The following is a 70708-nucleotide window of genomic DNA, read 5'->3' on the forward strand; positions in this document are numbered from 1 at the left end:
ATGTGCTGCACTTGAGCTTTGTAACAATTAGCCAATAGGTCCCCTGCCTTGGTTTAACATGGCAGCAGAGGGCGCCCTTGTTCACTGTAAAATAAACACAAAACAACTTGTGGGTCCTCTAATGTGTTTGATCAAGTTTGTTAATCATCCTGACATTTCAAAAAACAATACAAGTAGAGTAAAAAATGACATTCACCATGAGGTTTTAACATAGTGATGCAAATGTTCAGTTTGAATAGGTTTTAAATTGTTTTTATATTCTTTCTTTCTTTCTTTTTTCCTTCCTTCTTTCTGTCTTTCTGTCTTTCTTTCTGTCTTCCCTCCCCTCTTTCTGATGCAGATCTTGTCGTCTCCCTCTCTCCCCTCCTGTCGTCTCCCTCTCTCCCCTCCTGTCGTCTCCCTCTCTCCCCTCCTGTCGTCTCCTCTCCTCTGTGGTGGGTAGTTCCTCGTCTCGGTTTTCACTCTGGATTATAAAGGAGGAGTTTCCAGCGTTGAAGCCTGAATAAACCTGAGTCCTGTGGCAGAGACGTGCCTGTTACCGGACCGTGGACTGGGCTCACACAGTGTTTGTTTTTTTGTCCATAACAAGAAGGAGCTGATAAACACACTGGCATCATGGCTGTGGCGGGCTGCACGAAATGCATTAAATATATGTTATTCTTCTTTAATTTTATTTTCTGGGTGAGTTGAAGACATTTTACATTTTAAGAGGCTTTTGATTTGTTTTCATCCTTTTGTCGTTACCTCTGTTTTCCTCAAACTTTCCCTCTTTCACTTGCCTAACATCTTTCCATGTCCACATCTGTGTAGCTCAGGACTTTAGATTCACTGATGATCAATCCTGGAGGAGATGCTGTTCTGTGTCAGAGAGGAGGGCATCATCAGTGCAGGGGACACGTCACACTAACCCCTTGTCCAGGCCCGATTTAGATCTGCTCTTAAATCAACAGTATTTTTTAAATGCATGGCCGAGCACAAGAGAAGGCAGCAGCCTCAGCTTCAGATCATTTCACTTAATCAGCTAACTAATGATAAACAGAAAAGTCTGAGCCCTGCAGCTGGATTTGGAGAGAACTCTGAAAATGTAGCTGAGCTCTGGGGGGGTTTCTTGCTGTTTCAGGGGAGTCTGGGTCCCCCCAAATTAAAAACACATAAAGGGAGCGATTGAACATCTGGGGGAGGGGGGAGAAATTTTCCTCTGGGATTTCCTTTGTTCCTACCTGGTCACCGCACTGTAGCACCAGGCTGCAGTGCGGTGATGGTGATGGTGCAGTTTCAGTCATCATTTTTTGTCCATTTCCCCAAGAAAACTCTCCTCCAGTGCATTTTGTTTTTCTGGAAGGTTATTTCATTAATAAGGGACTTGCCACTCTCGCCTCATGCAGCTGTCTGACTTTTAATGCTTTATTACATCACATCACACTTCCTGCAGATCTGTTTTCTATTTTGTGTCATGGCCTTGCACACAATGAGGAACGAGTTCACTTGTTTGTGAATTGTCGGCTGGTCTGTCTGTACAGAACAGCCATCGCTCTTTTGTTAAAGTAAGCACAGAGTCACCATATCCTGCGCCCTCTGCACTTGATGGAGTGTTTCCTCTGTTGGTTGTGCTGCTTTGCTGCTGTGCCGTTGTGAAAACTCTGAGCCCTCTCTTCCTCTTTTTTGCTAGTTTTCATGTGGAGAATCCTGTTTCCTGTTTCTTGGAGAACAATGGGGTTCAGTCATAAATGTGCAAATATCTCGATTTAAACATTGGTCTAAAGAGATAGGGATTCCTTATGTGGAGCAAAATACTGCTGCGGGGGGGATTCTTCAGTATTTATGATCTATCACTTTCATTATGATATTAATGTGTTATTAATATAGAACACAGAAGAGATCAAGGGAGATAAAGCTGATAAACAAAGTTGTTGAGTTGGCTTGAAACAATGCTGCGAGGACACCGTGCCGTAGGTCACTCAGGTGTCAGGATATCCTCTCATGGCAGCGGACAGTTCGCTGCCTCGCAGCAGAGCTGATGACACAGGTCAAGAAATATTAGCAGGAAGGTTTGGACACTGATAAGATCTTTGCAGAGTCGAGTCATTGTCTGAGATGTCACCATCCTCTGACGACTCTGTGATGGGTTGTCAAAAAAATCTTAAAAATGGATGACTACAGATTTGTTTTAATATTCATGACAACATCTCTCTTGACTATCAAACATTTAAAAAAAGCTTTGACCCTCCTAAAGGTTTAACCAAAGTAAAAACCAATGAGAGAGAATAAATAAAACCTTTTTCTCTTTGCACAGCTGGCCGGAGGTGTGATCTTAGGAGTGGCCCTGTGGCTGCGCCATGACAGTCAAACCAGCAACCTCCTCATACTGCAGTTTGAGGGCCACCAGGCACCGGGCACTTTCTATATCAGTGAGTATACACCTTTAACATTACAGCTTCCCAATCGCACTAAAACTGATTCTTTCCTCATACAACAGCTAATGCAAATAATGCCTGAGTCGGGATTTAGAGATTATAAGCTTTTATGTGGTTCATATGCTCTCTGTGATCAAATTTAGATATCTAAAAATGTTAAATTGATCTAAAAAAGAATTGGGGGAATATTTTAATCATCACATGAATGGATGGGAATGCTATTAATAGCCCGTTTCATACAGCAGGCTACATGTCCACTGAGTGCTCTAACTTACAATACCATCAACTACAACAATACAATAAACATTGGACGCATGCCATGAAAGTGAATCACCTCCTCATTGTCACAGTCTCAACTACAATGACACTTGAGAGCGCATACCTCCTCGACGGAGGTATGCGCTCTCAAGTGTCAGTAAAAAATATTTGAAAGAACTTCCAATGTTAAAGAAAGTGATGAGACAAATTCCTGGCCCTGCCCCCTGACCTTGATCTACACCAAACTTTAAAGGCTTCTTCCCTGACTCATAAGACATCCTGCCACCAAATGTCATTGAATTGCCTCCTCTAGTTTTTTCCTTAATCTTGCTTACAAACAAGCAAACATTCAGCCCAACAAACAAAGGGGTGGAAACATAACTTCCTTTGCGTAAGCAACAAAGTTAAATAGCGTTAAAGTCTGAAAGAGAACCATCACTAAAACTATTTATTTTGGCTGTATATACATGATCTTGTTAAGTTGCCCACTTCTAAACATACACTTCATTTCTTCTGGTAACTTCTCAAAGATTACACTCTGTTACACACATGACAGGAAACTCACAGTTATCACATCGCTGGAAGTGAACTAACCCACAGAAATATCTGTCTTTCACACTCAGCGTCCAGAAATAGTAGGAGCGGTGTGACCTCTCCGAAAAGAGCAGGAAACAGGACGTACGTAGATCCGCAGCACGACTTAAGAGCAGCACAGCCAGCGTCTGCACCTCAGCTGTCATTCTGCAACACACAGCTGATGATCTCTAAATCATATCAATACGTTGATGAACTTTAGTCCCAGCCTTCAGCCCTGAGGCGTTTTCAAGAGGGAGAGAACAGATGCTGCAGGCAGATGTTGTGGGCCCCGAGCAAACTAATGGGCTGTGAGTAAAAGTAAAGCCACCATGTGCCTTATGTCGCTTAAAAGCATTCCATCCTCAGGAATCTTTGGTTTTGTGTGAATACAGCACTGCATGTTCTGTACATCTACCAAAGTCTTGAAGCTTAAACTGAATCCCAGAATGGGGAGTATGTAGCTAAGGTCGTGTTCACTGCACGAACTTGGGTCATAAATCATGTTTCTGCCCTCAGACGTCCAGAGATTGGCACAAAAACCTACAAAACATGATATGTTTGAAACTTTTCAAAGGTCCATCATCTCGGTGTGTTGTGGTGGTGAACTCCAGTGAGCCCATTAATTTAGATCTGGGCTCCCGATCCTCTCCCATACTTACTCCTCTGTAAGTATACAGAGCGATGGCAGGCTCGTGCTTTTTATAGAGGAAAGGCTCACTTGTGATTTTAAAGGCAGGGCGGATAGGCCCACCCAGGCAAGATCAAGGGGAATGTGTCTTTTTTTTCTACCCTCCCTTGAACATACGCCCTTGCATAATGCAAATAACCTTTTACATGTGCACATTACCCCTCAAATTAGAGTTTAGCGTGGATGTTTTTAGCATGCTGGCTGACCAAAGTGGTATTTATGTAGGGCTGGATATATGCAGTCTCCTGCCTCTTACCCAGGGCCTGAAATCATCACCAGTGTCAGTTGTCGGCAGTTGTCGGCAGTCTGGTTTGTTAAGTGCTGCATGCTCTATGTAGGACATACAGTAAGTGTGACAGAATTCGTTACACAAGTAGACTGCTGCTGCTTCACACTGTTTGATTAATGCAAAAGTCCCTGCCTGAATACTGGAGCTTTTTTTGCACTGTTTCATTGTTGAAAAAAAAGCTTACACTGTGGGAACGCAGGCAAAATCCATGTTGATATGAAATCGTATATGCTTACATCACTGCACACAACTGGAAAATCGTTATCTGAAGCATCCCAGCTGAAACCTGCTCTGACTTTCACTACTTTGTCTGAACTGGACAGTTCTAACAAAATGGCAACAAACAAACATCTCTTAAAGGTCAATTTGCTGTAATATTTAGTATTAAAGCTTTATACTGAAGTTCAAACCAAAATCTTACATTGGGGCTCCAGCCACTCTAATTATTTCTTAACGAATATGTGTAAATAATAGAGATGTCTCTCCTGCCACTATATGATAACACCAACAGAGAGGGTTAGCTTAGTTTAGATTAGCTTAGCTCAACAGCAGGGTTCAGTGTGTAGAATTTAGTGACATCTAGTGGTGAAGTTGGATATTGCAGCTGAATACCCCTCACCTCAGACTCAATTATGTTCAGTTTGGACTACTGTTAAAAACATGGCGTCCTCGATAGAGAGGACCAGCTTCTGATATAAATATAAAGTATCTTAATATAAAGGGCTAGTTGTAGGGTAAAGACAACAACAATTCGTACAATTTAGAGGATTATACATGAGTGAAAACATGTCTAGGATTGTTTAATATTCAGGGTTAGCCTAAATCTTTCATACTCAACCTTTAAGACTGTAACCCAGGTAAATGCTGTCCTGCCTCTGTACAAAGTTTATAAAACCTGCCCAGGATCACCTTAACGCTCACGAAATAATATATTTTGTCTGCTGCTCTACTTATTGCTGAGCTGAGCAGAATCCAGCTTATTATTTACCAAAGTAGTATTAATATGGGAGCTGCTGGTTAGGTTAGCTTATGCCGCGTTCCATTAAACCTCAGAGCACAGAATGCAGCTGGAACTCCCCCTCTAGTCAGAATTCGGAAGGTGGGAGGAACTTCACCAACCCCCGACTTCGAAGTCCAAGATGGCCCCTCATTATATCAGCACTTGTGTCATTAAATGCGTCAAACACAGTTCTGTCCAATTACTGTCAGTGGACGTTTTAAGTGTCCAGAAATGAAAGTGGTATCAACCCTCTCGTCTAACATTTGGTAAGATTGAAAAAAAGTGTATTTCACCATCATATCAAACAATTGTGTAAAACTGCTATTGAGTTATTTTATGATCCTTTATCCTGACTGACATACAGGTCCATCTGAGTTTATTGGTGTCAGGCTCTGGCTGTGTGGACATGGCTTCCCAGCTCCTGCCTGTTTGAGGCGTGTTTATTAATAATGGATGAGGAGAGCAAGACGTCCAAGTGGGGCTTTTAACTGCTCTTCACCTCCCTCTTTTTGCCCCTCTGGAGATTACACAGCCAGACAAGAAATAAATGAACTTCCCCGGTGGTATACAATTGCCTGACACCCTGAAAGTCTCAATAGCCTTCAAAGCTTAAAGGGTGTTGTCATAGTAATGGAAGGCAGTGGAAGTAATGCCTGCCTTGCTGCATTGCCGGGCTACTGGCACTGGTAGCCGTTTCTCACTACAACAAAAAGGGCTAAAAGAAAAGAGAGAGACGGAGCTGGGGGGGAGTAGAGGAGGAGGGAGTTGAGTAGAAACAGAGATAGAGAAAAGAGGGTGTAGATGTAAGTATTAGGAAGAGTTGTGCGTGACGTTTGATTCAGGGTGTGAGGTTTTAGAGACCTGCAGCCGCTACAGCAGCAAGGTTTCCCAGTATCTGTCCGTCCCAGGCCGCGCTGTCAGCCCAGATTAGAGGCTTGTGTTTGCCTGTGTGTAAGAATAGAAAAACCCAGAAACAGACTGGCAGCAGCGGTTCAAAGTATTCAAATACTTTATTTATGCATAAGTACCACCCCTGCAAATGATCATAAGAAACATCTGAGGTGCAAAAGCAAATTTTACCTCTTTGGGCACGAAAAAGTCATTTGAAAGAAACCATGTGAGAGGTTGAGAGGGAAATGTCTACACAGCTGTTAGATAATTCTAGTGCACTAAGAAAGTATATTTCCCTTTCAAATGTAGCGTCAAAGTATAAATAATTCTTCAGAGAGAGCAGGACTGTTTGAGGGATTGACTTATGTGAAGAGATTCATCTCAAACAGCCTGCAGTTTATGGATATTTTTTTTGATTAAATGATTCTTTAAAAGCTGAGCCCCAAACTTCTAATATCTCAAGTCATCACTCTGATGAGTTTCAGTTTTCAGCTTTAGACCTGGAAACAACACCCGACTCAAATACGCATTGTACATGTGAATGTGTATATAAATAGACTAAACTAGAGGGGACCTGCTTATTATTTCCTGTTGTGTGTTCCTTCATTTCCTCTGCCAGTGTATGTAATTGTGATGTTATCTTGACTGCCATTATGGAGATTTCTAAAATAGTCAAAGTAAGAAGATAAAAGTATGGAAGAAACAAGTTTCTCACAGCTTCTATAGGTTTCAAAGTTTTTTCAAAGTTTCTATTTAGTGCTAGACAGTAAATGTACACATGCAGTTGCTGTACTTAACTACAGTTAAGAGTTATTTTTACTATATTATGATCACTTATCAGTAACTTAATAATATAATAGTCTAGATACAATAAGATACAATCATGAGTACTTCTACTTTAATACCACATTTCTTCTGGTAATGATTATGTATTTATGCTTTAACATGAGTAAATGTTTCAATGCAGGCCTTGCAGATTTGTTTTTAAGAACCTTATAATTTCTTCCTCATATACGAAAAAAAGAAAACTCAAACTATGTTGTCTCAGCTTTAACAGTTTAATGTTTTAATAAGGCCATTAAACTCATTCAGATAGAAGAGGCTGCAGCAGATCGGTGGCATGTTACAATAGCTTCAACTTTGTCTTCTAAACTAAACTCACCATACAACTCGTGCAACAGACATGTAGCCTATATAACTTTTTAGATTTCTACTGTGCTCAGTGCTTTTCTTTTGAGATGAATATAACCCTAATCCAGTCTCCTTCTGTGCGTGGAGCTTCACTGCTCATCAGGAGCCTGTTGCTCACTCCCACCGAAACTCATGTGAAACTGTGTATTCTGTCAGCACCATGGATACCGGCCCAAAATTGCTTTTCTCAAGTTTATATATATATATATATATATATGTTATATAGGCTATATATATATATATATATATATAACTTGAGCTTTTTCATTATAAACAAGTCTTGTCTTTTCTTCATATGACACAAAACAGTGTGTGTGTGTGTGTGAGTGTGTATTCACGTGGTTACCCTCTCTTTCAATATAAACAAGTCTTGTCTTTTCTTCATATGACACAAAACAGTGTGTGTGTGTGTGTGTGTGAGTGTGTATTCACATGGTTACCCTCTCTTTCCTGGGGAAGTATAATGCTCTGGGTCAGAGGTCAGTGCAGAGGGGGGTTTGTGGGGGGTTGGGAGTGTCTGGAAGGCATTTCCTGGACTGGCAGCTGCCCGGGCTCTGCCCCACCTCTCTCTCTCTCTCTCTCTCTCTCTCTCTCTCTCTCTCTCTCTCTCTCTCTCTCTCTCTCTCACACATGATCAGGGCTCAGTTCAGGATGTCAATAATGTTGTGTCATCGGTCAGGGAAGGCTGGAGAAACATCAAGGCTCTTTTCTAAACAATGTGTGGATTGATGAATGTGCAGCGGGCCGCTCTGACACTGCTGCTCTCTAGTGGTGCACAGGGTAGACCGCATCCTCTTGAAAACTTGATCGTTCACTTTTGTGTTGACTCTGTGTTTACAGGCGTGTACATACTGATCGCGGTGGGAGCTGTGATGATGCTCGTTGGCTTCCTGGGATGTTACGGCGCCATTCAGGAGTCTCAGTGTCTGCTGGGAACAGTGAGTGTCACATCTCTTTTGACTTTAACGCTCTCACCTTTGAACTTTATCCAGTAGGAGCTCTTTTCTTGAATAAGAATGACATGTTTTTTTAATCTGTGACAGAGGCTCAGATTCAAACACTTATTTCTCCTCTCTCTTAAGTTCTTCTTCTTCTTGGTCATCCTGTTCGCCTGTGAAGTGGCTGCAGCAATGTGGGGATTCATGAACAGGGACACGGTAAGTGATGCAAGCAAACGCACTGACACTCACACACACACACACACACAAACAGCAGCAGCAGCCCTGCCTGTAGTTTGCTCCTTGTATTGATTTTCCTCCTCTGCTCCAGTGCACCTACCCTGTCTGTTTGTATTTGTGTCTCTGACTCCCTGCCGTCCACAGATCTCCAAAGAGCTGATCAACTTCTACGACGCTGCATACATTAAGGCCGTGGACGTCACCGGGTCTCCCAGTAAAGACGCTGCCATCAAGGTCCTGGATGTTTTCCACAATACGGTACGCCACAATGGAAAACCTTATAAGCGATAATATGCCTGAGTGAACTTCTTTATTGGGTGAGTGACCTCTTCTTCTTTCCTCTTCAGCTCGACTGCTGTGGTAAAGGTGATGACACGGCGCTCTTCAAACAAGTGTCCAGCACCATGTGTCCAAGGAAGACTCCAGAGGATTTTATCAAATCTCAGGTAAACATTAATTCTACTAATAAAGCCACAAATCAAAAACAATCGCTTGTCTGAATTGTCTTCAAACTTAGTGAGATTCTTTCCGCGGACCTGAAGAAGTGCAGCAACAACTGTTTCTTGAATACACTGGTTGATTTATTGTATAAAACTTCTGCTATATAACTAATTTCAGGAGCTGATACTTTGCTTCTTTAGAAAAATGGACACCTAAATGACAGATTTTACAAAATTTTAATTAGCATCAGTCTTATCCTTTTAAGTAGTAGTAAGTAGTTGCAGTGATTAAACACACTCACTTCAAACAGTAATATTTAACAAACCCATCTGGATGTGAAACTAATTCAACAGCGCTGCTACTAGTGCCCCTGAGCAAGGCACCTTACTCCCCCAACATCTGCTCCCCGGGCGCGGTACATGGCTGCTCACTGCTCTGTGTGTCCTGCACCAGATGGGTTAAATGCAGAGGATAAATGTACCTACCATTGCATGAGTGTGTTGTGCATGTCTGTGCATGTGTTTGGTATAAATAAAATGAATCTTAATCTTAATCTTAAGAAAGGGGATTTTATAGAAAAATGTTCATTATAAGATGATGTGTAGGCTATGAATATCTTACGATATATAATTGTTTTACATCAATATGCTAATGCATGCTAATTTTTTGTTATTATTAATTCCCTAGAAATTACATTTCTGTCCAATAATTTAATTAATTGCTCAATCCTTTTAAAAATCACTTAAAACTGAAAATTCTAAAAATTCCTGAAAGACATTGTAAGATATTGTTTTCAACAGACCAAAGACATGATGTGTTAGGTCACTGTGACCTTGAAAATCTAACCAGTTCATCCTTGTGTCTGACTGAATGTTAGTACCATATCTGAAGAAATGTCCTCATATCGTTCTTGTGATGGGACGGACAAACAGCCAGAAAACAAAATCCCTCCTGCCACTGGCTTTTGTTGAGGCATAAAAAATAACACAACAATGTCTGTAAGGTTTTATTACCCTTGGCTGCTGGTTTCAAATCACATACTCATGTGTTTAGTACCATCACGACCCAAACTACTTCAACAAGACATAGCGATATAATGATGCAATAACGTATATCATCATTAATAAACCAGAGGTGTGAGACAAGAACAGCTGAGATTCAGCCTCTCACAACATCTTCTCTTCTGTCTCCTCGCAGAGCTGTCACACAAAACTGATCGAGCTGTTCTCCGAGAAGCTACACCTGATTGGTCTGGCCGCGCTGGTGGTGGCTGTCATCATGGTGAGTGTAGATTAAAGACGTCTCTTTCCCACAGCAGCGGCTCTCTGCAGTTTTACACACGTGCTGGATTCGAGACATATTGAATTAAACTGTTCTGTCGTTCTTCCTGTTTAGATCTTTGAGATGATCTTCACCATGGTGCTCTGCTGTGGGATCCGCAACAGCCCTGGAGCGTATTAGGACTCCAGCCAACAGGCAGCCGCATTGTATAATGGGATTATTTTGATTATGCATCAGCTCCTTTTCCCCTTTTGATTATAACACTAGACGGATATCTCCTCTTTTTATTTTAGATTAGAAACAATGAATTGATTTTGATACTGCTCATCTATCATTGCTGTTATTTTAGCTTCTGTGTGTCGGATGTTCTTTATTATTTATCATACAACACTTCATATGAATCTTTTATTATTATTATTATTTACAGTATTTTTTGTCAAAGGTTTCTCTCAAGTCATTAAACTTATTGCTGTTGGATGTATAAATTGTATATATATACATAAACTTTGTATATGTTAATAACACTTAGGAGAGTCCATGTATTCCCTGATTGTTTGTGGCTGCAGTGTTAGTGTAACAATATGATTAAGCAGGATTTCATGGACTAGGCTTCTGTCTTACTCTCGCCTGTATGTCCTTTAGTCAGCTTTATGTCTCTGCTATGTGTGTTTTGTCTTTTTAGCACAAAACAAGTTACTTATCCTGTTTTAGTAATGCTAAGAAATGATGTCACCTCCTTTGTACTATTGATTTTCACCCTTTTCTCTCCTGATCCATTCAGATTAAATCATTTCTTATCATAAGTATCATGTTTATAAGTTTTGAGTAGTTTAAAGAGGAGTTCTGACTTTTCAGTTGGTTCTTTCTAGAGGCCTGAAGAGGCAAAACTACAGTATTTTGTGAAAATATAACAGAGATAAGTCTGGAAAATAAAACGGTTTCGAGTATCAATACATAGTTTTTTTCTTATTTGTTAAAAAGACAATTATTTCATCTCTCATCAGCTCAGTGCTTCTCAAACTGGGGGACGGGCCCTTCTGAAAATATATAGTGTCACCAAGCTGCATTATTTTGATTAATATAGGGAAAAAAAAGTTTACTGAGGCTGTCGTGTTCACCTTTAACTCACTAAAACTCAATTTATATCATTCTTTTATAATTACCTTCCCTGTCAAAAGATTTGTTTAGTTGGAGGTTTAATGGGTGGGGTGGGTGAAGTGTTTTGTGGACTCATATGTCATCCGCCCCACAATCAGCATAGTAGTGAGTATATAATGGGTGAATTTTCCTATCTGGGTGAAGTATCCATTTGAGCTACTTCATCTGTGCAGTAAAGAATTAGTGCCATGTGTTTTGTCAACCTCCTTCAGCTTCACTTATTTTAAACATAAGAATAAGAATAAAAGCTGCAAATATGTAGCTCCTGTCCCCACAGGGGGGCAGTGTGACATCAGCGCCTCTCTTGCCCAATCAGCGCCCTCTATTCGAAAGCTCAGCTGAACACATTAAAAACTGAACTGACTTGTATTTCTGGCACAGTGGCAGCAGACACACCCGGCACACACGTGTTTGAACCGCCCTGAAGTTCGTCTCCTCATCACAGGACACATCGTCTCCTCTTAAACGACGTCAGGGTGCAGGTTTCGCTCACGGTGCCCACAAGCTCAGACACATTCGCCGACATGTTTTATGATCCCTGTCTACTGGACAGATGTTCAGGAAACATAGATGTGTTAAATCAAACTCCAGGACAGTGATAGTGTGACACAACAAAAACCAAATGCCAGACAACGCGCGCACACACAAACACACACACACACACACACACACACACACACACACACAAACACACACTTAGACGTATGAGGCCTTTTCCCTTTTACATGGTGATCTCATTGTCTTCCATTATGGACTCGAAACAGAAAACCCCTCTCAGTCTAATGCAGTGAAACTCAGGAGCCTACAAAAAAGCCATGCAACTCAATCAACACCTTTCTAAAGAGTTTTAAAAAACTGATCAATACAACCTTTTACGTGAGATTGACATTCAGAGGGCTGTGGGATTAGTTTTAGTTCGGTGTAGCCTTTTTAATAATTGAGTGCAGATGTGAATCAGAGTTTCGAGTAGAGTTTACTTCCTGTGGTGGAACCCTGTGAGGGCAAACAAGTAGTGGTTCATTAATTAGGTTTATACATCATGTAGAGACACGCAGAGAAAGTGCTGATGTGGCGCTCCCACTCTGCATCCCATTCATGTCCAAAGATTTTCTAAAGTTATTTTTAATATTGATGCAGATTACCAAACGTAATTGGCAAAAATTGCTAAAGAAAGGAGATGTTTTACATCACAGTAGGTAAATAAACAGCATTATAGTTTTTATAGTTTTTAGTTTTTATAGTGGTGCTTGCCTGTATAAGTGGTGGAGCAATTTTTTTTAAGCCCCCGAAACCATCTCAGGAGTAAAGATTTGTTGGTTTAAAAGGTACCAGTCGAAAGGTGTTGTATCACTGTTGTCTGTTAAAGTGAGCTCCCATTGAACACACTCAAATGACTGCATGACTGAATCCAGTTTTTCTCATCATGCGCCTACAGCCTGGAACAACATACAGAGCAATCTTAAGCTCAACATGTTTATATCCTCAGGGCAATATAGGTATTTAACCTCACCTTATTTAATCTGTAGTTGTTATTGTTTTAATCTGCTTCAAATTAAAATTGATGTTGTAACTATGCTGCTTGTTTCTGCTATTTGGCAGTTTTTTATTGATTTTTTTTGGGGGGTCTTGGAATGTTTTGTGCTTATCTGGCTGTCGTGTAAATGAGGTCCCCTCCTCAATGTATTCACATGTTAAAATAAGGAATGTTCAGGCTTTCCGGCTTTCAGGCAGGATTCAGGCTTTCCTCGAATCTCCAGTTAAGGGAAGTGTTACCGTTGAGTCATGCACACACAATAAATAAGCCCCTGTTCTGTGTTAATGTGAAAGGTTTTCTCATCTGTTCGCTGCTCAGAATCGTGACCTCACCCCCGTCCGACCCCTCTGTGATGAACTGGAACCACCGGGTTTAATCAGCTGACATCAGGTTTCAACATCAACACTCATGAGGCTGAAGGGAAGATCTGGTGCGCCGTCTTCCCACACGAGTGCCGACTGTAATAGCAGCCTATTAATACCCATAACATGTCCCACACTGACATGAGTGTAATCAACAACCATCGGTCACACATGGGCTGGGAATATTGGAGTCGAGTTAGATTCAGCGCTGAAGTTCGGCAAACACATAAATCCTCAGATCCAGATTCAGTCTCCAGCTTCACACCTTCACATCTACCTGCTTAGATTGATGCACCCCTGTATATCTAGGCATTAGTCACACTTTTTTAAATCTTGTCTCCAACTCGTCATGAGTTCTGCAGCGAGCTCTTCACCCACATGTTCTGTGATGAGCTGGTGACTCCCGGCCAGGTTTAAAACCTAAATACATACATGGCCTGGTTTTGTCAGGTTGATACTTAATAGCAATTTTTGTCCAAATATAAGTTTGGATCCAAAACGATTACATTTTTCATTTCTGTGTTATTTGTCACTTTGGTGAAATATGCAGGCCCAGGTTATGGATTACCACTTTAATAATTGTTTACAGAGCATGAGCAGAGGGGCTGGCAGATCCCAGGTAATAAAGAAGGAAAGTAAACGTGAAGAAAGTGGCAGGTTAAGAATGTCAGAGAGCAGGAATCACATTTCTCTTATTCTTAACTCCTTATAATTATCACTGTTTCCTAACACATTCATTTTATTATTATAAATCATAGAATTTGTTTTATCATCCTGCTGTTTATTGGTTTATGGTGTGTTAAATGTCTTTTTTTTAAGAGAACTCCTGATCCGATATCTGAAATCCAAACCAATCGTGCAGTGAAGGATTAATACCACAGTGTAAAATACTCCATTACTAAAGCTACTCATCACAGTTTCTTTAAGCCCAAAGTAACATATTCAAATATCAAAAAGATGTTTAGTTCAGAATCTGAAAACATTGAAAAAGAACAGCAAGTTGTCACAAGCGAAAAATTTCAACTGACATACATTTGACATTTTGGCTAAAAAATGAATTAGTTAGATAACTAATGTTCCTCTGTTGACTGAATACTAAACCAACATCAGCAGCTGAGGCATCAGCACAAACGACAGTACAACCCTTTGAAGTGTTTAACTCCTATTCAGTTTCATGTTCTTATAATGTTTTACATGTTTTTGGCCATGTGGTGTGGTCCAAAGACAGACGAAATGTGTGACGCATCAGATGGCAGACAGAACATGGGTGTTACTTTCTCATGCGCAACTTTCTCTGACACACACACACACACACTGCTCTGAGTCAGTAACCGTTCCTGTTCTCCCAAAGCAGTCTGAGAACTCAGTGAGAACACCTGCTCTGATAATCTGCTGTGCTGACTGATTCAACAATGAAATGTTGCAACATCTTAAAAAGAAAAAAATCGGAACCAACATCATCAAATCACACGGCGTGTAGGGAAGTGTTAATAAACTGTCCCCTCTCCAGTAACACACCCAGCGATGTGACACTCTTTGACTCATCTCTTTTGTTTCGGGGAGGCACCACGTGTACCTACACTGAAAAAGATGCGATGATAATTATTAGGGTGGTGGCTATAGAAGGACTCTATAACCTCTAATGCCGTCTAATACCTCAGCAGATCAGACGCCCTGACGAGCTGGTTCAACACTTCAGAGAGAGAAAGAGCATCCACCATCAACTCAATGGTTATGGTAAGTGTCAACTTATTTTTTAAAGACATTTAAACAAGATTTAATTAATTCCACTGCTGTTTATGATATGGAGGGAAAATAATTCCCACTGAGAACATTACTTTTTAATTTAATTGTATAGATGCATTTACTGAAATGTGTAAAAGCTGAGGGATTATTTCTACGCACAAATATTCTCTGACGAAAAAGGATAGAATAGAAAAAAAGAGAATAGAATTTTGTAATGGCACGTACAAAAACATTTTGCTGCAGATCTCCAAAGCATTGCGATACATATAATAAATAGAAAAGATTGTTGATAATTAAAAAACAGAGAAATGAGAATTATAAGATTATATATACATAGTACATATTGTAAAACATTCAGCTTTTGTATTTCTATAGATCTTTCACTACATCTGGTTCATTGTGTAAATCTATTGACTTTAATCATCTACGTGGAAAGAAAATATCGGTCTTTCAATATAGGGAAATTATTGGCTAATTGAAAAACCTTAAAACAGTTTGTTTGTTATTTTCTACTTAAATCCTAAGGAAGAAAAATAATCCAGAAAACAAAATGATGCACTAGACATTTGTTTAAAATTATCTAAACCAGTTTAATTTAACATGTTTATTCTGCACCGGATGTGATTTTTTAAATACTTCACATCAGTTCCAGACAGGTAGATGCTACAGCTGCACCGCATGTAGCATGTGTCACTCCCAAGCTCAATATCACCTTTGTATCTGTGGCCATGGTGACTCACGGTTGCTAGGCTGAAATAAAACAAAGCAGATAAAACAGGTATGTCTCTGACGTAACAGAGTGAGAGTGAGCCACACCTTGTAAGAGTCCTGCAGTCAGGCTGAGGCTCAGTTGCAAGACTCAACTTGATTTGATGCCAGTAATCATTACACTTACAAAAAGACAGACATACAACAGATGTGTAATGAGTTCAAGGTCCAGTCTGTAGGTGAAATTGATCAGTTGTCAGCGATTTCACACGTAATAATCCAAGTGATGTTTTCACGGGTGTGTTTCATCTAAATTGTGCATTGTTGTTTTCTTTACCCCATAATGTTCCATTTATATTTAAACACTTTATATTAACATCGGGAGTGGGTCCTCTTTATAGAGTTTTTTTTTTTTTTTTTATGGAAGCCTAAACTGGACAAACTAAGACCCTTTTGAGTTTTTAGACGACTGAAGGCTGCCACAGGTTTCTCTTCCATGTGTAGAAGGGGAGGGTGAGGGGAGGGGTATTCAGCTGCAACATGCAAATTCAACATTAGATGTCACTAAATTATCCAAACTGAACCTTAAATCGTACAGACTAATAAAACTAAGAATAATTTCACAAAGTGAATAATTCACATACAGCACATGTTTGAGTAAATGTAGATGTTTCTACAAGAAAATGCGGAAATGGAGGAAGTTCGAAGTTATTGCATTTGATCTCAATGAAAATTGTACTTTAAATTCCAACTTGAAGTATAGTTAAAATATATATTTGGACCTGCGTTAACATATATGATACATCATCCACTTGTGCAACACATCCAGCTGCCATTTTACAATAAATCAGAGATGTTGATCAAACCTGATGATAATTTTGTTGCAGTCAATTGTCTGTTTTTATCATCTTCTAAAAAAAATGTTACCCTCATGATCCAACTGTTTATTCAGACTTAAGAACTATATATGCTTGAAATTGCTAACACACCATGGAGTGTGGTAATGTTAATGAGTTAGAGCTTTATGACTTAATTCCTCAACGCCATCACATTTACCCCCATTGTCCATTTAAGGGTTAGGGGTTAGGGGCTGCTAGTCAGGACTGTCGTTTTTGTTTAACAATCATCTGTTGTTTAACCTGGTTTATTCACTTTGTTTATTCACTCCATCGAATTATGTTTTAATATATTTTAACAAGTCCACAGAATCCACTCTTTGTAACAGAACAGAAATGTAGCTGTGATCGTGATCAGAACACAGTACAACTTAAAAGAAATGTGGAGTTTCTCTTTCTCTTTTTGAACTTTTCAAATCACAATTTACATAATCTTAAAGATGTGTTACAAGAATACACAGATCCTTTACTCATTTCAAAGTGCAAATACTGCAATATAAAGATACTCCTGCTTTGAAAATGGGTAACGTATCAAATGCAAAAGTATTATTTTTATAAAACATATAATCAGTTTAATATTATATTGTCATACATTAAACTACCTGGCCTTAACGCAACATGTCATGCATTACATAACGTGCTACAGCAAAGCATAGCATAGCATAGCATAGCATAGCATAGCATAGCATAGCATAGCATAGCATAGCATGTTTTTTACTATGCATAACACAGTAAAAAACAATACAACACAACATAAAACAGCACAATATAAAAATACATAACATAACATAGCATTGCAGAGCTCGACACAATTTAAAACAATACAACACAACTAGTGCTGTCAAACGATTAAAATATTTAATTGCGATTAATCGCATTATGTCATAGTAAACTCAAAATTAATCGCGATTAATCGCAAAATTGTATCTATTCTTAATGTCCCTTCATTCATTTTTTCTCCATAATTTTTTGGGGGTTTTAATGCTCTATCAACATGGAAAGTGGATTGGCTTGCTTTATGCAAATGTTTTATTTTATTGAAAAACAACATTGCCAAACAGGGCGGTACAAAATAAAATTATAAAGTGCACATTTCAGGTAAACAAGGACTCAGCCTATAGTGCAGTTAAACAATGGCTTAATATTTTCTTTTTTTCAAGTTTGCTGTGAACATAGCAGTCAGGCCTCTCAAACAGACAAGCAACAAAATAACAAACAAACAAAATACACAGGCAAGTGTTGGCCTACTTTGAAACAAATTAAACACAGAACTGTGTAGGGCTATTTGAGTCCTCCCCATATTTGTGGAAAATGTATGAAATAAGAAGCACCCTATTTTGAAATAAATAAAAACATATAGCTGCAGCCTAGTAGCTTAAAAATATATATTTTAGTTGGCGAAATATTAAAACAAAAAGCGAGAGCAGGTCAGACTGGAGGCGAACACAGATACTGAAGCTCGATAGAAACCAACTGCAGCTTCTGCTCTGATCGAGAAGCTGAGGCGCTGATCTCTGATCAGCTGAGACCAGAGAATCTGTGTTTTCACTGTTTTCATAGTTAAGAAGCAGTGAGTCACTGAGAGGCTGTTTCACGTGAACGAGCTCTGATCTCACTGTGTCTCCCTGAGCGAGTGCTCGGGGGGCAGGGGGCGGAGCTACGGTGAGCTATCTGGAGCCACATACACACACAGACACACACACACTCGCCCGCTCCTTGTACTTCATGACGGCCTGATACGATGATGTTTTACAAAATTATTGTGAATAAGTCAACCACCAACATGCAAAAGCGTGTGTCACATGGCGAAAGCGTGAGAATTGGCAGCTCTGCGTTGGTCTCTCGATAATTTTTTTTTAAATGCGTTAAAATGGGTTTGCGTTAACGCCGTTAATAACGTGTTAAACTGACAGCAATAAACACAACATAAGACAACACAAAATAGCATAGCACAGCATAGCATAGCATAGCATAGCAAAGCATAGCATAGCATAGCATAGCATAGCATTGCATAGCATAGCATAGCATAGCACATAATTTGGTTTGAACAGTTTAATGGAGGTTTATCGAGTGAATTTGGATAAGTCTGTTAATAATGGCAATACTTACACAGCAGTGTGTACACGCACTCAAAGACACGCACAGACAGACAGACACACACACACAGACACAGCAAGTTAGACACTGCAGTCAAGCCAGCCGACACTCGAGTCTCTGTGGTCAAATCAGCCAACACAGAAATTCTACTGCACCCATATACTTATATTAATGGTAAACGCATCCGAACCGCCCAGAACGGGAACAGGGATATTTCAAAGTACTATAAAAACAGTTTGCTCAATAATTCCAGAGAGACACGGATATGACTGTGTTCAGGACCTCTCAGGCTACCCACACACTCAATATCAGACATTTTACTGTACAGATTAAGAGATTTTTCAAAGTAAAGTGCAAGATTTCCCATGTGGAATACATAATTTCTGGATATTTCAAAGTACAATAAAACTGTTTGCTCAATAATTCCAGAGTGAGACTGATATGGCTGTGTTCAGGACCTCAGGACCCAGATAATTTCTGGATATATGTCTAATATTCAGTAGCTGGGTAGTCAGAGAGGTCCTGAACACAGGCATATCAGTCTCACTCTGGAATTATTGAGCAAAGTTTTTTTATAGTACTTTGAAATATCCAGAAATGATCTATTACACAGTGGAAATGTTGCGCTTTACTTTGAAATATCTCTTAATCTGTGCAGTAAAAATGTATAATATTCAGTATGTGGGTAGTCAGAGAGGTCCTGAACACAGGCATATCAGTCTCACTCTGGAATTATTGAGCAAAGTTTTTTTAAAGTACTTTGAAATATACAGAAATTATCTATTACACATTGGAAATGTTGCACTTTACTTTGAAATATCTCTTAATCTGTACAGTAAAAATGTCTAATATTCAGTATGTGGGTAGTCAGAGAGGTCCTGAACACAGCCATATCAGTCTCAATCTGGGATTATAGGGCAAACGGTTTTTATAGTACTTTGAAATATCCAGAAATGATCTATTACACAGTAGAAATGTTGGACTTTACTTTTAAAAATCTCTTAATCTGTACAGTAAAAATGTCTGATATTCAGTGTGTGGGTAGCCTGAGAAGTCCTGAACACAGGCATGTCAGTCTCACTCTGGAATTATTGAACAAACTGTTTTTGTTGTGCTATGAAATATCCCCGTTTCCGTTCTGGGCGGTTTGGATGCGTTTACCATAAATATCAGTATATGGGTGCAGTAGAATTTCGGTGTTTTGCTGATTTGACCACAGAGACGCGAGTGTCGGCTGGCTTGACCGCAGTAGATAAACAGACAGACGCACGCACACACAGATACACACACACACACACACACACACACACACACACACACACACACACACGCACACACACACGCAGCTCACTCACCTGTACGTCAGGTGTCCTCTGCCCCATGAGGCCCCGCCCCCTGCTGGTGCGCCTCTCAGTCGCCTCCGCCACGTTCAGCGGACACACAACAACCTGTTCGCAGCTGCGCTCTGTCCGGACGCCAGCGTCTCTCCTCCTAACCTTTCCACCATGAGTGTCGTGGGCTCTGAGAATGTCTTTCTGTCCGCCCTGCAGCCCCACACATCCGTCACCACTTACGGGCTCCCGTCTGAGGTCCGCCTCGGGAATGGGGGCTCCGCGTCGGACGAGGTGTCCAGATCGCGGCGGGTCCAGCAGCAGGTCCAGATGAGACTCGCGGAGAAGTCCACACTTCCGCGTCAGAATGGATCCGCCTTGCATTACGCCGCGTCAGGTAAAGAGGTCTCTTAACTCAGCTTTTCTCAGGGGAACTGCTCTGGATACATGTTCCTCTCTTTGTCTCTGGATGGGTCCGCTTTGCTTCGCGCACTGAGCGGATCTAGGTTCAGTTTAGAGCGGTCTGTGAATTCAAGGCAGAAGCACTCAGTGTCCACCCAGGTACACGAGTCAGGTGGCTTTGTGCGCCAGTCTGACCAGTCAGTTTTATAACCTTGTTTCCTTCTGCTTTACTCCAAGGAACTGAACTATTTTCAAAAATTGTCTTTGCTTCTCCACCATATATTCATTCATTCCTGAAAATGGACGATTTATTGATTATTTATTAATATCTGTGTATTAGAAAACCAGACATATTCTCATTTAAGAGGCTTGACCCTGTGGATTGTTTCCCGTTTTTTCTTAAAAGAATAATCAACCCACCATATTTGGTTTGAATAATATGTTTCCTGTTGGTTTATTCATCGATTATAAGCTTAATCATTTCTGATGTTACCAAAACTAACTTAATTCACATTTCTCTAGTAGGCTATGACTCATATCATCGGAAGCTTTAAATACAACTTTCAAGTTTAAACATGTATGAATATGTCTGGTGTTTGTGTGTATGTGTATGTGTATGTGTGTGTGTGTGTGTGTGTGTGTGTGTGTGTGTGTGTGTTTGTGTGTGTGTGTCGTCTCTCCTTCATTCCTGCGGGTTTGTTTCTCATCAGGGGAAATCTGTCCTTTCAGCTGCTCTGCACTGAACGCAGCAGTGATCGTACAGTGTTCTGTGTGTGTGTGTGCGTGGGTGTGGGTGTATGTGTATATGTATATCTACATTTGACCTGAGAAAGGGTTAATGTGTAACAGGCCCAAACAAGAGCTGCTTTCATGATCCTCCCTGATAGCAGGGTAAAGTGAAAGCCTCCCTCTGTGGGATTGGGTTTCAGGCCTTGCTCAGCTGAAAGGGGCCGACAGTTCAAGAGATACATGGAAGATGACTGGAGTGTCATTGTCTTCTGTTCAAAGTGTAAAAAGGTGTCTGCGTCGTCAGACAAAGTGGAGGTGGAATTGTTATGTAAGCATCAGGGTGAATGAAAGGGTTCCAGCAGTGTACTTGGGTGTTGCGACACATTTCGTGCAGTAAGAGAAATGAGTCTGGTGGATGCGTGAATGTAGAAGTCATGGAGTCTAAAACTTGTTTACCTGTCTCCTAAAGTGTAAGGACATTCCGTCACTTTCCATGAATGTGTCAAACCGCCGCGAGCACTCCAAGCAGCTCCACGTCAGAGCCTTCCCTAATCAACACCAAATATTCTGGGCTGCGGCTGAGGCAGAATCTGTTTCTCACCCTACTAGTTTTGGGCTTTTTCCCCTTGAGGGGCCAACGCTAGCGGCTTAACAGAGGCAAACATAAAATACTGTCACGTCATCTCAATCATGTTTTGAAACCTTTTCAAGAAGTAGAGGAAGAATAAATAATGACACGGCAGGGAAGGCTGCCATTTCTGTGGTTTGGTGGTTCTAGAGGAGTTCATTGTGATCGGATGTGTTAGGGTTAGGGTTAGGGTTCGGCAAGGATCGCCCCTTCCTCCGAATCTAAATGTTCATCCTGCAACAAGTTTCAATCTATGACAATAACTGGTGTTCATATGTGGATAAGCTCAGCAGAAAGTAAGAGTGAAAAAAGTGTGTGTGTGGGTGTGGGTGCGCGCTAATGTGCAAACCTTTGTCTGTTTGTTGATTCAGTGGACAAAGTTCACTTTTTAAAAAACAACAGGAAGGAAAAAAAAGTTTCCTGATGGAGGAGTTTTCAGGGTGTGTTTGCTGCGTGTTGTAAAAACTGTGGGTCTCAGGTGTGTCGGGCGTTGCCTGGGTTGTGTTGAAACTAGGCCAAGAGATGCCGTTGTGTATTCGTGCTAAGTAGAAGTCAAGGGTGTCTGAAAATGTTCACTCTGCTCACAAGTGTGACCTTTCAAATCAAATTCAAGTAGTCTACCTGAAAATCGGATAGCATTCTACCTCAGCTGACACGTTTTCATTACTGTTTGTCTGTCTGTTGCCAGGGTTACGCAATAAACTACTGAAAAGATGTTATTGCAACTGTGGTAAATTGGGACATGGGCCAAGAAAGAACATATTACCTTTCAGAGCAGATTTGATTTAAGGAACCAGATTTAGGAATTTTTTCACTTTATCACTTTCTGTAACAGGGCAAGATTTGACAGGTTTGGGAAGAGGAAGAAGATATTATAATCAAAAGGTAGAAGCTCATATCTATGAACAGGTGATATAATACAAATAGTTTTGAAGAAGATGTCTGATGTCAATGTGTGTGCAATATGGAGAGAAGAAGGCCAATCAGTCTTGGTGGAGGTATGTACTGAGGGCCCCTCTACTTAGCCAATGTTATCATGAGTACATCATTACTTATCATTAGTACCTTTAGTGCTAACTATTGTTGTAAAGTAATAGTAAGTGCAGGCTCACACAGCTACACGGCTGTTTGCATGACTGTTTCATACCTGGAACAACAGATTCATTCTAAGGAGATTTCAATAAGATCCTGGACAGAATTATTAGTTGACATACACACACACTGAGTTTAATAAACAGGGTTTTATCACTGAACTTTTCTGGTTTCAGTTGACCCAGATATTTGACTCAGCGATCAGCCTCTCAAGGCCCGGACCGTATTCAACGTTTTGCCGCCATCAGCTTCACCGCTCACACAACGACCTGTAGAGGAGAGTGAAACATTCACACGCTCTCCGTGCTGAGAGATGAATGTGTGTGTCAGTCGAGAAGTATTCTCCCAGGTGAGCGGTAACCAGAGACCTGGTGACTGGACTCCTCCTCCTCCTGTTACAGTCTTGTCCTCAGTCTCCAACTGCAACACAACACCTGCCATTTTTCATGCAAATCATTGTTGTGAATTAGAGAGGCGAGACAGCTCCATGTGGTTTAATCTTCACTCTGGTCCTATGATCATTGAAAGTTTTCCCTGTTGTATTTGATCTCTTTTTTTAATTAAATGTCTAAGTCTGTTATGTTCATGTATAATGTTATAATAACGACCAACTAGATATCCATGTTAAAACATGAGCTTGTAAAAGTAAATAAGTGTTTATGATTTGAACTCGGCCAAAGCTTGTCAAGGAGAGCCAGCATTTCCACGTAAAAATCCAAAAGATATGAATCAAGGTTTTAGGAATTCCTAAAAAAGTCGATTGTCATTTCTCATCTTCTTTTGTAAAGCTGACATTTGCACTTTGACTAGGAAAAACTTTTCAATTGACCAATTTGGAGTGTCATCTTTTTTCTTATTTATTTATAAAGATCTGAAGATATATTTTTCACAACAGATGGATTGGAGCTGGTTTTTTGTCTTTTCAGAAAATATTTCTCGACTTTTGTAAATGTCTTGATTATGTTTAGTACTCATGTGTTTTTCCATTTTGTTGCTTTATTTCAGAATACGGTGGCACTTCATCAGTGAAATATCACACCTACAACCCCAACTTCAGCTCAAAGTCCTCCTACATGACCTCCGGCTCCAGAACATTGGTGAGTTTCGGCCAGATTATCTCACTGCCTAAGCATTTCTTAACACATATCAAACATCACCAGTTCCGGACCTCTGCTGGTGTCACAGCGGGTCATGAACAGCGCTCAGCACGTGTGGTATTTCACAGGAGGCTGTGATGAGATCAGCTCAGGGTTTTCATGTCCACCCTCTAGATTCCTCTATTTTTGGGATTCAACAGGAAAACACAGGCTTTATTCCGCTAATGTCTGAGCTCTGAACCTGAGCGTGACCTTGCCTTAACTTGTAGATTTCGAATAGCTGTCTGATACGTCTCATTTTAATTAGTTAAAAAAATCCTCCACGCCTAAACGGTGAATGCTGAGGCCATGAACTTTGATTCCTGACATGTTGGTGATCACATTTAGAAACCAGTGACTCATCTCAAAGTCACCCACACATGCAGTTCAATACAACACAGAGAATAACTCTGCTCACATTTGATTGTAACAGTTCTTCCTCTCTTCAGCCTCAGGCTCCTCGTGTATCCCAGTCAGGCTTCAGCGCCCGGTCCGCCGGCCCAGATATGGCCCAATTCCACAGGATCAGTATTGGAGGTGGTGGAGCAGGAGCTGGTGGTGGTGGTGGTGGTGGTTTTTACAGAGAGGACATGCGCATGGGCAGCTACCAGGGCAACACCAATACCCAGCCCCGAATGGACTCAGATACCCTCTCTATGCACACGATGCGGCAGCATTCCCAACCTACGTTTCCCTGGATGGTCGATGCCAGCGACGCCGGAAGCTTAGTCTCGGACCGGGACGCCATCTACAACCACCAGTACAGCCAGGGCACAGTAAACGGCTATAGCAGCCAGAAGAGGCAAGGAGGAGGCGGCCTGGCCTACGCGCCAAGCATGCAGCGCTCACTCAGTGGCACTCTTTCCCGTGTCGGAGGGATGGCAGGAGGGGATGCAGAGATCGTTCACCAACAGTCTTTCAAAGGCCCGGCCCACCGCACCATCAACAGGATTACAAACCGAAACCGCCTGAGCATGGGCTCCGTGTCTGGGAGCTCCTACGGTAGAGGAGGGGACATGGTGGACAGGGGCTTCATCGGTTCTGGAGTGGGCTCGGCTTCCCAGGGGAACCTGATCATGCCGCGTCAGGGCACCCTGTCCCGCGCCATGTCAACCAAAAGCATTCAGAGTTGCGGCCGGGGGATGGACATCTTCAATGGGCAGATGGAGATGGGAGCCAGCATGGCCAACCTCAGCGGGTGAGACACTCACACGTTCAGCATTTCCAGTTGAAACAGACGGTGCATTTCATGTTCTCACACTATTATTGACAGAGCCTGCGTGTGTAATGGTAGGTTGAACATATCTGGGTCAGCAAAAGGTCCGCATTCGACTGGTTAGATTTCAGCAGCTGCATCCACCCAATGACCAACCCGCTGATGCTGACTCAAATTAGTAGGTTTACGATCTGGTATCATGAATAAATATTCTATGATTTTCATTCCCTAATCACGTCCATAGGTGTAGTGCAGCGTGAAGACGCTTTTATCAAAGTATGGAAATAGAATAAAACAAATGGAATGCCGAAGTTTCCAAATTGACATATAGGGTCAAATGAAATCATATAAAACACATTTTACTTGGGTTCATTCACCTTTATTGCTTAATTTAAACCTCAGTATATATAATACTAATACTACTTGGCAACATTTTTAGCAGCATAATATTCTCTATCAAACTGAACTATTCGTGAAGTCAGTCTAACATTCGATCATGTGATCAGTTATAGTTTTATGTCAACTCTTATGCACCGCAGCAGGTAAATAGCCTTGAAAACGAGCCATAACCGTGCATGCTCATAGGTGTTCTCTGGCACTTTGCACCACACGTCAGATCAAGTCGTAAGAAAAAGGCCAGAACCAAGAGTGAAGCGGCTCCTAACTCAAATTGTCTGTGAAGCCAAGTGTTTATTTACTGCACCTTAATCCTCTGTGCCTCTATTGCCCTAAAACCACTGGCAACATGTTCCTTTATTATGACAAACACCGGCCATTTAGGTTTAATTTAGTCTGCGCCACATCCTGATCACCACCCAGCACCAGACTGATTGTGCAAACATTAACACACCGCATGTGTATTACTCCACTGCTGAAAGTAGTTCCCGGTGAATGCTCCATTTGCTTCAGAACATGAAAGTTAGGAATGGGGTTTAGATTAGAGAGCTTTGGACTAATCAATTATTTTGATTGGGAGTTATTGACTGTGAGAACATTATTATTCTATATGATATGTCAGTAAACGCCAATATAATCATCCTGTATCCTTTAATTAGTTCATAATACTCTATGACGGAAATGACGGCTCGACTCACTCGGGTGACTCAGCTTGTTTAATGTGTCTGAGACTTCAGCGGCAGCAGGGTGAAGCTATATGCACCAGTATGATGGTGTCTCAACCATCACGTGCCAGGGGGTCTTAGTGAGGGAGTGTGTGTGTGTCTGTGTGTATGTGTGTGTGTTTTTACTCAGAGCTGTGGATCGGGAGGTGGCTCCATGGTGGTGGAACTGGTTTTGGGTGTGGCAGCTGAGTTTCTGTCCTTGCATTTCACACATCCCGCAGCGTGTGGTTAGCCGAGCCGATTCACAGGCCAGTGTCTGATTTGGAAGAAATACAACGGTTTTTCAGACATGATACAAATCATCCATGATTGATTACAGTAATTATTGCGGCCACTCTGTTGGTTTTCACTCAAACATCCAGAGGTCATGCAGAATGTGTGCTATCTTGCAGTACAGCAGCGTAACGACATCACCAAAATGTTTTACATTCTTGGTTTTTATGGGTATTTTGCTTCTTTGCTAGGATCACCTCCTTGGATATGGCCACAGCTATACAGCACCTGAGGGAGCCCGACCATGATTTACAGGTCCTAGGTGCCGCCTACATTCAACATGAGTGTTACAACGACAACGACGCCAAACAAGAGGTATTTAAAACAATTTTAACTTTAACTCAATTCCTCCAGGTCTCTCCTCTCTGCAATCCACCCTGAGACCCTCCGTTATATAATCAGTTATTTGTTTTAAATCATGCAGTAAACATATGTGGACTTTGCCCAGTAAACACGTTGAATGGCTGATATATAGTAAAGATTAAACCTCTTATCTGCTCTGGCCTCAGTGCTTTTAGCCTGTTGAGGACAGGCAGAGACTTGTGGTCAGTGCCTAATTGTTCCTCTAAAAAGGAAATGTTCTTTTACACATTTAACATATTCAGTCTCCTATTCGGAGTTGGTGAAGGATGAAGGATGAAGACTATCTACTCTCATATCAATACAGTAAATATGAAGGTTCAGCCAGAAGCTAAAGCTATCTTAGCTTCGCACAAACCCAACAGTCCCCTCGTGCAACCACAGTTAAACTCACAAGGACTGGATTTTATTTGCAATTAAAAACCGGGGGAAGAGCTAAACAGTTCCAGCTCTTAATCACTGCCATGGATACAGTCCAGACACAATCAAACATTGCATGAGATGAAACTGAATGTGAAAGATGCTGTTATCAAGATTTGAATCCATCCGAAAAGGCTTTACGCTTAGTTTCTCTTTAAAGCAAACAAAAAAAACACCAAACAATAGGAGAAAGTATAAAGAAAGCATTAAATGTAAAGTAGACAAATCCTAAGCAACATGATCTTGTTTCTCCAGGTGCGTCGTTTGAAGGGCATCCCTGAGCTGGTGAGGCTCTTCAACAGTGACAACCAGGAAGTGCAGCGCTACGCCACTGGCGCCACACGCAACCTCATCTACGAGAGCATGGAAAACAAAGTGGCGCTGATCGACGAGGGCGGCATCCCGCAGCTGGTCGAGGGGCTCAAGGAGAACGACGACGAGCTCCACAAAAACATCACAGGTAGGAAAAAAAACAGATTTCAGACTAAAGTAGGCCACGACGAGCGGAGCAGATTTTTCTCACAGCTTGCTGTGGACATTCGCCTCCAGCAGCCTTGAATGCTGATTAGCTTGTGTTTGGATGCAACGTGATCTTGGCCTGTGGTGTCCTTGAAATACTTTGAGCAAAGACTAGCGTTTTGAAAGTGATATAATATCACACCCGGGAAGGATGGCAGGAGAATCCAGATAGTCGGTGTTTACTGTAAATAAAGTCTCAGTTCGTTTTGTTTTTTTTTAAAGAGGGAGTGGAAGCTCTTTTCATTATATCAGCATTCTTTCTTTCAGTGGTTGTGCTTTCATTTCCTCTTTATTTGACATTTACGTCTGTCGGGGCAGCAACAGCCCGAGTCTGAACAAGTTTAGTTTCCTCTTGTCTGGTCTGCATCTGCATCATCGTCTGTTGTCAGCAGAAGCGATCCCACTTTCTCAGTCAGTGACTTCTTGAGAATTAAAGGAAAAGAAGGATGTTGCAAGCCCGATCTCCAGGGTGGAGATCTAAGAGGAATTCAATGTGTGTGTTGAGCACACAAAGGTGGAGCTGTTATCTTTTCTATAGGGTGTGTGAAGAGGAGGATAACTTACAGTGCTCCTTGATGAGCAGAGGCCCCGTCTCTGTGACCTTTGAGCCACAGTGATTTATATCTACTGCACTGCTATAGCTTGTGTCGATGGCGCAAGTAAAGGAAAAATAATCTTGGGGAAAGTGATAAATAACAAAGCAGATGTGCCTTTTCCAGATTTATAGGTTCAACTGTCTCATACAAAGACCGGTCATCCTAAAATAACGGGTTCAGGACCAATTCGATTTTTATGAACACAAAGCTACATCCATCTTCTCACCCAGCTCTCGACAAGAAAGACAACAAGTGTGTTTTTCTACTGCAAAGGATAAAAATCACCATGATTCAAATGAAAATGTAAAGGCTTCCGACACCGTACATGAGAAATAAAAAAGTCAAAAAGTCGGCAGTAATGTGGTAAACGGATAATAATGCTTGAATTTGTTGCTGACCTGTCCCTGGTGTGTGTGTGTGTGTGTGTATGCAGGTATTCTGTGGAACCTTTCATCCAAAGACAACCTGAAGGAGAAGCTGGCCCGGGAGACGCTTCCTGAGTTGACCGAGAAGGTCCTCATCCCTCTGTCCGGCGGCGGAGACACTGAGGACATCTATCAGTCCGCCTCCGAGGCCGACATCTACTACAACACCACGGGTTGCCTCAGGTGCACTTACATTTTTCTGCGTCCCATCGCTGCAGCTGCAAAATGTCCCTGAATTAGTTTTTTTTTTCATTCTGGCTTCATGTGCGCCTGCTTCTTCTCCCATGACCGCACTGGTGAGGTCAAACCAGTCCTGCAGGCCGCTGGAACTCGTGTGTCGGCTGAAAGCCACTGGAGCTTTCACCACACCCATTACTCTTCACTGGTGTTTGCAGAAGCCTGCATCGCTCCAGTCGCTTTTGTTCGGCTCTGTTTGTGTGCACACCTGAGGGCTCTAATGAATGCCTTTGCATGTGGGGAATATTTGCAAAGCTTTCTGCAAAATATTTATCTACTCTTAAATTAAATTATTGTTTTAATAAAAAAAAGAAATTCTTAAGCTGGTGCATCGTGTCAAAAGTGGAAAAACCCAACCAAGCCAAACTCTGCTGTGCCCCATTTGCATCTAATGAAACGCATGACCCCTGACTGACTTGTATCTGTAATGACTGTGTGTGCAGGAATCTGAGCTCTGTGAACGAGAAGACCCGTCAGCAGATGAGAGAGACCCACGGACTGGTGGACTCTTTGGTCGCCTACATCAAGTCCTCCCTCGACCAGAACAAGGCAGAAGACAAGGTGAGAGCGCCTGGAGACTGAGCCTCATTTAAACAGCATCTCTTCAACCCACGTCTGACCTTTACTGTGTGTATCTTTGTGCGTGTGATCTTAGGGGGTGGAAAACGCAGTGTGCGTCTTGCGGAACCTCTCCTACCAGCTCTACAGTGAGATGCCTCCATCTGCCATGATGCGCCTGGAAGGACCGACCAGGGATCAGGACTCAGGGATGGGCGAGGCCATTGGTTGCTTTACACCCCAGAGCAGGAAAGCTAAAGACGTAAGTACCTGTTGGACTTGTGGCTTTTTGTGTCCAGGACCCAGACCCTCCATCTCAACTCTGTCTTCTTGTGTGTAACAGAGAAAGCCCCAGGATCTCTCCACTTTCAGCGAGGTGGCACGGGTGCCGAAGGGCGTGGACTGGCTGTGGCACCCTCAGATAGTCGGGTTGTACAACCGCGTGCTGCATCAGTGCGAGATCAACTCCACCACCCGCGAGGCAGCTGCCGGAGCTCTGCAGAACATCACAGCCGGAGACAAGCGGGTAAGAAGCGTATCTTTGTCAGTTCACCTGTTAGAACACTAGAATGCTATAATGTTAGTTTGTCTCATTTATGAGTTATTTTGCTGTTTGTCTTGCAGTGGGCGTCAGTACTGAGCCGGTGGGCTCTGGAGCACGAGCGCATTATGCCAACGCTGCTGGACCTGCTACGTACCAACAAGGACCTGGAGCTGCGTTCCCTCACAGGCCTCCTCCGAAATCTGTCCCGCCATGCCAACAACAAGGACGACATGGGTTAGTCTTCCATTTTTCCTTCATGATTTGTCTGTTTTAAAGTATTTGTTGTATCACATGTGAGAAAAACTCGAGTTTGGCATATTGGATGAAGGCACACTGCTCTTTCGTGTTCTATTCACATGTGTTTAGCCCCTTGTAGCTTGTCTGTGTGATTCCCTTCACTGTTTTATCACGGACGCAAAATTATCTCTGATCGGTTGAACCTTCAAAGCTACTTACAATCTTATTGGGAAATATAACACACATTTTATAAATCATATTTAAAATTGCACCCAACTCTTGGCATTCAAATGTTGTTTTCTATCTGTTAAGCTCAAAACTAGATTCTGAAGAGTTAAGGGTGATAAATTCAAACTAGATCCTCCAGGAAACCAAGAATAATGGAGTTAAGCATTAATTTAATACTAATCTAAAATATTTAATACTATTGCTGCAGCAATCAAGATTTAAGCATCTCTCAATCAGACATTCAGTTGATCTGTACAATAAAGACAGTGTAGGAGTTGATTGACAGCAGTCTGTACATAAGCAACATGTCAACTTTTTGGCAGGAACCTGCACATGTTCATAGAGGATATCATTGCAAATAGTAAATAGCTAATTGTTTCCGAAGTTTTAAGAAATGCAGTGTTATCCTAACAACACATATTTTAATATTCAGCAACGAAGGTTGTAAACCAACTGGTGACCAAGCTGCCGGACGATGAGCACCAGAAGGAGCCGTCCAGCGATGTGGTGGTGAACATCTGTGGTATTCTCAACAACCTGGTGACGGGCAGCCATTTAGCAGCCAGAGACATCAGCTTTCACAACGGCCTGCCCAAACTGGTCGCCATCAGGAACTCGACCGGCAGCAGGTGAGTGGTCATAACGTGACGATGGTTAAAACATTCTGTATAAGTCTAGAGATGACATGTGTCCAGTAACACATATCTAAACATTTACAGGACATTTGATACCGAATGTTGCTCAGAATGTTGCAGCCTATCGTCTCACACGAGGTCATTTCTGACGACCCCTTTGTTTTTTTCCAGCGCTGGGAAGATGAAAGCAGCCAAGGCAGCATCCACAGTTCTCACCAACATGTTCCAGTACAAGAAACTGCACAAAGACTACAAAAAGGTGAGACAACGCGGAAATGACAATATCGCTCCCCAGAAAAATCCAACATTTAAAGTAATTATTTCTGAATAATAAGTGTGATGAAAGGACAGACTCACTTACTGATCATATCCACACAGAATATCTCAAATTATGAATTTACAAGTATTGAATATTACTGACCCATGACATAGGTCATAAAAATATCATAAAAGGAGTAACCTATAACTCACATTCGTCTTCACAGAAGAATTGTTTCCCTTTTCTGACTAAACCTTCTGACCTCGGTCATCGGTCAGCTTATTTACAGACATTATATTCATATTTTAGACAATATGAATATTTATAAAACACACACCTGTGTTGGGCGACTATTGTCCTCTTACCGGAGGGTCGTCGATTCGATAACATTCTTCCCCAATCCGCATTGCCAAGTGTCCTTGGGCAAGATACTGAGCCTCAAAATTGCCCCCTTCACGTCGAGAAATGGCTGCTTATAGTTTGACTGAATGAACGTTCTCAGTTGGGTACAAAACACTGGCAGGGACAGTGAGTCTTGACAATGATAAGTAGAAAATTGTCTCTGTATAGGGCCCCACCCTCATTGCGATATATGTGTGTGCGTGTGTGTGTGTGCGTGGGTGTGTGGGTGGTGTGAGCTTGTTTGCCTGTGTGTTGAAGCGTAAAAATGAGTGAAAGTAGAAGAGATATGTGTGTGTGTGTGTGTGTGTGTGTGTGTGTGTGTGGGTGTGGGTGTGTGAGTGTGTCTTTACGAGCTGGATGACCGACCCCACTCTCTGCGATTCCCGTATCATTTGGGTAGCACATGTTCAAAACCTGTATTTGTCCCTTTCCAACTGCTGCTCTTTCAACACACCGTCACACCCTCACACCCTCTGGGGCAGGTCCAGGTTTACTGCCTTTTGCAGATCACGACTTGCCCCACCCAAGGGTGCGGTGCTGAGTTTCCTAATGAACAAGTCACGACAGAACAGAAAAATTGTTATTGTTCATTTCACACTTTGTATATATATATATATATTCTATTATATTAAATATACTCTAACAAAATGTACACGTGACAAAATGTATGTTTATAATTAAACATTGAATTATTCGACCCTGGATTACACTGCATTGCGAGGGCAGAGGTCACTCCAGGTAAACTTCCAACATTCCAGTGAGCTGTAGTTCACACCACAACACTGTGGTGGGAAGTATAATAACCAGGCTGAGAAATAATTAAAACAATCCTGCATAATCATCTCTTCATGTCTGTTTTTCTTCTTTGCTTTACAGAAAGGGTTCGTAAAACAGGATTTTGCTGATTTGCTGATTTAAAACAAGTCCGACAGGTGATGTGTTGCACGTCCACTTCTACCAGCATTCTATGGGAGAGCAGTAAATAAACTCTTCATTCAATCCAAAGATAATACATTTTTTTTATAATAAGAACCCACCAGTGATAGAGGATCGACCCGCTGGAAGAAAAGAGTTTCTGTCTATTTTAAAAGTCAATGGACTTTTGTAAGAAATGTGGTCCAGCTATGACGGACTATCGATGGACTCTGATACAAATGTGTGCACCTTAAACTCTCTTTGTTGGAGCTGTGTGTGTGTGTGTGTGTGTGTGTCTGTGTGTGTGTTTAGTGCAGAATCAGGGATTTTTTTTCTTCAGGGCTGTGTATCCAGATAAAATCCAAACAGCTGCCCTTTCTAAAAAACTTTTGTTAAACTCCTAAATGAGAAAATGCTGGACACTTGTGCCTTTTTCTTCTCATTGCACTTATTTCATAGCATTAAATGTCGGTACTAACGTGGCATTCTTCTTGTAAATAATGCTTCCTCTTTTACACAGAAATCAATGTTTGAATAAGTGTAGCCTTGTACTTTTTGGACAAATGTGTGTATTAGTGTCAAAATTATAACGTGTAGTTATAAGTGAATGTACGTCACAGGAGATCTCTAGATATACCGTTTGCAGAGATGTAAATAGATATTAATTCAGAAATCTGGGGATAAAGATTGTGCCTTCTAAGTGGACCTTTGTATTTAGTTGTGGGCTTTTTCTAGTTGCAAAATCTGTCTTGTCGTATGAAATGCTGTGTGATCACAATTTTAATGAGAACTCATAAAGTAACATCAAAACTCTCTCCTTCTTGTTTTATATAACTGCTGTTCATCTAATGTAATAAATGGTGCGAGTGTGAATCACAGGGGTGGAAGGACACAGTCTTACCTTTGTTGACAGAACAAATGCAATATTTGTTTAGTGTATGAGACCAATTTCAAAATGTAACACTTTTCAGATTGAATTTATTTAGATTGGAAAAATTAAATTTATATAAAGCGACTTGTGCAAGTTCATTTAGAGAAAATAAGCGTTACTAAAGTGTGTATGTTTCTGTGTTGGCGTTTTGAAAAAACACTGAGTTCTCATATTTGCTTTTGCGTTGTATTCAGGCACGTGTATCATCTGGATCTTTTTCAGCTAATAAAGAGAAAATGTGGAAATGAAATGTCTTGTAAGCATTTTTTCATGCGTGTGAGCGCCGCAGCATTTGTTGCTGTGTAGCTGTAAAAGTACCGACATTAACATGGTGCAATGTTGGCCACTCCTTGTTTACATATTTGATCCTGCTCAGACAGGAACAATACCAGACCTTCCCCTGCCTCGCCCTTATTTCAGCTTGTTTTTTCATTGCCGGTACAAACACACACACACACACACACACACACACACACACACACACACACACACACACACACACACACACACACACACACACACACACACATTACTCTGCCCTCTGCTGGACGATTAAATTGGATTAAAACAATTTCTAAGCGTTTACATTAAATCGATTCTTTCCCTGATTGACACAAACATCAGATCCTGAAACCATTTTCCCAACAGTAGAAAATACAAAAAACATAAAACATCAGTCATAGGTGAAAGGAAATATATAAAACGGTTATATTTAGATTTTTAACAACACATCATAAAGAAAAGCAAAATATTTAGCTACATAACAGGGATCAATATAAAGCCACGCCGATGGAGATCTTCATATAGGTGGTCAGTGTTAGAGCTGAGGGTAGTGCGGCTCATATGTCCTCAGAGACCAGGCAGTAGAAGTCTGTGCGGGCTCCGTAGTTGCGAGAGCCCAAGTCGGACACGTCGATGTCCGAGGGTCGGGGCTCGGTGGCTGTGACGGGGGCAGCAGGGAGGACCGGAGCTTTTCCGGCCCGAGCCTTGTACACGGGGAGGCGGAGCCCTGCAACAGAAAGATAAAAAAGTGGAGGAATCCAAATTCAAAAATCAATGAAAATGTGTTTGTTTTTTTTACCTTTTTGTTTAAACTGTGATTTTATTTTTATGTAACTCACACAAATGTATAGTTTGGTGCCATGACACCACGCCTTCATACAGAGCTTGACTAATTGAGATAACATGTCATATTATTATAGCATTTACTGCTGAGAAGTTTGATAACGTGGAAACGGCCGCCATTATACACTGATATTATCTCAATATAAACAGATAGAGAGCTAATCTGGCAATAAAATGAGTTATAAAATCCACCCACTGACACAACTGACGCTCACTGATGAACAAGGACTGCTTCATTTCATTCATTTTACCGCTTTGAAAGAGAACATGTTGTCCAGGTTGTCTCTGATCGCCCTCCCCTTGACACAAGGTTTCAAAATGGTGTATTTATAGCCAGCACCAAATCCCATATAAACAACCTGCTGTATTATCCTGGGTAACTCTATTGGAGTTGATAGGATGATTTATCTTTGGAAGAAGTCAGACAGACTTTTTCCAACAAAGTAAATACACGTATCACCATCACAGACAAGCCAATACAGCAGATATGTTCAAGTATTGGGATTTCCTAATATGGAATTAATTGTATTGAATTTTAAACTTGTACATAGAACCTGATACTTCTCACCCTAATTTGTACAAGTTAGTTCAACTTCATAAGATGTTTCTTTAATTTGCATTTGTAAAAAGAATTTGTTTTTTTAGTATATGCAAAGGTATTTGCATTGTCATATAAAGAGTCAGGAGTGAATGTTATATTAGTGACTGCTGCTCTTACCCAGATCTCCAGCTGGGTCAATATCTGAGTTGCAGTTCAGGTAGTCGGGTTCGAGGCTCAGCATGGGGTCTTTGTCGTCTTGAAGCATAGTCTGTGGGTCGCCTGCGTACCCAGCGTGGAAAGGGACCTGGCGAGGCATCGATAAGTCCAGCTCCTTCCAGAAGACTGAGGAAGGAGTCTGTGAGCACAGGGACCAAACATAACCCTGTGCTGTTAGAGTCAGACTGAGCCATTATTTATTCATGAAGCATAAATAGCCTTGACGCTAATATCGTATTATATAGTACTGTTTATACTGTGCATACATATTCATATCCATTACATGACACATTTTACTAAAATAAAGTAAAAATAGCATAATATGTTGTTGGCAAATTATTTAACAGTATCAGAACTGTCCAGACTGTCTGTTCTGATTTGGATTTGCAGTGTAGAATCTGATCACACCACATCCACAGAGTCCTGAGGAAGCAGAGTACATGAGTCACTTCTGAATTCTGATATTGAATGTTTTGAAGGAAATTAAAACCAAGGTTTGAGGATATTTAAGGCATCTGTTTAATATTCACATCATTCAAAATCATCGTATCTTATTAATCCCTTCAAACGAAGGGGAGAGAGAGACGCAGGGCAAAACCTAGATATAATAGATATAACATTTATAAGGTATTCTGCGTAAAGAGTAATAAATTCTGTCAACGAGTTAACTTACAGTAAATACTACCAAATATTATTCATAATAACACTGTTTAAACCCCCCCCCCAGGTGCATTTTTACAGTGGCTCTCACCACAGAGTTGTGTCTCCAGGTGAGGACAGTGAGGCGGTGCTGCTGCTCACTCAGCTGCTCCTTCACCTCAGGCCTCATGCGTTTGGACTGACCCTCCAACATGATGAAGATGGGCCGCTGACAAATCTCCAACAAGTGCAGAAAGCCCTGTCTGAAAGACACACACACACACACAGAAACAGTGTCACGTATACACATAGACACTGAGATATATCACAACAACACTTACATTGAGCAGTACATTGTAATGACGCCACATTAATTGAGCTTGGGCGTGTGTGTGTGTGTGCTGTTTGTGAGTCTGACCTGAAGTTACTGCAGCACCAGTCCTGCTCAAGGTAAGCATGAGAGAGCAACACGATGAGACGCCGGGAACGACTCATGTTCATTAACAACTCTGCAGAAGGTTCTGGAGACACAATGTGTATTGTTTGAAGAAGCAAATCTTCAAGTGGCAAACCACATCAACCCAAAATCCAGTATCTCTGATTATTAAGCAACATAAAAAAATATAAGACATGCATTTACCCTTGAGAGAACCCCTATTTTGTCAGTTTAACACTTTTCATTTTGCCTCTAAATTCATTGTAATCTTTTTTTCAGCACAATATTTTCCTATGATTACTAGAATATAGTTTTTTCACTTTGACACAGTATATCAACATATTGGACCCAAAACCACACAAGAAACATAAAATCTGATTTGTGTTTCTTGCTATGAAAACCACAATCATGCTCAACAAAGCCCTTTCAAAGTTGCAAATGCCAAGATATTATTGTAAAACTGAAAGAGCCTCATCAAGTGTTTCTCAATATGATGGAAATAACACCGGCTCAATCTTGGATACTTTTAGGGACATGTAAATATTCATATCAAATCTATATCATCGTATTTCCATTTTTGCTTGGCCTATAAACACCATATACAAACTTGCATAGAGTTTCATGTTAGCACTTTTGACTGGAGTTGAGAAGAGCAATGCATGTGGCTCTGTTCTATAACCTGGGACAGTCATGTACTTTGATCATGCTGCTATGATAAGAGACTCCTGAGAGTTAATGTTTTGCTAAATATTGCCGTAACAGTTAAAAACAAGGGAAAAATAACAGCCCAAAATTTGCAAGACAGGATATTTATGCAGTTTGAACTGACCTCCACCAGGTAGGATGTCGTTGTCATTGAGATGCACTTTGTAGCCACTTTTATTTTCCAGGTGAGGTTTAAGAATAAAGTTGACAAACTTCCTGTCATAGTCGTTGTTCACATACGAGATGTAGGCATCATATAATTTCCCGTCTGATGACACAGAGAAACACAAACATATTCGTGGGACTTTACTGCTGCATCATCTTTGGTATTTAATGGCACCTCAGCATCAGTCTCACCGTTGAGCTCATAGTCTCCGTAGGAGTTCCTGTACCACAGTTTGATGTTCAGGTGACACCTGGAGTACACGACAGCAGCTACAGCCAGGAGGACGAGGAGGAAGACGGCTGCAATGACAGCAGCTGTGTGGCTGGGTCTGTCTGAACACAAACACAAATAATGATATGAATAAAATAAGCAAACAATAGATGATTTCTGTTTGTAGAGTGTAGCTGGATAAACAAATTATTGATGCATAATCAATTCAAAGATGAGTTAATTCATGTTGAAAATCCCAAGGAAATTGAACTGGTAACACTGGTGCTGACATATTAACTACTGGGCCAGGGTCCTTGCTATAGGTTAATGTGCTGTGAGACAGTAGGTGCCTTGTGTGGAGCTGGCCGGTTTGAATCCTAGACGTATAAAGATGTGCAGCATGTCAGCTTCCTAAAAGTGAATGTCTCGATTGCCCTCTGGTGGCTTTTTACGACACTGGTGTTTGTTTCAGTGCAAATTTTTCTGTTAAATTTGGTTTTAAAACAAATATTTGTTTTTTGATGCTATGAACATACTGTATATAATTTATTTCTCTATTACCTACTTTAATCACTTTAATCAGTGAGTGTTTATCTACCTTCTTAAAATCAGTTTTCACAGCCATTAACCGTCTTTTTGTGTTTATACTGAGGATATTTTGGCTTCATTTCTGGATAGCGTGAGGAAGCAGAGACCTGTCGTCCATTTTTATATACAAACTATAGTTTAAATACACTGATCCCAAGTACAGTTTCATATGAGTTTTGTTGTAGGTAAACTATTGGACATATTCTGTGCCACATTTTAGCTATGTAATCTTCTGTCCCCATATTCTCTCTGATCTGCTTTGTCTAGTTTGTGTGTGTCTTTTTGTTTGTTTTTCATTTTTATTACATTTTATTGGTGTGTACATTTTAACACAATATGACACAAGATGCAAAACATCAAAAACCCAGCATTTACTGTGTCCTGAGTTTTCTTACTTGAATTTTGCAGGCTGAAAACAGAGGAGACATTCCTCACTGTGCAGCTGTAGAGCCCAAAATCCTCCAGCTCCTTGATGGTGATCACCAACACACTGTTCACCATCAGCTGGCCGGCAGCAGGAGACCTGATACGCAGGACAGACAACTCAGTTTTACCATCACCCTCAAACACATCATGATAATAATATTCTAAAAGTCTTAAAATCACCATGAGGAGGTGCTCTGGGTGTAAAGAGTGAGGTTGGAGAGTGATCGACCATCTTTACTCCACTGCAGCGAGTTGTCACATTCCTCCACACTTTGGTCCCAGAGGAGGAGAGCAGTGCAGTTCAGTGTCACTGAGGTTCCCACATTCCCCCACAGTCTGTTCAGGCCTGCGCTGGGTTCAAATCCAGGTGCTTTGGAACACTGGGGCTCTGTGTTGAGACATACCACTGTTATCTGTGTTCACTGCTGGAGCTGCAAACAATAGAGGCCTTCATCACACGGCCTAATAAGACTCACTGAAACAAAATGCTTCCATGCAGGTGCAGACAGCAGATTCAAGTATACTGCAGAGGCAAATGATAGCTTATCAGGAAAGCTGCACGATTACAGTATCAGGGTTTTTGGTGACTTCATGAAACTATAAGCAATATTTACCCTTAACTACGAGTCGCACGGTGAAGGAGGCTGTGCCGTTGCCCTGTTGCATACACGTGTAATTCCCTTGGTCTTCCAAGGAGAGGCGGGTAAACTCCAGGGAGGCGTTCCCCTCCTGATGGTGGAGCTGCTGACAGTCCTTCTGCCAGGTGAGCCGCGGCGGAAGAGGCGCCAGAGGGCAGATCAGCCGATATGGAGGCCCCTGCTGCCCCGTGTAGACCACCTGTTCCTTAAACCTGCTCTCATCCACGCACGTCTGAGCTACAAATACAAATACAGAGGGGGCTGACACCGTGGGCTTCATGTGAGGGGGGAAACAATGCAAGGTTTTCTGTTCCAAAAAAGGTTCTGATGCTTCTACTCAGGGAAAATCCTGGGTCCGGGTATCAACCCTGCACCAGGTCTCCCTTATTCCCAGAACCTGCTTTAACCTTAAAAACAGTGTCAGCGAGTGAATCAAAATATATGCAACTTATAGATAGAAAAAGCACATTTAAACTATATTGAATATAGGCTTTTTTGTGGGTGTTGCTGCCTCCCATAGTCCAAAGACTTGCAGATTGTGGGTTGGGTCGATTGGAGATTCTAAATTGACTGAAGGTGTGAACGTGAGAGTGGATAATGGTTTGTCTCTGTAAGTTGGCCCCGTGATGTGCTGGTGACCAGTCCAGGGTGAGTCCTGCCTCTCGCCCAACGTCGGCTGGGATTGGTTGCAGCGCCCCCCACGACCCTTGAGATCCTAAGTGGTATAGATAATGGATGGATCGATGGATGGAGCTGCAACATGGTCAATACTCCATCTAAGTATAAAGGGATAGTTCACTGACAAATTTAACATCAATGATTATTTTCCCACCAACGTGAGAGTGGATGATGGTTTGTCTCTGTAGGTTGGCCCCGTGATGTGCTGGTGACCAGTCCAGGGTGAATCCTGCCTCTCGCCCAACGTCGGTTGGGATTGGCTACAGCGCCCCCCACGACCCTTGAGATCCTAAGTGGTATAGATAATGGACGGATGTATGGATGGAGCTGCAACATGGTCAATACTCCATCTAAGTACAAAGGGATAGTTCACTGACAAATTTAACATCAATGATTATTTTCCCACCACAATGGCGATGGAAGGGGGGGGGGGGGGGGGAAGTGTTCACAAGTCCACTGAACACTAACCCTGGAGATTCATAACAGCTTTGCAGCCAAATCGAATACAATTAGAACCTGATCGAGACATAGTTAAATGTCGGGGATAATGGACACTTGGATGACAACACAGGAGGAGCATGGAGGCAGTTTGTTGTTCGAAGCAGTAGTCACCCGTTACTTGACTTGTACTGGACTTGGCTGCAACGCTGTTTACCGCTGAAACTCCCCAAAAATGGTTTTCGTGGGCTCAAACACTTCACCCACTCCTTCACCGTCATAGTGGTGAGTGGATAATGAGTGAATTAAAAATTTAAGGGGGAACTATCCCTTTAAGGAAAATATTGAGGCAGAAGTACTTCAACCTAATGAGAATAAATACTTCCAATGTTCAAACTCTTTCAAATGGCTTTGTTTCTTTCAGCGAAAACACAACAGCCTGTGGAGAAAGACATTTAACACAAACTCTACATCAGACTTTGTTTAGCTTCAGTGCAGCTAAGGACACGCAGTGAGTCTGTAATGGAGCATGAAGGTGATCCTGTTTACTCTCTCACCCTCCGAGCTAATGTGTGTTTAGCTAAATACAAAAAAAAAAAACTTTTCAGTTGGAAAGTCACGTGCACAACAGGACACAACAGAAAGCTATTCAAACTAACGCCTCAATAAATATGGACCTGTTCTTCGACATATATTCAGCGCATGTGCACCTTGTGAATCACGTGACCAAAACCCACAACCTGCACAACTGCTCTCGCTGGTTTTCCCTGACTTTACTTTGACTTATACTTTTCTAAAGCAGTTTCTTGAACACACGGCAACACTTCCGGGTCCAAAGGACAGGTCGGGTCCTCGTGTTGCCAAGCGACAGCATGACCCTTCTGTTTATTCACCCAGATGTACTCACTACAATATATATATATATATATATATATATATATATATATATATATATATATATATATATAAAGGTCATAACAGAGATTCGTGCCCAGAATATAGTGTGCAGCTATGAACACATTCACATTATAGAGGTTTGACTACATGACTCCTGTCTGAAGGAGTCATAAGAAGAGGAACTCACCGTGACTGAGGAGGCTCCATGAGCCGGTGCTCAGCAACAGGAGAGCGGCTACTGTCACCGCCATGAGCCGCCGCTCTGCTCCTCCGGCTCCGTCCTCCGCTGAGAGATGAACCGACACGTGTGAGTTTCTCGTGTCTACATCACATCCTCGGAGACCCAGTGACAGTTAGTGACAGTTCAGTGACATGGAGCGGAGCTGAGCTGCACCTGGACGGACCTGAAAATCAGCTTCCTATTGGCTCCCCCGTGGACACGTGGCGGCAGCGCTGACTTCCACCTGCGCTGCGGTGAAACTTTTTTCTCCTGTACCGTTTGAAAGGTTTCGCTTTATTCTGAACGGGGTTTATTTCTGGAGTTTAGTTAAACAAATCAGTAAATTCACTGTTTATCTACATGTTTGACCCAATGGACCCCCCCCCCCACACTCCCACTCACAACAACAACCAGAGGACACAAAAAAGTAGGTCAATAAATAATAATAATAACAATAACAATCATAATTATAATCACAAGTTAAGAGAAAGACAAAAAAGCAAGCCGTGGTTATAAACGGGTATGTGATAATAAATTGTTCAGGTTCTATAACATTATACGCTATTATCCACGGGACTGATGTACTGTACACAAAGATTAGTACAAGTACAAGAGGATCCCTAGGAAATGTCAACACAATGTCAAGGAGCTCAATGTTAGCCCACCAAATGAGGCGAGGGGAGCTGATGACATTTTATATTTCATTTTTGATTAATGACCTCTTTACGTGTTTCTCACTATGTTTTAACTAATCAATAATGCAGGTAAAGGTCATTAATCAAGATGTTTAATCACTAAGTCTTAAATTGTTGATAAATAATAGCATCATGAATGATTATACCTTAACTATGAAGTATTAGTAAGTTTGTTACAAGACATTCTTAAAGGGTAGTGTTACCTGTACAAATTGTATATATACACAGACTATACTTTACAGTAGAGTGTAGTGTATTTTTTATGTGTATATGTTTATATATTGTATACATTTATATACGCACATATACAGTAACACACATATATGTGTGTGTATGTGTGCGCGTTTATATATAAATATATATATACACATTAATATACATACATTGTATATATCATATTTGTATATATATACATGTATTTTTGTGTATAAGTGTGTGTGTGGGAAAATATGTATATTAGCAATTTTTTTATGTAATCTACCACATACTTTATAACTGCATGAAATTTCATAAGGACAAAAGTTTCCTTTATTGGTTAATAAAAAATATTATAAGGCAAACATTGTCATGTCTGAATTACAAAAGACACCATCAGATCTGCAGTAATGCAACAATCATCACAGCGCTTCTTACAATATAAGGCAACATGTTAACACACGATCGGTACTGTATTCACAGTAGCAGTATAATTTATCTGTAGGCGTTCAATAAAAACACTGACATACCACTCACAGATATAGCGATCCAACAGAAAGCTGTCAGTGCATTCCTAGAATAAGAATAATCTCATGTAAGGTTAGTAAAATCTGTTTCCTTTCTGTACACTAGTTCTATTAAAGAAAAATTTGCCTCCATTCAAAGTCCATTTCCTGTATGAGAAACCCAGAAGCTTAACATCTGAAAGCAAACGATAAGGGAAAGAGAGAGGCCTCCGTCTGAACTCTTCACAGAGATGACGAATGGCTTTGAAATTGACTCAACACTGATAGTCTGGACACTTTAATGCACGAGGCGACACTGGATTTCTGTTCTCAAGGAGAAACGTGGTCTGTTTAAGTTGCTGCCTGCCGTCACGGTACAAATGACCTGCAAGGAACAAACACAAACATAGGTTAGTTGTTCCATCTTTGTCAAAGAACCCAAGACACAACAGAGCAGTCTGAATTTTCAGCATTGAGGAAAATAATTCATGGATTTAAAAAAGAAAAGAAAGTGGTATATTTAGAGGTATACTACTTATGTTTGCCATGGCAGTCCAACCACATGCCACGTGACACTAACCTGAGTTCCTCCTTCAGTCTGTTGAGTTTATCAAAGAGTTTGTCGTTCTTGACCTGAAGGGGAGCGCCCGGCACAAACCAGGCTGCAATGAACTTGCATATGACGACAACATGCTGCAAGCAGAGACGTAAAGGTTAGACATGTAGTCTTTCATTAGAGGTAACACTGTTATACATATTTGAAACTAAACTCTGACCATCTGAGTTTGAACTATGACAAAGCTGGTCTGTTGTTGGGGATTCGTAAATACATTTAAAAAAGAAATTCATCAGTTCTTTACTAATTATCTCAATGGAAAATAGCTTACTTCAAAGAGGATGACAAATGCAAAGCGCACGGCTAGTATTAGCCAGAACTGTGGGGTTAAACTGTAGTCCTCGGGACTCCTGTAGTCTTTATAGCTGTGAAGAGAGAAAGAAAAGAAAGCTGATGTTATCTCCCACTTATTTAAAATCTTAACCCACACAGTGTGGACAAGATGCAGTGACGGCAATCACTGCTTTCAAATCTTTTGTTAGTTAAAAGTTATATGTTTTGACTTTGGCTTTTTGCAAATAACAATTGTATTTCTAACAAATACAATTAAAACAGAACAAACCTGCAGGAGGTGACATTTAAACCATCATGAGTGGTCATCTGAAAGGCTGTGAACTCTTGGCGTATGATCTGGTTATCCATTCGTGCAATGGAGAGAGTGTTGTTGATGTAGCCAGCCATGCAGCTTGAAAAAAAAACAAGAAGAGCCTATTTAAAGAATGTGTTGCTCACAAAATGAGAAAACAAACATTTTCTGTAAGACTACACATATCTCACTCAATATCTGTCGCCGTGCTATTAGCACATGGGCCAAAGTAGTAACGGTACACCAGTCGAGGGACGAAGTTCGAGGACACGCCAATGACCAACCCATTAGCAATGACGGCTAAGACACCGATAGCCTCCAACACGTCTATCCACACACCTGAGGGGGAAACAATATTCATATGTGAACATGCAAACATTATTGAAATTATCAGAGGTTCTGCAGTTTTAAGGTAGTATGAGGAATTTAGGAAAAACTGACGTGATCTAAATATTGTAAAATCTATAGTATAGACAAGGAATATTAAATACCTTGGTTGATAAATAAGTGTAGTTGAATTACAAATATATTAAGTCCTGGCCTTACGGTTGAGGTTTAAAATGTGGCACTCACACTTTTGGTATTGTGAGAAATTTAGAAAGACTTGGGAGAACATCGGACGATGGATTTCAACAACATTTAGACATATGCTTCAATTCAACATTATTGAAATATTGATATTATATTATATTATATATTATATCCTCACCAATATCGTTGGTTTTCTTGGGGATGAGTCTCCGCTCCAGAGTGACCATCTTAATGGCGTCCAAGCGTATCTCAATGACATTATTAAACAGGGCTAGAAGAGGAGCGAGAGGAAATGCTGCCACAAATATGGTGGTAAAGCTGAACTGGATCACTGAGGAGAGAGCAAAGTAAATATTATTTTGTATAGTACATCTACGTTGTGATGTTGTTTAAGCTTTCTGCGGAGTACAGACCTATTTCCAGAAACTCATTAAACAGACTGAAGGAGTTGACATCATTGAGGCGATAGTTGCTTTCCCAGTCTCGAAGCTTGCAGTTATCACACAGCTCAGCCCCTTTGCTCTCATCCAAATCGTTCTTCAGGTAGCAGTTACCACATCTCCTCTCCAGCTTCCGGTTTTTTCTCCTTTTGAACCACCTGCAGAACCAGCTGATACACAAAACAGACAACTGTCACCAGCGTGGACATTAGGAAAGTAAATCTTACATCGGACATGAACATTATTTATCGAAAATATGCTTTATACTCACGGGCCAGTGAACTCGACTACGTTGCTAATGGTTTGCTTGAGTACCATTATAATTGCCATTTGGATGAACAGGTCCGTGAGACATCCACTCGGGTGACACTGCCCGAAAGAGATTGAAATGTTTGGAACTAATCAGACACAACATCATTTTGTCTAATGGGGGAAGATTCTACTCATGAAATGCAGGTTTTAGGTGCGATAGAGACGTTTGCTCACTTCCTCAAGTCTCCACTTCCCTGCGATCCGTACATAACCACCAGGATGACCATTGATCCTGTCGCAAGAGTCACAAAAACAAGTGATTATTATGCTGCTCTTGTAACACAGTGACACAGTGTGAGCCACGACATTGAAACCTGCAGGCACCAAGATGTGAGCATCAGATCCTTTAAACCCTGTAAGTGGCAGATGGGGCCTCCATAGATAGGACCTTGTTTCTCCTACAGATGCTGGATTGTGAATGTGTTTCTATGACAATGTAAGCGTTTGAAACCTGGATGATAGAGTTACGTTTCTATTGTTATCTTAATGAGTTAGAAAGTATTTATAATGTTATAGTTATTGTAGTTTTGTGCGGAAAAATTAAGCGTAGATGTGGATCGACACAAGTTTATAGGGCCAGGTCGTTGAGCATATAGTCGGTACGGAGCCTTGCTGAAATGTAATGTTACGTTGGATGAGCTGTAGTGATGCTGGAGGTATGTTCAAATAAACACTTTTCAAGTTTTCCTGCCTCAAGAGTGACTACATTGGGTTTTCACATTAAGGTCCGCTTAAGTTTATTGGAACACCAGACAAAACAAGACACTAGTGGCCTACAGGAGCTTGGATCATGGTGAACGGCCAATATGTAGAGTGGCAGGGAACCTTATCCTGCTGAGAGAGGCCACTGCCGTCAAGGATTCCAGACTTAGGGTACTTGGTCTGTAATAAGGTTTCCCAAGCAGCACACTGCCTCCACCCTGCTGGAGTGCATCCTGTTTCCACACCTTCTACCAGTGCTCCATTATCCTGTTCTGCTGCTCATGTGCCAATCGTCAGTTTTTTCAGCAGTGGACCGGGGTCAGGGGGTCACCATGGCAACTCAGACAGGCTGTGGCAATGCAGTCTCATACTTGGCAAACTGTGAGGTCTGTTTGTTTGTGTGTGTGTGTTTGTGTTCTGACAGCTTTGCATCCTGGCCATCATCCTACCCCTGAGGGATGGGATCAAACGCGTGAGCCTTCACTTCCCACATGTGTCAACAAGCCTTGGACATAACTCGATGATGCGTATTCATGTCGGACCACTGGATACCAGGAACATTCCTCAAGACCTTCTGTTTCTAGAAATGTTCTGACCCAGTTGTTCCATTTAGCCCCTTTCAAAGTCACTCAGTTCCTCATGACTACACATATTTCTCCGAATATCAACTGCTAGGACTGATTGTTCTAATATTTAGTTTCCTATTGTACCCCCATAACAAGAACATCTGTAAAAATGTTGTGGCTGATGAGTGCATTTCAACCTCTGACAGTCAACAAACACTGATATTGAAGTATTGAAGTTCTCACCTGCCGAGGAAAAAGGCCACGTAGAAGAGCGAGGAGAAGTAGGTGAAGAACTGGAAGGTGAACATCTTGACAGTGAAACTTTTCTCTGTGGTAGTGAATGATCTGGTTTCCTCTGGTGAAGACAGACCTCAAGTCAGTGTGTTAGAATGACCGCATTTCACTATTTGACCAGTGGAGGGCACAATATCACATACTGAGCAGAATCCTTATTACAAAGATTTTGGAACTCACCTAAATCATGTTAGTTCCTCAGTTAACATCTAATTGATCTTAAATATTTGCCCACCCATATTTGGTGAATAAATTATTGTAATATGATAACATGTTTGAGTTTTCATATCTAATGATCTTTAAGAAATAACAAGTTAAATCTGAGGTTATTTAAAAAAATATATATATAATAAAGCATATAATAAAAATATAAGAGCTTGAACTGCCATGTTACAGAAGGTACAGCACATGTTGTTTGCGTGTTTGTGAGCTCTGTAAAATAATACAGAGCCCTGTGTTTTTATGGACTTCTGACTCGGACTCTTTCTTCAGATTTTATTATCGGGAATGACTTTTGCCACTCATGCCTCGTCTGTTTCCCTGCTCTGACTATCACCTGACCTATAATGCATCTTTACAACTACTCTGATATGGGGGCCCAGGTCCAATATCCACCCTACCTCATGAAACACGCCTTCACAATGCACAATAAAGACATTGAGTATGTTAACTTATTATCTGCAGCTCTTTCTTAAGTGCATAGTTCAAAGGATTCGAGTTGAGGGACTGAACAGCTTTCAGTCTCTCTCAGCCTCATCATTTATGTTGTCAAGCTGCTGCCGTGTGCAGGAAGATATTTTCCTGTGTAAACCTGTTGCTAGGCTGTGTGTTATCTGTGTCAGACCTGCTTTCAGCCTGATTAACTGCTGTACTGCCGTAGCACTCTAATATTTGTTTTCTTATTTTCCCTCCCCACCCACTGACAACTGTTACTGGTGATTCAAGAATTTCTCATTTAACGTTTAGAATCCTTCTATACTAAAAGCTGTACGACACAGGATGTTTTAGCGCTAATGTTTAAACATTCACAGCACAGTTCATCGGCATCCATTTAAATTATGAAAATAAACATGAACACACCTAGTTGACACAGCTTCATGGCCACAATCCTGTTTATCTGCAAAGACAAAGACGAGGTCAGAGTCAGAGCGAGTGATACCGCCACGGCACAAACGCACATTAAGAGACCTGTGTACCCGAGTCATGACGGTGATGACGAGGTAATGGAGGACGGCGCCCAGCATCATTGCTCCACTGTTGGAGTGGGTGCTCAGGAACTCCCATGATCCCTCAGCCAAGAGTACGGCTGCAATCACCCTGAACACCACCAAGGCGTGTGTCAGGCCGATGATCACCAGTATCTGTGGAAACACAGTAACACGCATTGGTCGTATTATACTTGTGTTGGCCTCCATTAACAACTATGCATTTTTTTCCTGGTGAATAATTTATGGATCTTGATGACAGAAATCTGGTTTGTTTAGAGGACAGACATCTATGAGTGTGTGAAACTGGGCGAGGCTGGATTGAATTTAAAAGGTATGCAGGGCAGAGGTAAAACGAGAGCCAATCTTGTTTTACCTGAAACTTGAATCATACTGTAACGTGATTCTTATCTTAGCATCAGTAAAATGTTATCATGAATGTAATACAAAACAAGGAGTCTGACACTGTGCCAGCATAAAATATGTGAAGAGCGTCAAAGTCAAAAAAACAATTCACCCACCATGGCTGTGACAAAGATCAAAACCAAGGTGGTGCGCAGGTAGGAGTGCTTGTACTTCTTGGGTTCACAGGTTGGGTTGTTCACAATTTCCAGGATTAGTTCCTCCTATGATTGAATTCAAGAGAGAAGAAAAACACCTTGAATTCCAGAGTGAGAACTGACCAGGTTGTACTGAAATGAGCTGTAATGTATTAAAGTGATCTTACCTCCTCCTCACACCAGTCAAACACTTTCCATTCACACACATAGGAAGCTCGATGTCTCTTCCAAAATTCCAAAAACAGTGTTGCTGTGAAAAACATTCAAACCAAATAACTTAGTAAATTGATTGTTCAAAATGCGGCTGCTCATATTTTAACCGAAACAAACGTTTGTGTATCGCGCCGATCCTTGCATCCCTTCACTGGTTGCTGGTTAAATTCAGGATTGATTTTAGGATTCTTTTAATAACTTTCAAAGCTCAACATGGGCTGCCCCTTCGCAGCTCTTATCTCCGTATAATCCTAGTCGCATCCCTAAATCGACCAGTGTGTCCTTGTTAGAAGTCCCTAGGTCAAGGCTGACTACTCAGTGTGACCGGTTATCTCTGTCAGGACCCCGAGGCTCCGGGAACTCCCTACCTGAAGAGATTAGGCTCACTAACTGACTACCTATCTATCAAATTAGTTTTTTTTATTGGAAAGCATTTTTAACATGCGATTTGTAACTCTGGAACTACTGTGTTGTTTTATCTCCTTTTATTCCTCGTCTTACTTTTATTGCAACCACATTTTTTGTAGTTTCTTAAATAGTACAGCTTTTGACTCTGCTGCCAAAGACATTAGGTATTTACTTGAGTTAAAAAAGAAAGATTTGTTTTGTGAAGCACTTTGTTACCTTTTTTAGATCAGTGCTATTCAAATCAAGTAATTATTATTATTATTAATAAAATTATTATTATAATGTGTTCTAATCGACGACTGCTCAGCCACCCCCACCCACCGCCAGATGGCCAGGGCTGATTAATATATGAGTGGCCAGGACAAGTAGGTGCTGTCAGTGATGTGGCATCTCCTTGGCAGCACTTTCCTCAGGTATCAGAAAAAATCCAGGCAGTTGGAAAAGATCCATTTAAGGCAGATAATAGACTTATTTGTGCAAGTTGTCCTGTGTAGCCAAAAATCTGCATTAGAGAGGAGTTCTGCAGCCTTATTTTCTGTTATCTCAAATGTGTCCATCACACGGATTTTAAGGGCTAAGATGAATCCCTTAAACTCCTTTTAGCAAGGATCTGGATGCAGACAATACAATATAGAAGTACAAACATTCAGTATAGAAATACAGAAAGACTAAACTCACCCCATACAGCCATGAACATCGCAAAGAACACGGTGCCGTTGTTATCGAACAGCTGGCTCACCTGCAGAGAAACGTGAGAAGCGGTGAGCACCGACAGACACCTGCACCATTCAGATCTCTTACCAGAAAATGCACTGATGTACCTTGGCGTACGTGCAGGTGTCGGAGAGCTGCCAAACTTTGCATCTCTTGTCACAGAGTGGACACATGATGGTGTCAGCCTCGCACACCTCTTTTCTACAACACAATGTAAACGGTAAATAAACTGCATTTATAGCACTTTTCTAATCTTAGCGACCACTATACTTACATGAGGGGGGAGCTGTTGAAGAAGGCGAGGCCATAGAGGAAGACGATCACCCCGATGATGGCAGGAGGGATGAGCAGGTAGGTGTACCAGCCCAACCACAGGTAGTACAGGGCCACCTTCTCCCCAAAGTAGTTCCTGACATGAGCACGTACACACAGAGACACACACTTGCACTCATGAAATTGTAAACGAATATAAATGATTATACTAATGTTTATTTGTTTATTCAAAATAGGCAATAACAATATGCGTATGGTTTTATATATCAGCGTACTGAGACATAGTATTATGGCCGTGCAATTCTGAGATTCAGATAACGATCTTGTAATTACCAAGAAAAAGTCATAATATCATTAGGATAAAGTTGTAATGAGAGAAAAGTCTTAATATTGCAGGAAGTAAGGAGTAAGGAGAACCCGAGCTTGAGAGGGTTCAATCAGAGTACAGGCCTTCAGGACCCAAAATCTTGAACCTCTCTTATTCTGTCACCTCTGAGAATACCATGCATATGTTACCAATGACAGCCCTGCAGTCATTGGTAACATAAACAACTTCCTCCAAGTCTGTCTGGTTCTTATTTTGTCCAAAACACACTCAGTCACTTGTTGAATCTTTTCAAAGTCCTGGTCCCAAAGTGGTGCCGATGAGCCAAAAATATAAAGTGCTTTGTTATTTATAAAACACATACTTTTCAGTATATTATGAACTTATTCTCGAAAATTGAAATTTTCAATAATTTATCAATTTTTCCACTCTTAATGTTATAAGTGCACCTATAAACTAGAGCATGTTAGGATCGTGTCCTGCTGTTTACTCAGTATTCGACTGAATCTGTACATATTTCTTAATCATGAGTCCACACAATGACAGCATACTGTGTGCGCGTGAGTGAGTGTGTGTGCATGTGTGCGTGCGTGTGTGTGTGTGTTTGTCAAGGGGGTGGTGGCTTTGACATGTTTTTTGTTGCCTTTCTAAACCCTGAACCTGCTTCTCAGTGAGATGACATGTAAAACAATAATGCTGCAATATCTGCAACTGTGTACAAAGCAGTGCGATGAATAGGCTGTTGTGTTGCAGTCCAAACCTGACAGCAGTTATGGGTTGCCCTTGGAGACAGGCTGTCCATCGTGCCCAGTTCTCCTTCAGCTCTTTCTGTTTCTTTTTCTGGAAGCAGGAGCACAGAGAAATGAAAGGACAACACCAACATTAGGAGCTGTGTACAAACCGGTAAACATAACATACAGTAAACACAGTGTTTAGATGAGTGCACATGTAGCATTATATTCTTACACACACGTGTGCCCACTCTTTCCCAGATGAGTCACTGCATTAATATGTCTCCCATAAGATCTCTGTCAATAAATACTTGTTCGGCAGCTCCGTGTTGTTTTTGAAGCACCCTGCCAAGTTTGACTGCATGATTTTAGAAGCTTCTTAGAGAATCAAAACACTTCATTAACATGTGAAACAATAGAAGCTTCAATGTTGTTCTGATGGTTCGCTGACTTTTGATGGTTCACTGATTTGGAATTGTTTCTAGTCCACTAATCTACATGTAGGCATTCATATATTATTTATACATGTATCCAATTTTAGATGTATCTACACATAGACAAGTTAAATAGAGTTGCTCTGACAAAAGAGTATTTGGATCCCAGAGGAGTAAATAAAGGCACACACTGGCTTAATTGAATTATTCACATTAAAGTAACTATTAATCAAGTCTCATTGAGTGACTATGTTTATTAACTTGATGTAAAAAAAGATAAAGTGACAGTACCACACCTGCAAAAGGTTGAGATAATAAAAAGTTCAATAAGTTTTACCTCATGTAAGCAGAACTTCGCATCAAAAACCTTCGTCTTGATAAGATTATGCAGAAACTCTGGAGGATTCATAGACAAGAAGAATGATGGAAAACGTTATGAGCCCGGTTCAAAGCGAAGTCTCTTACAAATAAATCGGATAAGTCTTTTCTCACCTCCCGATTTGATAGGGGTGCGATTCAGAATGAAGTGGACGATCCTTATCCTGAAAAAAGGATACAAGCATCACAAAAATTAAGTTTTACTCAAGAGAACAAAGAGTGCCTCAGTCATTTGGGCAAGTACAGGTTAGCTGAGAGTTCAAGGAGGCTACACAGCTCTTACGCTGGGGATGCTCGCAACACATAGTTATAAAACAGAGGTGTATTGTCCTTTGTGATGACAGGATCAGATGAAACATAAACAATAACGAATGCTTTAAATAGCCTATCTGATTGTTTGAAAGGCCAGAAATAGCAACAGCAACATATTTCACCTGGTGCTCAGAGGCACACGGTCCCGACCCGAGCTCCAGTTACAAGCGTCCGACACTTTGAGCAGGTACCGGTACTTCTCAAAAATCTCTTGTGGCGCTCGGATCCCGTAGAAGACGCGGTCGTCGTCTATGATTTTCTGACAGAAAGCACAAACACGATGATTGAACAAATCGTGTCACATTGGCAAGAGGGAAAAAAATACTCGTTGACAAAGACTCACTGTGATTTTCATCTTCTTTTTCTTCAATTCCTCAATGTATTCAATTTGCTTCATGTAGGCCGCTGTCTGCTGGTCTCCAATCGTCTTGGCAACCAGGACGTAGTCGTAGGACATTGGGGTGTGCTTAGAGACACAGACGAGAGGATTTTATGGACTTCTGTAAATCAGAGTGGGCAGAGCATAGACTCACAGGGGACACATGAAGTCAACTTACCAACGGAGGGGGGGAATTCTGCTCCATGCCATTCTCTTTCACCACTCCGAATAGTTCCAGTAGTTCAAAACTGGACTGTTTAATAAGAGAAAAACATAATAATATTCATAAAAATACAAGGAGGAAATCACACAATGCTAGAAATCACCTACGTCAAGACTAAATGTTTACAATTGAAATAGTCACAGCCTGACTGACACATAACTTACATGATCATCATTAAAAAAACAAAAAAAACAGTTAGGTTAGACCAGTTTTGAAATCATCCACTCCTGAATATGTGCCTAAAGGTTAGTATCTCCCAAATAATTCTGAGCAACTATGACATGGGGGGTGTGTCGATGAATGCCACAGAGCTGACAGGAGAGAGAAACCTGCGGTGATACTGACTCACTGTCAGCGAGGAGGCTTCGATGTAACCGGACTGACACAATGAGCCGTGTTATTGTTACTTGCAGTAGAGTCCACACATTGTTACATGTACACTCAAGGTGTGGCAAACGTAGAAATGTAGAAATCCAGACAGTGAAGGACACCCACTCATCCTAAACATCACATTCAACCCCACGGATCAGATGGATTGTGAGGGGGGGAACACTACAAGCAACTTAACACAGCAGCTCCACAGGTAGCTGGCCTCAAAGCAGCTCCACGTATGTGACCCGATACCTGTTGTACCTATGTTGTGTGTGAGTGCGATCACCTACCTGCCTCTTGTGGCCGCGCATGGCGAGAAATGCGGATGGAGGCGACTTCTCGGAGAAAGAGGAACGGAAAAAAGAAAGAGAGAGAAGCTCCCGTCAACCATCCACTCAGTCAGGTCAGCGATGTGCCACACTGGGAAATGACATGATGGCTCTGGGTGGACTTCCGCACTTCCTCCGGGCACGAGCTTGTTGTCGTTTCACAAGCTGAGGAATGTGAAAGCGACTCCACCTGTGGCTGGTGTCAGTGTGTGTGTGCGCGTGTGCGTGTGAGTGTGAGTGTGTGTGTGAGGCTCCACCTGAAGCCTCCACCTATCGTCTCCGCTCAGTCACTCAGCGATGCGGTGAACACGGACAGACACACAGAGAGACAGTGAGTGCACCGTGGGTTTCAGCAGCTGAGTGCAAACAGGGACAACATGGAGACGGTGTGCCAGGTGCAGTGGAAGGACATGTTCTCCAACATGCTGCCTCCTGCTCCTCCTCCTCCACCTCCTCCTCCTCCTCCTCACTAGTGAGCAGTTACGGCCGTCCGCCCCTAGGTGGCAGCAAACAGTCTGATTTCAGTCTCTACGCTCAGGGACTGAATCATCCTCGTGCACTGTGTCCCGCCCCACCCACCCCACACACACAAACACGCACACGCACACACAACAGTCACATCAGTTACACGTGACATCTGTTTTTATAGAAGAATATATATACAGGTTTTTTTTCATTGGGGTTTATAAATATCTGACATAGATATTATAAACAAAGGTTTTTTATGATTCAATAGTTCAGACACAGTGGGAAGAGCAGATTTATATCTTTGTGAGCGCCAATTTGAGATTAGGGCTTTGTTCAGATGCCGGTCGAGATCAGTTTTTGGCATATCCAGATTGTCTCAGGATTGATATTAGGAAGTACTGACAAAAAGGGGAAGTGGAGATTACTAGGCAGTTAAGAATGCAATTTGAAATGAATCTCTTCAGACACTTGTCAGGCTGTATATGCTCTGGCTGCTTCAGTGCTTAGATTTCGAGTGTCTTTTGAGTGTCCCTCAGAAAACGACAAAGTCAAATCCAGAGTGACGGTTGCTACGCTGCTAATGCCTACATCGTTACTACAGCACCCATGTGGATTGGTTGTCAGGACACACAATTCCAATCTGATCACTTGCAAATAACAGCAGAGACGGTCAGTCAGAGAGATCTGCTTTGACAAACAAATCAGTTCTGCCTGCAGTTTGAACAAAGCCTCTGGGGTGAGGTCACTTGAGGGAACTGGAGACTGGGTGGCTGATCCTCACAACTTCTAATCAAATACCTGTTTGAGCATTCAGGTTAGAATCGTGTTTAGGTAATGGGAACATGAGAATGCTAGTATATCTGTGTGTATGTATGTGTGTGTGTGTGTGGGGGGGGGGGGTCATGAGGTCATTAGTGAATCAGATTACAGTCTTAAAGTAAATCCAGGGTGATTAAGCTTGACTCCACCTCAAAGTGCAATGATTATATTTAAATTATACATTTTTACTACATATCTGGTTATTGAGCGCATAAGTATTTAATGCTTTTATTGGAACAAATATTTCCAATTGCGTTTTGTTAAAATAATTATTATGGAAGGTGATAAGCTAATGTGGTTGATTTTCAAGGAGTTTCTAGAATACATTTGACATTCGGAATGATCAATCATATTTTTACATTTTTATAAAAGCTAAAATGTTTCTATTGAATAGATCATGGAAAATATGTGACAAAAACTTTTACTTAGACACAAAATGTGGTCATTGATCATTGATGGGATTAGTCTTTAGTGAACAATTCAACATAAAAACATTATTACAAACGTTTGGTGTTGGTGTTACACATAGTTTTGTATAAATGCACATTCAGCTATTTTACTTCCTTCAGCTCTACTGTCAAGAAGAGGCATGACTCATTGTACTTATTAGAAATACTGTCTGTCACTTTACTCAGGTTGCTAAGCACCAAAACTGGTGCCAGAAAACATACTCAATCAATTAAAAATCTATAAAAAATTCATTTAGAGCTTTATTCTTAATGTAGGCTACTTGTACTGTATCTGATTTCCAACTCATACTTCTACACCTTTCAGTGATACTGACTCTTGCTGTAGGAGACATCTCTATGCATTAGGCCGATACTTTCGTCTTCTGTGAGCTTGTGTTTAGATTTATATGAAGAATAACTAACATGTGAAACCCATTGCAGATCTATTTCTGTTACTCATCCTTTCTCCAACTAACATGTCAAGCGGGTGGCCCACCCTGCCCTGTTATTAAACATGATTCCTACCATTAGCCAGAGGAACCTTGGAAAGGCGTGCACACCCAGGAAGACCCACATGTCAGGGAGAAGAGGCGATATGAGACTGACGAAAAAGTGGTCGCGAAAATGAGCGCCTGTATTTCTGTACATGGCCACACCCCACAGAGGAGGGCAGCATAATTACACCAGTGCAGCACTGTGTAAACCACATGAAGGGCAACAAAGGGGGCCACTGCTGCCATGGAAGTACAGAGTAGAGGAGTTGGTTGGGAGGACCAGGGATAAGCTCCTGTTAGAAGACTCCCTGTCATAGAGGAACAGGCGAACAGATGTGTGAATGAACGACACTGAAAGTAACAAGTTGGCTTGAACAGAGCAAAACATTGATCTTCAAAACCAAGATAACTGAGAGACACAGCAGAGTCACACAGTTGGTTTCCTTGAGAGGGTTCCTCAGCAAAGAGCTTAATCTCTATTGTTTTTATTTGATTTACTACAGAGCATAAATTAGTCACTGATCCTCAAGTATAAAGGGAAAATATGTTTTTCTTAAATTGTCAAACAGTCCTCAGGTTGGAAAAAGTTTCTTACAGGATTACATGAAACCATTCTGGAGAGGCGCAAGTTAAACGGCTCATGTGGTTGGTTGTATGGGAGTTCCTGGAAGCTCTCACTCTGGGCACTTGACCAAACAAATTGAACATATAAATATATAAATTACTTGCATAAGGGAACTCAGTGACAGAGCATCAGGACTGAAGGCACCCAAACCCCCTTAGTTTTTTAATGTTATCAAATTCATATATTAATACATACACTGGCTATGATCTTATTTTATCCTATGCCATGGTTATACTTCACTTAGTGTTTTTACTTCGGCAAGGCACCATTAATAAAGTGATTATAATCTGTGGGCTCATGCTTTAGGTCCATTAATAAGGACATTTGGGTTTTCACATGGGTTTTCAGGTTGCAACATCCCAGGTTGCTCAAAGATCTGGGGATCCACAGACCAGCCTTACACCAGACCATAAAAGAAACATCTCACACTGCAGAACAATGGCTCTGGATCAGGAGGATAGGTCCCAGGTGGCCCCAAGATGTAAGGGACTTGCATCCGGGTCTGATCAACCTGTGGTGGGACTGCCTTAGGAGAGGCTGTCTTGTGAATAAAAGGCACCTGATGACGCTATGATACACAACTGAAGAAATGTCGCTAACATCTCGTGTTGGTCACTAACATCAACTGGCAGCAGGCTTTAATTAGTGTGGTAGAACGTACATATTCTCCATCTTGTCCTGTGTTGTAAAATGGGACAGGGTTTAGTTTTAAAAGGCATAGAGGTGGTAAAACATGGTTTTCATTGTGCTGCCATACAAGCCAGTAGCCATTCAGATTTAACTTAAGCCTCAGCGTACCCTCAGGTTCGGCCTGTGTCGGCCTGAGCTGCACATCTGAGGTTACGGTCCTAACATCTGCTGGAAGCCGCTAACACCGGCTTACATCTACTGTTAGTAACTTCAATCGTGCACAAGACCTTCAAATGAAAGAGGGACATTCATCTAGTCCTAAATCACTAAATATAATAATTCTATATAGTACATTCTGGTATAGTATATTAATTCAGACTCTAGTTTTTATTCATCAGAGTAGATTATAAATACGTTTAATATATTTATGAATATAAAACTTTTGGCATAACATATTTATATATATGTATATAAATATGAACATGTTGTACTTTTGGCATTTATATTTGAGTATATATTGATATCAGTTGAATAAACTACACTTCTAAATTGCATCTGACATTAAGCCAATTTCACCAACTTCATGAAACCAGGGCCTGGAGAATGCTCGTCTCTGATTGGAGCACTGTAAGCCTTAAATCCGTGGTGACCATGGCAACACTATCTTCAGGAGCAAAGCGCTTCAGAAAACAACTTTAAATCACGTGACCGCGTGTTCTGCCAGTTCGTGAGTGGGAGCGTCGGGTGGAAAAACACGAACTCGTCTTTATTCGGTGAAAGTCCGTGGAAAAGCGAAGTTAACCTCCAACTTCTACTTTTGCGCTAACGTTAGCTTCAGTTAGCTGTTAGCTGACGTCACACGTCTGTCCATTAGTGACACCGCTCCGCGTAACAAGCAGCGGACACGTGTGTGGGGTTCGAGTCCCGGCTCAGAGCGCAACTTTGTGGAGCCCCTCCCCTCGGGAAGTGATGCAGCCGCTGGTTAGAGGAGCCTTGACACAGACCGAGCGAGCAGGGGACACAGCGGAGGAAACACGACGGGAGACAGGTTCGCTGTAGACCAGGCGGCACACGTGTCGTCCCGCTGGGGATTTTGTTTCACAGTGTGGATGAAGACGAGCGGACAGAGTTTGTCGCCACCAGAGATTTCAAAATGAATCGAATAACGGGAAGAGCAGGAGGAGACAACCTGATTGAGATGAGCCCCACAGAGTCTTTCAACGGTGAGTGGCCAAATCCTCAAACCTTATAGTGCTAGTGTGAAATATATATATGATATTTAGGATGTTTACATGTGTTAAGAAGCTGGGGAAATACTGGTAATTTAATAAGGACTATACCGAGATTGGTTTTACCACATGCCCATGAGAAAAACTTGAATGAATATCAGATAAATATCTCACTACATCATTATTCTATAAGAATATTCTACAAACCGAATACATGAAGTGATACATTCTAACAACAACAACACAACAGTAACCTTCAGTCCACAGCTAAGATAAATAGGGCATTTGAAATCACATTTATGTTATGTTATTGTGTTTGGCTTGACTTCACTGAGCCTGTAACAACAACTTTACCCTCACACCGTGATTTTAAAATTCATTTTATTAACATTTTCTCACCCTGCACTTTTCCTCTGAAACACCCACGTCCTTCTTTTTTCGTGGAGGGCAGCAGTGACTTATGGCCAGACAGCCCTCCGACAGCTGGCCTGCTCACTGGAAATACTGTGTCACTACAGGCAGCCATTACATTCACCAGCACAAACCCTGAGTCCCTCTCTCTGCCTCTGCCTCTCCCTCGGCTCCTGGCTGGATTTGAATGTCTAAACAACTGCTTAGTTTTTAGCCTTGTATGGTGTGCGTCTGAATGGAGGGTGAATCACCCTGGATGCTCTGCAGTGACTCTGATCAGGCTGAATCGATATAAAAGTGTAGGGTTTCATCTGCAGCTTGGGGAGAACTGCACAATAGAAGTTTAGCTGAGACTGTGAAGTGTGTGTGATTATTATAGGATCAAAAGTTACTCTTGCCCTTGTGTGTTTAAGTTGAGGTAACAGTGGAACCATCGTGTTTTCCATTCAGCCCACTCACAGTTCCAAAACACTGAATCACACTAATACTCCAAATCCCAGTTATTTTAGTGTAGAGGCATCCTGATGCTGACTGCTGAATGAAAACAACCATAAAGCTCCCATGCCTGATTAGAACTATGCATTATTTCTATTGTATGAGTAAGATTTAGTCAAACCAGTAACAGCTAACATGCACTTGCAGGATGCAAATATATAAACTCAAAATGTCCTACTCTTACTGTTATATTTCCAGACACATTCAGGACATATAATCTGAAACTGAAGTCAAAACATGGGGGAAGCTCAAGTTCTCTAATAATCTTTTCCCTCTTCTCCTTTTTGTTAAACCTTTTACAGGTTGGTCTGACCACACACACTCAGACCGGCATGGTTTGTTACTTGTTGTTGCATCACTGCTCACCCTTACTGAAAATAAACATTAAATCTATATCAGACATGTCTTTTATATGTGAACTGGCCGGTAGAAGCAGGTGTACATGTATGTGAAAGTGTGCACCTGAAACTCACCACTGTAAACATGAGAGATGGCTGATTGCTTCCTGTCAGAGGAAATCAGACCAACCCATCCCGCTGTGTTGATATAGAAAATGCTTGAAGAGGCGACTGAATTTCCTCTGCCCCTTTAAATGAGGTGGTGGTCTGGCCTAGATAAGGTGGTGGTCTGGCCCAGATGAAGTGGTGGTCTGGCCTAGTGGTTAGAGTGGTGGTTCTCCAACAAGAAGGTTGCCGGTTCAAACCCTACTCTCTCCCATCTGCATGCCAAAGTGTCCTTGGCAAGACACTGAACCCCTAAATGGCCCCTCATGAATGTTGAGTGTACTAATTGTAAGTCGCTTTGGACAAAAGCGTCAGCTAAATGACATGTAATGTAATATAATGTGAGAGTAAATAAATGTGTACATAATGTAACACTGCTGCACGCATGCCAAAGAATAGTAGCAGCCTGGACATTATATCTCTGTTTTTGTTATGCAGCGGTATCAGCGTAGCTGAACTGTAAAAAAAACCTTCATTGTGTAAATAACAGAGGTATGTGAGGTTTGATCTCTTAGTCTGTTCTGTTGCTGTGGTAATGCAAAAAAAAAAGAGACTGCAGCCGCCTTGTGGCATTTCCACTGTGATCAGCTGCTCTCTCTGGAACAATGCCCTAACTGTGGAGGCTACTTTGTTAGATGGGAAAAAGACTCCTGGCATCGCCGAGAGGCTAATACTGGGTTAGCAACAACCCTGTGTCCAACTGTGCAAGAATATGCTCAACTGTTAGAGAGGCATTCACATGTGTTTTGAAAGAAAAGTAGGCAGGGACAAATCAGAGCAGTGCAAAACAAAGTCAGTCTCGTAGCTGATTTTTAAGGAAAATGAAAGATGAAGTTGTCTTTATCGTTGCTGCTAAAAGGCTGTAAAAGTCCAGGGTGGGGGGGGGGGGCGGTTTGTTTCAGCTTTATGTTTAAATCTGCTTTTAACTGTACTATATTAAAAAGACTGTTTAATATTGTTTCCTCTTTGTGCTGCCACAACTCAGAAAGTGTATCTAACAATAGGCATGTTTGCTGTTTTATTTTATGTTCTAAATTAGAGTGACATCTTTACTATCTATCAATTTAATCACCAGACATTGGACTTTCACAGGTATATATATATTTCACAGGGGTAGAGCTTGGCCTAGGGGATAAAGCGGGTGTTCTGCAACAAGAAGGTTGCCGGTTTGAATCCCACTCTTTCCCATCTGCATGCCTAAGTGTCCTTGGCAAGATACTGAACCCCTAAATGGCCCCTCATAAATGCTGAGTGTTCTAAAAATGTAAGTCGCTTTGGACAAAAGCATCAGCTAAATGACATGTAATGTAATGTAATATAGGTATGATGAACAAATAGTAGAGTAATATAATGGGAATCTATATAATGGGATAATATATCCTCAAATACAGAGAAAATGTGCTTTGTACTAAATTCAGCTGCTAGCTAATTACCAAAAATGTTATGTTTTCATTGCTGTTCGTCTGTATTGTAGTCGTATTATGAATAAAATGACTGAACTAATTGTATTAAAACATGGTAGGATTGTGAGGTATGGGCTAAGGAAAGACCCATTACATTTCTGAGTGGATTTGCTAAAGGGGGCGGATTTCTTTAACACTGCGAGATTGGTCGTAACCTCTGCAGAGTATGCTCTCTCACAGTGCAATACTTTCTAAAGTAATCTTTAAAACAAATGGCCTAACCTGTCAACTTCACTACAAATGGACAAACAATCTACCAACATATAATAGACATAAATCATCTGATATGTCGATAGGATTGGAATCGTCTACTCCCTTGAATCGACCATGGAACTGGCCCCGGAATCCTGTTTTCTACGTACATTTACATTTTTAATTGAGTTGCTAGATTTAAAAGACATTTTCAAATACTCTTTTAAGTTAAGTTTAAGTTCAGTAAAAAAACATAACAACAAAAAAGCCGGTAGGAGACACATTTGCACCATAGGTTTATATTCAATTTAATTCTTTTGTAGTTTTGAACAAGTGCTTCTTTGTTGACTCGGTCTGTAATAACATAGAGACAGAAAAGGTTTACATATTACAAGGTTTGAATGCTTGTTTCAGGTCTGGTTAAGCACATTCTCTGTGTTGAGTCCAAACTAAATATAACATCAGTGAGACCATCAATTAGGATTGCTGCATTTCTATTTTAAAACACACTCAGACTTTAACCAGCCTTTGCTTTATTTTGTTAGTGGTAGTGTTGCCAACAGCGTGTAATTCTATGGCATTTTCCTCTGCGATGACATTTGTTCATGCAAATCTTCTTTTATCAGATTCTGCCCAGGAAGGTAATAATTGATTTAGACTGAGGCAAATGTAGAACTTTATAGTGTTTGAATCCATGTTTTGCCACAGTGAGAGCTTTCACTTTCAAGGGAGCTAACCCGACTCCTCAGTCTCATTTCCTGCGTCAGTGCAGTGCAGTGCAACCAGGCTGTGTGTATTCTCTCACAGGGATTTTGTGAGTCATGTTGTCTGGGCTGTGGCAGCACTGCCACAAAATGCTGTACAAATATAGACCACAACATTGGCTGTCAGGGCTCCTCACCAACCCCAGGCAGCTGCTCATAGGCCTGAAACTTACATCGCACCAACTTGCCTGTTTTGAGTTTCACTAGGCTATTTGCTATTCTTATATTAGTGAGTTGAGAGAATGGTCTTATAACTATCACCGGTAATTTGATTTTTAATGTTGTGTTTTGTGTGTTACTGTCTTGCAGATGATATAAATGGCTACAGCCAACATGCCTCGTCGAGCACAGGATCTTTCCAGCAGGGACAATCAGCGGTAAACAACAAACTCGCCACACGTTGACATTCTTTCAGGACCTTCATAACATCCTGTGCCTCAATTGAACATATATCAGCCATTTGAATATGTTAAGACAAGTGCTTCCTATACTGTATGTTAATTTTAGCTTTCCAATACGGATGCACAAACAATTTCTGTTTGGCTGTGTCCTATCTTCACTTCCACCTTACCTCCTGTAGGAGTGGTAGCAGGAAGTTCATTGTGTACAAGTGAAAAGCTTTATCTAGATTTTCTTATCCCCTCTTGAGAGTTAAATAATCACACTGTTTTCCTTTTATGAACCCACCCACTAAAACAAGATAGGCTAGCGTATGGATCTAAGTAGAATTTTAAAAAATTGAGTGTGTAAGATTCAGGGGAAAGGGATCTATTGGCAGAAATTTAATAAAACATATTACAACATGACCCTTCTAAATTGTACAAGTTGTTTTCTTTAACCTAGAATGAGCCATTTGTATAAAAATAGTTTATATCTACATCGGGTGTGGTTCCTCTCAATGGAGGCCGCCATATTTAGTTTGTCCAAACTGGACAATCTAATAACCTTTTGAGTTTTTATGACAACTGATGGCTGCCACATGTTCTTTTTCATGTTTTGAAGGGGAGGGTGAGGTGAGGGGTAATCAGTTGCAACATGCAACTTCACCACTAGGTGTCACTAAATTCTACACACTGAACCTTTAGTTGTCTCCGTTTTGAGGTAACTGTTTTTCCAGATAATGATTAACAACCTGCACTTACATACACGCAAACATATAAATCCTTCCTTCTTAAGATTATAAGACACCCCCAAGACACACATCTGTAAATGTCACGAGAGAGTCAGAGATAACCCTGATGCTCCTGTCTGTTCTCCCTCTTTCACTCTACTCTTGAAGTCTTTTATAACCCCTGATGTGTGTGTAGAGACCTGTGAGTCTCTCAGCACCAGCCTGGCCTCCCTGGCCTCCTCTGACCACAGCGACAATCCACAGCTTGAGGCTCAGACCTCAGAGCGAATCAATGCTTTGACCGGGGTAAGAGGCCAGTCAAGGTCCCAGAGGCATGCTGCTGCTGTGTCGGTGTGTTTGTGTTTGTGTCGTCTCACGTCATCTTCAAGCTCAAAACTGTAGCTGAGCAAGACCTGATTGGGACATTAACTTGTTTTCAGAGTGTGGAGTGTTTGCGTGTATTATGTCAGGATGTCTAAACACAATGCTAGTGTGGCGTGTCAGACATTTTGATCCCCCCCGTGTGAGGTTGCTGCTTCAGTTTTAGCTGTATGCTGTTGACATTGTTGTGTTGTTAGGATTTTGCTCATTCTCCACTCGGTTTTTCCACAGCTCTCGAGAAAGCGGGCTCTATTCCTGAAGTTTCGCTCAAGGGTATGGCATGGTAAAACAGGCTTGTGATGTGATGCAACTTTGTGCATATGTCTCACTGCCTGCCTTTATCTGCTTATTGGAGAACGTCTGCTCAGCGTTGTGTTTCTCCAGCAGGATGCGGGAAAAAAAGCTTGGATATACGAGTTGAAATCAATACACATATCTTGGTAGAGAGCTCATAGTGGTGGCTACTGGTGAGCATGTTGTTTTCTGCAGAGAGTAATGGAAACATGTCGGCATGAGCTGTACTGTGCGTTGATGCATCATGAGAGTTCATTAAAAGTGGAAAAGCTCTTTTCACCTGCTGTGATCTCACCTGCGATTATCGTCTGCTTCATTGAAGAGAAAGCAACAAACTGGTTGTGTTATAGTCTAATTACATTAGTACGCTCACACGTGTACACACACAAACATGCACATGCACCGTATACTCTATTTGAAGTTTTGCTCTTTTTGTGTTTGCATTTATATATGTTTGTGTGCGTGCGTGTACACTGTATAAAGTCTATATTGTAATCAAGACGCAGCCCTGGCTCGTGACCGGACTGAACTTTGCTGTGGCAAACCACATACTGTGCTGCAGCCTTCTCCTTTTTCATCTCTAATGTGGTCTTGCTTTAACGGTGCGTTACCGTTTTAATGAAAAGAGGAATCCTTACCCTTTTAAATAGCTAATCTTCCTGCAACCAGCTCCTGAAGAAATGAGACTCCCCCAACCTAAAGCTTATGTGAAAGCTCAGTCAAAGATCCCTTCAAGGAGTTTTGGAGGAGACGCAGCTGCACGTCTATAAATTGTCTCTGTGATCAAGCTGACTGTTTTGTCCTCCTCCCAAAAGACATGGGAGTGTACGTCTTCATTTTCCTTACAGATCACAAACTTTCAGCTGCATGTAGCTTCTCAATAATATGTATTTAAAGAGAGTGTTGCTGAACCAGGTATAATTTTCTGCATGATCAGGATAGGAGTGTCCAGTTTTCATTTTTAGCTCCGCAGAAAGCACTTCTCTCTGTTTAGGGCAAATTTGAGGATTGCATTGATTCAGTAAAGACATAACAGAGTGATTTAATGAAAAAAAAGATGTTGCTGAACCAATATAACCAATGCAACTTTGTGATTTTTGTATTAGGCTGAATTTGAAACTAAGAGGATTATAAAACTGAAACTAGACACGAGAGTTGTCTCAGAAGAAAACAAATTAAAGTAATATATTGTCAGACAATTTAGCTGTAAATTATTGAAAATCAAATCAAATATTACCAGTTTACGAAATTTATGTTAAAATCATGTTTAAATCCCTTCCTACAAAAATAAATGCCATGAAAGTTAGGGTTAGGAGTGGTACCTCCTCCCTGCCTTTGACAGCCACCTTATGTTACACCATGTTCTACATTTACCCTCCTTAGTTAAGACATTACTTGCATGTCTGAACACCCAGTAGTTGTGGGTTAGTGGGTAAATGTATAGAGCTCTGTGGCCTCTACCAGCTTTACTTAGAAGAGGCAGGTCCCAGCAGATGCAGTGATTCCATATGGCTGATCTGTAATTACAGCAAATTAGAGAGTTTCTGCAGCGACGTCCCAGTTAAAGAAAGCAGCCAATCCGCCCTGGTCGACATTGTCCAATCACGACTGAGAGGTTATGCAGACCAGTCATCAGGACACATCATTTGGACAGAGAAAGACATAAAAAGGTTGATCATGTGGACATAATTCCTTGTTTGAGTTGATACAGTTGGAAGCAGTGTGCAGATCCAGCGGCACTGCTGCTGTTCAGGATCATTTTAAGTAATGTGGCTCAGACTCTTTACATACATTTTCCATTGATAGTGCCACATTTGCACTTTGAATACGATTGTGGTTGAGGCTCCAGATAGTTAAAACGGTATCTTTTAAACAGTCAAGTCAGACTGGGGAGATAAAGCACCAGTTATTATTGGATCTCATCTTACCAGAGCAGATTTCTTAATGTGGTCATCTGGCCTTTTCGCTGTGGTTTTTCAGATTTTTGGGAAAAACCTGTTTCAGGCACAGTTACTCAAAAATATCCAGAACGCTGCCATCTTAAATCTGCCTGGTGGCATTCAGTGGATGGAGCTACGGTAGCCAAGTCCATGCGTTCGAACAATCAAGACTCATTCTCAGCTTTCAATAATGACATTTCACATCTGTGTGATCACAGCTACAATCACCATCTTTGATATAAAAAAAAATGTAATGTGTATTTTTCTCATATTCCATTCACAAATATGGAGGAAACAGGGTATATGTGAATAATTAATTTAATGTGTACTTTGACTTTTATTTTGATGCATGTCATGGTCATTTCCCTCTCGTCCTGGATGTAGTCCTTTTATTACATTAACTAAATGCATCAGCAGCTGGCAGCAGCTATGCTGCCACAATGCTGACATCATCTCTAGTAGTCGACTCTCTTTCTCCTCCTGTCTGTTCCCCTCCCTCCTTATTCTGTGAATGTCTGAGCAAGTGAGGGCTTGTTGTGGGAGGAGAGGGGCCCGACTGGAGCTCCTCTGATCGTGGGATCAGTGGAATGAGAGTGAGAGAAACAGAGCTTTCAGTGGAGGACTCTGATTCCCGGAGAGAGGCAATTTTGCCAAGGCATCCGGCCTTTTTTCACCTAACCATAAAGGGAGAGGATAATGGAGGTATGAAGTGCTTTTCCTTTCCTCCCTAGCCCCTGAACATTAGACGACCAACAAGGCAATCTGTGCCAGCAGTGCAGTGCAGTACAGAAGCTCTAAATGTGGTTGTTTGCTGTGCCTAATGTCTGCATTCTCTGAATAAACAGCGGCCCTGTGTAGGTATGTCACTGTACTATAGTGATGTGGTGTGATGATAGGTCTATATGGTTATTTTTAGCTTTCTGAACAGCTGAAGCAGCACTGACAGTCATGCCTTCCCCTCCTGTCGTAAAGCATTTTTCTGCAGTTCACTCCTTCCCAACCATGTAGCTGTTAGCATTAGCTGATACATATGCTTGGAATTTCTTAAGCCACCAACAAAAGGTGGTCTCACCGCTATGGATCCCAGGATTTACAGAAAACGTAAATATTGGAACTTTTTTGCCCAATGTGGCTACTGCCTGTCTCTGTTGTGTAGAGATTTTTTTAATGTATTTGTTGACCTCCACAAATCCTTTACCATGATAAGAACCTTAAGGATGTGTTTGAGGTGTAGAGAGATGACCTGAGATCAAAGCTTTTAGTATTCTGGAAATCTTTTCATTCATTCTGAGATACAACATCAGTTTCTTTAAAAGTTTGTCATAATCTTGTTCGGTAAAAACCTAGTAGGGAGACATGAGCAACAGAAAACCCTTTAGCACACTAGTGTTTGGAGTGAAGGTATGACATGACACATACAACCGAGTGTGATGTGGTGTGGAGGCCTTGTTCTTTGGGTTTTGCTGTGAACCACTGACAAACTCTTTGGCTGCTATGAATGCACCCCGGACCTGTTGTGCTGATACAGCGCCACTTTATATTTTGAACAGTATTCAATGTTTGTTCGATGTATTTTTACAGATTGACAAACAACAACAGAGTAAAGACTCTGTGTTCTTCCGTGATGGGCTGCGGAGGATTGACTTTGTCTTGTCCTATGTGGACGACAAAGCTGGCGAGAGAAAACAGGTAAGAAACGACTGAAAGGTACATTTTTATTTCTCTATGTTATCTTTATGGTTTTTATGTATTTATGTTTGATTTGTTGTTGTTTTATTTCCAACCCAGCAGAATGAAAGAGAATATTAATAATTGTTGCACAAACTAAACATCTTGAAATCTTAAAATGTGGCACAAACGAGCAGTGAATGTTATATCCACACTTTGATTAAGACACTAAGAACTGGTTCTTACAGGATATCCTCACAGTGTGAGTCAGTGGCATACTCTAAATACCATAACACTGATAAAGCTAGATAAACTGTTTCTCTGAGTTTCCATCCCTGATCCTGGGAAGGAAGTTTCTAAGGTCACTGCTACATTGACAAAGAGTCACAAGCTTATTTTCTTCTTTGGTAAATCAACTTTTTCCATTCTGTGTTTGGTCACATGTTGTTCTGTGGCCAGTTGCTAGGCACTGAAAGACTTTTAGTGATACTGAGCTGTTAGCCCTCACATGTGGATGTTACCACTCCTCCTGTATGAGGCAGTGTGTCACAGCCTCGTCAGCGAGTCAACACTTAGACCCCTGGCCTTGTCAGGAAGGACTCTTCTTATTTTTTCCACTGTTAGAGGAAGGCCAAATAGGAGGCCACTTCCTGTGTTTTATCCATGTGCTGTAAAACTTGGCAGTAAATCCTCCCAGTTAGGCTTTCACTCTGTCAATTTGTACTGTTACGATATGGTAAATTTCAGTATATGTATTTTTTATGATAATATTTAACCTAAAACCGTAAGTGACAAATGGTATCTTTTGTACTTTCGGCAATGTACACAGTAACTCTCACTGACTCTAGTTTTCACTACCATGGCTGCTGCTGTAGAATCTGCTGACACATTGGTTTCACATATCCAGATGTACACTCTTCACATTATGCATCTTGTCTCACATTATAAGTATTATAATTTTATGTTTAGATATATAAATTGAATCCATTTAAATGGATTGTTTTCAGTTGATAACACATTTCATTTGAGTTTTGTACATAAAACATCTGAATGGCTCATAATCTGAATACTGTATATGCTGCTCACTGTTACGCGTAAGGGTTTTGTGTACTTAATTTGTTGTACAATAAATTTAATTGTCATAATTCTATAAAATGTAAATATAACTGAAATCAGCTAATAAATATATGAATTATTCTGTTTTTTCTTTCAAGGAGAGGAGGAGGGTGTATGAGGCCAATTTAACCAAAGTTGGTCTGGAGCTGGAGACAGAAGATAAATCAGTAAGTTACTCATTTTGATTATGTCGAATATCAAGATAGATCACCACTTATACTGGATGCATATATCATATTACATATCTGTGAGTTTCAAGACTTTAACATGATCTCTATAAATTCTCTCCTATTACTCTATTACTTTTTCCAGTAGCTCTTTATTCATTTTTCTGTCATTATCACCAGGAGTCAGAAGATGGGAAGACTTATTTTGTGAAGATCCATGCTCCATGGGAAGTGTTGGCCACCTACGCAGACGTGCTTAAGATCAAGGTTCCGTTCAAGGTCAACGACATCCCAGACAACACAGAGATGCCCATGAACTGGCTGTCCACCCCGTTCCGTCTCCCCGAGACCATCATGCACCCTGAGCCGGACTTCTTCACCGCTCCTTTCGACAAGAGCAAGTCTGACTTCTTCCTCATCGATGACAAAGAGACATTCTTCCCCCCTTCCAATCGCAACAGGATCGTAAGGATACTTTGGCTTTCTTATCTTGGTTGTGACCTCGGAAATAAAATATTCCATTCCGAGCTGAATACTGCAAATACTGCTGAAGCGGGCCTGAAGTAACATTTTGGAAAATAGTTATCAAGATGACTAACCTTCCAATTTAGCAGGTCATGTTTATTGTGTTGAACTGAAGGTCAATATCTCAAAATTGTGGGGAACCCAAAGGCAACTTCGTGATTTAGTTTTTGCACTGCAAGTTTTATATTTGTTTCACTCTCTCTGCTCAGGTCTACTACATCCTGTCTCGCTGTTCATACTTGAGGGAGGAATGTGGAGATAAAGACAAAAAGGGAATCAAGAGGCTACTCAACAATGGCACCTACACGGCTGCCTTTCCCCTGCACGATGTGAGCCTCTTCTGCTAACCCTAACCAATCGAATGTTCACTATTTGAATTCCAGCAGTAATATCCTCGTGAAAGCTGTGTGTGAGGTTCTAATGAAAGGATGATTTATACAACAAATGTGATTGTGAATTATTTTCTTCTGTACATGCAGTGTAGATACTGGAAAAAATCCAGGGACCTTCACTGCGAGAGTGAGAGATACAGTCTATACAAACACTGGGCCAGATTCCTCTTTTTCTTCAAGGAGCAACCCCTCAACCTTGTCAGGCAAGATCTGAAAACAAAATGGTCATACCTGATGTGTAGTACCACAACTTTAGTGGAACAGCAAAGGAGTTCACAATTAATTTTGTCTTTCCTCACCAACAGGAAATACTACGGAGAGAAGATCGGTATTTATTATGCCTGGCTGGGTTTCTACACTGAGATGTTGTTGTTTGCTGCCATAGTTGGGACGATTTGTTTCGTCTACGGAGTCCTCACTTACGATGACAATGAGTGGAGGTGAGTTT

At 41.3% G+C, this 70708-nt stretch overlaps 5 protein-coding genes across 5 annotated transcripts in view; 3 read left to right on the plus strand and 2 right to left on the minus strand.

The window, feature by feature from the left end:
• The first annotated feature begins 288 nt into the window (after positions 1 to 288).
• Positions 289 to 11158, plus strand: LOC133955155 (CD81 antigen-like). The gene is made up of 8 exons (XM_062389841.1): positions 289 to 681; positions 2294 to 2408; positions 8148 to 8245; positions 8390 to 8464; positions 8630 to 8743; positions 8833 to 8931; positions 10124 to 10207; positions 10322 to 11158. The coding sequence occupies exons 1-8, from the start codon at positions 616 to 618 to the stop codon at positions 10385 to 10387; spliced, it is 717 nt and encodes a 238-aa protein (XP_062245825.1). The 5' UTR covers positions 289 to 615; the 3' UTR covers positions 10388 to 11158.
• Positions 11159 to 20117: 8959 nt separating this feature from the next.
• On the plus strand, positions 20118 to 34152 carry pkp3a (plakophilin 3a). The gene is made up of 13 exons (XM_062389810.1): positions 20118 to 20436; positions 23896 to 23987; positions 24476 to 25224; positions 26828 to 26951; positions 27672 to 27876; positions 28965 to 29139; positions 29637 to 29754; positions 29849 to 30013; positions 30095 to 30277; positions 30376 to 30529; positions 31194 to 31389; positions 31567 to 31654; positions 32933 to 34152. Exons 1-13 carry the CDS (start codon positions 20214 to 20216, stop codon positions 32972 to 32974), a joined length of 2514 nt encoding a protein of 837 aa, XP_062245794.1. The 5' UTR covers positions 20118 to 20213; the 3' UTR covers positions 32975 to 34152.
• Positions 34153 to 34586: 434 nt separating this feature from the next.
• sigirr (single immunoglobulin and toll-interleukin 1 receptor (TIR) domain) lies at positions 34587 to 42031 on the minus strand. The gene is made up of 10 exons (XM_062389826.1): positions 41793 to 42031; positions 39569 to 39829; positions 39135 to 39342; positions 38924 to 39051; positions 37922 to 38062; positions 37689 to 37832; positions 36842 to 36944; positions 36536 to 36686; positions 35746 to 35923; positions 34587 to 34911 (listed from the first exon to the last, which is right to left on the minus strand). Exons 1-10 carry the CDS (start codon positions 41854 to 41856, stop codon positions 34742 to 34744), a joined length of 1548 nt encoding a protein of 515 aa, XP_062245810.1. The 5' UTR covers positions 41857 to 42031; the 3' UTR covers positions 34587 to 34741.
• Positions 42032 to 43020: 989 nt separating this feature from the next.
• LOC133955134 (anoctamin-9) lies at positions 43021 to 54459 on the minus strand. The gene is made up of 24 exons (XM_062389811.1): positions 54086 to 54459; positions 53379 to 53453; positions 53165 to 53287; positions 52944 to 53080; positions 52624 to 52673; positions 52469 to 52527; positions 51727 to 51806; positions 50643 to 50777; positions 50476 to 50569; positions 50333 to 50393; positions 49201 to 49283; positions 48995 to 49099; positions 48465 to 48629; positions 48349 to 48385; positions 47218 to 47329; positions 45881 to 45938; positions 45666 to 45763; positions 45368 to 45564; positions 45133 to 45285; positions 44615 to 44762; positions 44400 to 44522; positions 44109 to 44202; positions 43802 to 43914; positions 43021 to 43606 (listed from the first exon to the last, which is right to left on the minus strand). The coding sequence occupies exons 1-24, from the start codon at positions 54104 to 54106 to the stop codon at positions 43591 to 43593; spliced, it is 2337 nt and encodes a 778-aa protein (XP_062245795.1). The 5' UTR covers positions 54107 to 54459; the 3' UTR covers positions 43021 to 43590.
• A 4161-nt stretch (positions 54460 to 58620) lies between these two features.
• ano5a (anoctamin 5a) overlaps positions 58621 to 70708 on the plus strand; it is a 19778-nt gene continuing 7690 nt past the window's right edge. Inside the window, exons 1-10 of the mRNA XM_062389849.1 lie at positions 58621 to 58832; positions 62976 to 63043; positions 63946 to 64083; positions 64390 to 64431; positions 67974 to 68081; positions 69275 to 69343; positions 69524 to 69808; positions 70078 to 70197; positions 70348 to 70463; positions 70566 to 70700. Of these exons, the coding sequence (XP_062245833.1) occupies positions 58763 to 58832; positions 62976 to 63043; positions 63946 to 64083; positions 64390 to 64431; positions 67974 to 68081; positions 69275 to 69343; positions 69524 to 69808; positions 70078 to 70197; positions 70348 to 70463; positions 70566 to 70700 (1151 nt within the window). The 5' untranslated portion in view covers positions 58621 to 58762. The remainder of the gene's footprint in view (positions 58833 to 62975; positions 63044 to 63945; positions 64084 to 64389; positions 64432 to 67973; positions 68082 to 69274; positions 69344 to 69523; positions 69809 to 70077; positions 70198 to 70347; positions 70464 to 70565; positions 70701 to 70708) is intronic.

This window comes from Platichthys flesus, chromosome 6 (assembly GCF_949316205.1).
Source record: "Platichthys flesus chromosome 6, fPlaFle2.1, whole genome shotgun sequence".
Taxonomy (NCBI): domain Eukaryota; kingdom Metazoa; phylum Chordata; class Actinopteri; order Pleuronectiformes; family Pleuronectidae; genus Platichthys; species Platichthys flesus.

What these genes read in the sequence shown, in the direction of transcription:
- LOC133955155 (XM_062389841.1), top strand. Translation starts at nt 616, where the DNA reads ATGGCTGTGGCGGGCTGCACGAAATGCATTAAATATATGTTATTCTTC. An exon ending in TGGATGTTTTCCACAATACG is followed by an intron (nt 8,744 to 8,832) that starts GTACGCCACAAT and finishes TTTCCTCTTCAG; the next exon opens with CTCGACTGCTGTGGTAAAGG. An exon ending in TGGTGGTGGCTGTCATCATG is followed by an intron (nt 10,208 to 10,321) that starts GTGAGTGTAGAT and finishes CTTCCTGTTTAG; the next exon opens with ATCTTTGAGATGATCTTCAC.
- pkp3a (XM_062389810.1), top strand. Translation starts at nt 20,214, where the DNA reads ATGAGTGTCGTGGGCTCTGAGAATGTCTTTCTGTCCGCCCTGCAGCCC. An exon ending in AGCATGGCCAACCTCAGCGG is followed by an intron (nt 25,225 to 26,827) that starts GTGAGACACTCA and finishes CTTCTTTGCTAG; the next exon opens with GATCACCTCCTTGGATATGG. An exon ending in GCTCCACAAAAACATCACAG is followed by an intron (nt 27,877 to 28,964) that starts GTAGGAAAAAAA and finishes GTGTGTATGCAG; the next exon opens with GTATTCTGTGGAACCTTTCA.
- sigirr (XM_062389826.1), bottom strand. Translation starts at nt 41,856, where the DNA reads ATGGCGGTGACAGTAGCCGCTCTCCTGTTGCTGAGCACCGGCTCATGG. An exon ending in CGACATCCTACCTGGTGGAG is followed by an intron (nt 36,945 to 37,688) that starts GTCAGTTCAAAC and finishes TTGTGTCTCCAG; the next exon opens with AACCTTCTGCAGAGTTGTTA. An exon ending in TGACCCAGCTGGAGATCTGG is followed by an intron (nt 34,912 to 35,745) that starts GTAAGAGCAGCA and finishes TTTCTGTTGCAG; the next exon opens with GGCTCCGCCTCCCCGTGTAC.
- LOC133955134 (XM_062389811.1), bottom strand. Translation starts at nt 54,106, where the DNA reads ATGCGCGGCCACAAGAGGCAG. An exon ending in CGTGTGCCTCTGAGCACCAG is followed by an intron (nt 52,674 to 52,943) that starts GTGAAATATGTT and finishes TCCTTTTTTCAG; the next exon opens with GATAAGGATCGTCCACTTCA. An exon ending in GATGTTCATGGCTGTATGGG is followed by an intron (nt 49,284 to 50,332) that starts GTGAGTTTAGTC and finishes TGTTTTTCACAG; the next exon opens with CAACACTGTTTTTGGAATTT.